General features: G+C 39.9%; 2 protein-coding genes across 2 annotated transcripts; both read left to right on the top strand.

Moving 5' to 3' along the window:
• Positions 1 to 20,567: 20,567 nt before the first annotated feature.
• Positions 20,568 to 29,425, top strand: mrpl55 (mitochondrial ribosomal protein L55). The gene is made up of 3 exons (XM_052011666.1): positions 20,568 to 20,658; positions 26,681 to 26,882; positions 28,752 to 29,425. The coding sequence occupies exons 1-3, from the start codon at positions 20,618 to 20,620 to the stop codon at positions 28,896 to 28,898; spliced, it is 390 nt and encodes a 129-aa protein (XP_051867626.1). The 5' UTR covers positions 20,568 to 20,617; the 3' UTR covers positions 28,899 to 29,425.
• A 136-nt stretch (positions 29,426 to 29,561) lies between these two features.
• On the top strand, positions 29,562 to 71,513 carry slc5a9 (solute carrier family 5 member 9). Its single transcript, XM_052011665.1, has 14 exons — positions 29,562 to 32,369; positions 33,221 to 33,292; positions 36,019 to 36,123; positions 39,155 to 39,319; positions 40,818 to 40,923; positions 48,039 to 48,119; positions 52,555 to 52,760; positions 54,202 to 54,337; positions 54,905 to 55,012; positions 56,055 to 56,205; positions 60,263 to 60,431; positions 61,440 to 61,655; positions 67,347 to 67,497; positions 70,870 to 71,513. Exons 1-14 carry the CDS (start codon positions 32,268 to 32,270, stop codon positions 71,073 to 71,075), a joined length of 1,974 nt encoding a protein of 657 aa, XP_051867625.1. The 5' UTR covers positions 29,562 to 32,267; the 3' UTR covers positions 71,076 to 71,513.
• Positions 71,514 to 72,089: the final 576 nt, after the last annotated feature.

Raw genomic sequence — 72,089 nt, 5'->3', positions numbered from 1 at the left:
CATGGTTTCCTCCAAGGGCTTTGCTGGTGTTTGTTTCAAAATTTAGGGAAACTTTTCCTCTTTCTGTGGTTTTCCCAATGAAGCAGGATTCTCTGTCTTTGCACTGGGGACTTTCCATTCAACAGCAGTGGTTCCATCAGGAACCCACTATGAATTTTAATTGAGCCCCAATTCAGGAGAATAGGTTGTGACTCCATTGGATGAAGTAAAGACAGAAAGCCCAACAGACCGGAATCTTATCCCAAAGAGGATGAACCCTTAAAATGATTCCAATAATTTCATCACATTGAAGGAAAGAGAAGTGGGTGCAAATGAAGCTCAGGATGATCACAGGAAATTCAAAAAAGCAAAACCATATCAAAATAGATAAAAACCGAAAGGGACAAGAAATCTTGAAATGGAAAGAAAGGTTGCAGTGGATTAGAAATTAAGAATTACCAGATCTACAGATGCTCACGTATCTTTTTCCATTTCAATCATTTTGCTCAGCAAGGAAATCTACAGCTCTGAAAATTGCTGCAATGTTTTCTTCTCTCCATTATTGCCTGTTCATTTCTACATTCATATAAAGCTAAGGAAAACTGCCAATAAGGAAAAATACAAGGTATTTTATCAGTTTTGTAAACAGAAGTGAAAAAGATATAACCTTTCAGAAAATCCTACAGATGGAAAACTTGCATTTCATTTCTTTTCAGGTTGTTGTAGATGGAAAAGATGCAGGTGCATAAGAATACCATTGCTTCAAAGTTCTTCTTTATATCAATTATGGTTCTGATTTAGGTATATGTTATTGATTCTTCTGAGACAAAATATTGAAATTCCCTAATCAAAAGCATTGTGGAAGTACTATCAATATACACTAACTACTCTGAAAAACATGATGATGCTGGAGGAATTCAGCAGGCCAGGCAGCATCCGTGGAGAAAAGCAGGCAGTCACCGTTTTGGATCAGGACCCTTCTTCAGGACCCAAAACAGTGACCGCCTGCTTTTCTCCACGGATGCTGCCTGGCCTGCTGGGTTCCTCCAGCATCATCTTGTTTTTCATCTAGGTTCCAGCATCTGCAGTCCTCTGTTTCTCTACACAAACTTCTCTGATCTATCTTCAGAAAATGTTGGTAAATTGGTTTATTATTGTCACGTGCATTTGTCTCGCATACTGTTAGGGATTATTCTGGAGTTATGAAATTACGGATAGTGGATATCAATTAAAATAAGAACCAGTCTTCAGGAAATAAAACCTGTTCACAATTTAACTTTAACTGATGCTTTGAGGTCATCAAAACCAATAATTGAGTGTGGGTCATTTTGATTGTGTACCATTGAAACAATGCAAGGGAAGACAATAGATGAATGCTCATGTTAATTGCTTGTCATTGAAAACTTCAAGATAAGATTAGGGAAGGTGTTAAAAGGCCATATCCTGTACTAACGTACCGTTAAAGGCATATCCCTGCCACTTAATGCACAGTTCAGGACAGGTCTGTTTTGTCACTTAATATTCTGGTTGGTTGTATATTCAGGGAGCCACCCCTCACCACTGTAACAAAAGAGGTATATTTTGGGTGTCTGGAGTTTGTGTTCAGAAGCTTTGGGACCAGCCACCAGTACTGAATATTCAAAGTAGTTCTGCTATTTGGGATGTGCTACCATTGTAAATATGTAATTCTGCAAAGTTACCTATTTACATTCAAAATGTTAAAGTTAAGTAAGTGATTATAGCTAATGAAACTGTAGTTACACAAAAAGTGCTGGAGGAACTCTGCAGGTCAGGCAGCATCTATGGAGGGAAATAAACAGTCGGCATTTCCGCAACTTCCGCCACCTCCAACGGGATCCTACCACCAGGAACATCTTCCCCTCACCCCTCTCTCTCTGCTTTCCGCAGGGACCACTCTCTCCAAGACTCCCTTGTCCACTTGTCCCTCCCCATTGATAACCCCCCAGCACTTATGCCTGCAACCGCACCAAATGCTACACCTGTACCTACACCTCCTTCCTCACCACCATTCAGGGTCCCAGACAATCCTTCCAGGTGAGGAAGCGCTTCACCTGTGAGCCCGAGGGTGTCACTTATTGCATCCACTGCTCCCGGTGCGGCCTCCTCTACATCGTTAAGACCCAACACAGATTGGGTGCCTGCTTCGTCAAGCACCTTCGCTCCATCCGCCACTATAGCCAGGACCTCCCGGTGGCCACCCACTTTAATTCCACATCCCACTCCCATACTGACATGTCTATCCATGGCCTCCTCTACTGCCACGTTGAGGCCAGACGCAGGTTGGAGGAACAACACCTCATATTCCACCATGGTAGTCTCCAACTGATGTCCTCAACATCGATTTCTATAACTTCCGGTAACCCCACCCCTTCTTTTTCTTCTTCCCCCCCCCCCAACTCTTCTTTTATTCCTGTGGCTCCCTTTCCCTGCCTTGATGACCTCCGCCCTCTCACCTGGACTCGCCCATCACCTGGACTCACCTATCCCCTGCCTGCCTGTGCTCCTCCCCCTCCCCCCACCTTCTTATTCTGGCTCTAACCTCTCCCTTTCCAGTCTTGATGAAGGGTCTCGGTCCGAAACATCGACTGTTTACTGTCTGATCTGCTGAGTTCCTCCAGTACTTTTTGTGGTTTGCTCCAGGTTCCAGCATCTGCAGAATTTCTTGTGTTTCTGAAACTGTTGTTAATTGTTTATCTTTGTGTTTAAAATGTATAAAACATCGTACTGGGAGAGGTAAACAAGATTCTCTCCAGAAGATCTGTTGTATTTAATAAAGACTTCTATATCTCCCAATTACAGCTTCCATGTGGCTCAGTTTAGCACAACAAACACTATCCATACAGATCATTTCATTACAACAGTGTATTCAGGTAGAACAGGGGAAAACAATGGCAGAATGCAGAATAAAGTGTTACAGTTACAGTGAAAGTGCAGTGCAGGTAGACAATAAGGTGCAAGGTCATAACAAGGTAGATTGTGAGGTCAAGAGTCCACCTTATCGTACTAGGGGACCATTCAATAGTCTCATAACAGCAGGATAGAAGCTGTCCTTGAGCCTGGTGGTACGTGTTCTCAGGCTTTTGTACCTTCTGCCCAATGGAAGGGGGGAGAAGAGAGATTGTCCAGGGTGGATGGGGTCTTTGATTATGGCATCTTTACCAAGGCAACAAGAAGTGTAGACAGATTCCATGGAGTGGAGGCTGGTTTCCACGATGTACTGAGCTGTGTCCACAAATCTCTGCAGTTTCTTGCAGTCTTGGGCAGAGCAGTTGCCATACCAAGCTGTGATGCTTCCGGATAGGATGCTTTCTATGGTGCATGGATAAAAATTGGTGAGTGTCAAAGGGGACATGCCAAATTTCTTTAGCCTCCTGAGGAAGTAGAGGCACTGATGAGCTTTCTTAGCCATGGTGTCTACATGTTTGGACCAGGACAGGTTATTAGTGATGTTCACTCCTAGAAACAAATAAATGGTAAATAAATATTAGCTTTTACAGTAGTGACCATATTCTATGCTGTTTAAGTAGGTGTCAGGCTTGGCTTAGAACAAGCACCCTCACCTCTGAGTAAGTAGACAGCATGATCAAATCTGATTTCAGAGACTTAAGCTGATACTTGAGTGGATGTGTTGCACCATCAGACAAGCCCTTCAGATGACATCTTAAGACAAAATCCCAGCCACTCTTGGACAAATGCAAAATGTACTGTGACTCTATTTGAAAAAGAAATTTTTGGGTAAACTGTTGATCAACCTCTTTACAACAATAACATTAATTAAGCATGACACTCTGGTTCGTGGAATATATGGAGCAGACCTTATTCAGAAACAGCAAAGACAATAGTACAAAATTGTAGCTTTAAAAAGAGAAAATCCTGACTCTGTTTCTCTCCCCACAGATAGGGCTGTATCTTTCTGTTCCAATTTATGTTTTTTTCTCTTCTGTCTCTAAATGCTGTTTTTTAAATTAATTGTCACCTTCACAACTTTGGTCTGCATCCTATCACAGACATTCCTTCTATTCTCTCTACCTCTCTGCAACCGAACACTTTTGTATTCTCACTTTTCCAATTCCAACAAAGAGTCCTTGACCTGAACAATAACTGTTTCTCTCCTCTTGGATGCTACCTAACATGCCAAGTTGTGAAAAACCTTTTCATGTAGAAATCAAAGGGCACTTTCCATTTACGATCCAGCAGTTGTACATATTTGCTTTTTAGTGTTGAAATCCAAGGGAAAAAAAAACGTACATTTGAGGACAGTAATACGATGCCTCACATCAGCTTCACATATGTTCTTGACCTTTAATCTGGAGCATTAAGAGGGATTTAAATTTCCCAGTTTTTCAGACACATTAAGTACAAGTTCAGGCACTTTCATGTGACTTTAATTTGCTTCTTGGCAATGATGTGGGTGGGGACTCCTCTCCCTGCTGCCCCACCACTGAGTACACATTGCTTTAATTAACTGCCTTGGTTACTTGAATGATATATCAATGTTGTCTTTGAACTTGCGTGTCCTGTTGTAATTTATGTATACAGTTTATAAGTAATTGTAACACAATCCTTGAATCTTTGCAGGGTTCTCCAAGTTTATGATGTTCATGCTGTTTCACCGTAGGACGCTGGCAGAACTGCTGTTGGATTACAGGTCAATGTTTTATCCACCGAAACAAAACATGAGAGAAGTTTAACAGCAGTTGAAACAATGCCACATACAAATATATCCACAAGATGGTGCTGTAAATATAGTTAACTACTAGCATGCTTTCAGATCACTTTGTTAGACACTAAATTTTATTTATTTTTCTATTCAATATTTTAGACATTATAATCACAAAATTCCATTCAAACATGACCATTACTAATATATCTTCAAGGTGCAACCCAGTCTCCCACACACATTTTTCAAATTGTGTTTTTGCATTCTTAAACAATTACCCCTTTCCACTTCCCGCTTCACACGCATTAGTTGCCATGCCTTGTCAGCTGATCTAGATATCTGTAAGTGAGTGTAATACTATAGGAAGGATGTGATTGAGCTAGAGAGGGTGCAGAAAAGATTCACAAGGATGTTGCTGGGATTGGAGAGCTTGAGTTATAAGGAGAGACTGGACGGTCTTGAACTGTTTTCCCTGGACCGAAGGAGGCTGAGGGATGACCTTACAGAGATTTGTAAAATCATGAAGGGCATAGATAAGATGGATGGTCATAGTCTTTTTCCCAGGGTAGGGGTCTAAAACTGGAGGGTATAGGTTTAAGGTGAGAGGGGAAAGATTTAAAGAGAACCTGAGGGATAAGTTTTTCACACAGAGGGTGGTGGATGTATGGAACAAACTCCCAGAGGAAGTAGTAGAGCTGGGTACAATTAATATGTTTAAAAGACATTTGGACAGGTTCATGGACAGGAAAGGTTTAGAGGGGTATAGGCCAAATGCAGGCAAATGGGACTAGTTAGGAAAGCAACTTGGTCAGCATGGACGTGTTGGGCCAAAGGGCCTTTTGCCGTGCTGTATAACGCATGACTCTATATAAAGTGCAAATACAACGTTGAAAAAAATATGCTGGAAATCCGAAATAAAAACTGAATTTGCTGCAGATAGTCAGCAGGTCAGATCTCATCCATGTTGAGAGAAACAGTTAATGTTTCAGGCCCATAATCTTGTATCAGTTCCCCATAGATGCTGCCTGACATGATGAAGTCTAGCATTTCTGATTTTATACCAATTATCATTGCTATTAAGGAGTTAAAGAGCAAGTTGATTGTCACCTCTACTATAGATTTACCAGGATAATGTTATGGGGACTGTCATCTCTACTATAGATTTGCCAGGGTACTGTTATTAGTCATTCATTGGGTGATGTTTTGGATAGTATGATGTTCCTCCTCCATTTAGTGCTGACATATTTAATCAAGCATTGACTGTGAATAAAGGCCATGAATTGTTTACTTTTGATGGAAACTGGCACAACATCATAATATTTTAAAGTTGGCACTCTCAACTCAGGTCCCTACAGGTACAGATCCACACCATAAAATTTTACCAGTGTTTGGGGAACATTTTCATTGAACAGGTATGTTATCCTTTCCAAGGTTTGGTGATTTGATGGTGAAAAAAGTGATAAAACTAGACAGAAATGGAGTCGCATGACCCTGACCTGAATCTTCTAGCCTCAGTTGGTTGCTACATCCCCACTGCTGCATTCAAGTTAGGAAGGTAGGGGTGGGCCAAAGACGCCTGGCCAGATTCTCTCTTCTGCTCCTACTTCCAACCACTGCTCCAACTTCCATTTTGTAATAAACGGCATCCAGTGTCCCATAGCTTCTATTCTGTTAATAATACAACTACTTTCCTTCCCGCATCAAGATTTGCCTTTGTCTTAAACCAATGCCGAAGGCCCAATTGTTAGAGTTAAATGCAATGATTTTGCACGTTAATGTGGGCAAGTTCATCATTTTGCCTCACTGTAAATAGTATCCACACCAAATTGGATTTATGCCATTTTAGATATTAAAGAGTTTATTAATTTTTATGTACAATAATAAAGAGCTAGATGGATGAAATAAACTATTCAAGCATAAAACATCATTTTAAACTGTATAAATTAGATTCAAGTGGAAGCTATCAACTAAAAAATAAATGTATCAAATATTACAATGCTTCATTAAATTTCTGTTGCTGAGTGGGATTGTAATTCATTTTTACTGAGAAGTTTTTTTTGTGCCCCTAAGATATTATTATAAGCACTCTGATTTAGAATATGCAAGCTTGTAGGAACTAAATAAACATTAGTTTTTCCGGAGAATTGTTGATGTGCATGATGCTCAAAATACTCATTCTGATTGTTTCAAGTGCCATTATAGGTAATTGCAAACTTTTAGTTAGTACATTGAGAAATTGTTTTTGTTGTTTTTTTTGGAAGTGGGATTGTGACTCATAATAATCAGGCATTTATAATGCTATAATTTTGCTTCTGGTCAAAAGTTCTCTCTAGACAATAGAAATGGAATATGTATCTACCTCCTGACATCTACATACATTATATCTGTGCAAGCAAAAATTATTAGGAAAACATTCAGATTTTCCATTACGAGACCATTAGAGATCAAATACTGCTCTACTTTAACCAGACATCCATATAAAAGACATTAAAAACAGTTCTGACAGAGGGTCCCAAACATTAAGCATTAACTGTTTCTCTTTCTACAGATGCTGCCTGACCTGCTGTGTGTTTCCAGCATTTTCTGTTTTTATTTCAGATTTCCAGCATTAGCAGTTTTTTGATTTTCGCCCAAACAAAAACATTCTTCTTGTCCATGGGATTAAAGTGGCATAGTGGCACAGTTTGTGGAGTACTGCCTTACAGCTCCACAATGTGCAGATTGGCAAGTTAATTGAAGATAGAATATGGAACAGTACAGCACAGGAACAGGCCCTTTGGCCCACAATGCCTGTGCCAAACACGATGCCAAATTAAAGTAAATCCCTTCTGCCTGTACGTGATCCATATCCCTCCATTCCCCGCATATTCATGTCTATCTAAAAGCCTCTTAAATGTCACTATTGTATTTGCTTCCACCACTACCCCTGGCAGCCCGTTCCAGGCACCTACCACTCTCTGTGTAAAAAAACTTGTCCTGCTTATCTCTTAAGTTTCCCCCTCTCACCTTAAATGCATGCCTTCTAGTATTTGACATTTAATCCTGGGAACAATGGGTCCTGACTGTCTACCCTATCTATGCCTCTCATAATCTTATAAACTTCTATCAGGTCTCCCTTCAGCCTCCAACTCCAGAGAAAACAACCCAAGTTTGTCCAACCTCTCCTTATAGCTCATACCCTCTAATCTAGGCCACATCCTGGTAAACCTCTTCTACACCCTTTCCAAAGCCTCCCCATCCTTCCTATAATGGGGCAACCAGAACCGCACACAAGACTCCAAGTGCAGCCTAACCAAAGTTTTATATAGCTGCAATATAACTTCCTTACTCTTATACTCAGTGCCCTGACCAATGAAGGCAAGCATGCCATACACCTTCTTTATCACCCTATCTACTTGCGTGGCCACTTTCAGGGAGCTATGGACTTATCCCTTTCATTTGACCTCCCAAAGTGCAATACTCCACACTTACTTGGATTAAACTCCATCTGCCATTTTTCCACCCATATCTGTAACTGATCTATATCCTGCTGGATCCTTTGATAGCCCTTTACACTGAAAACAACACCACCAATTTTTGTGCCATCTGCAAGCTTACTAACCAAACTTTCATCCAAGTCATTTATATATATCACAAACAATAGAGGCCACAGCATTGATCCCTGCAGACCACTGGTCAAGGACCTTCAACCGGAATAACACCCTTCCACCACTACCCTCTGTCTCCTATTGGTGCCGATTCTGAATCCAAACTACCAAGTCACCGTAGATCCCATGCATCTTAATCTTCTGGATCATTTGTATTGGGGTTGTAAATTGCCCTTATTGTGTAGGTGAGTGTGGAATCTGGGATAGGGGTGGGGCGAGCAGAAGAGTTGATGACAATGTGGATAGAATATAATTGCATTAAAGTAAATAGGTGCTTGTTGGTTGGTGTAGACTCAATGGGTCAAAGGGCTACTTTCAAAGTTCTATAATCCCATGACTCAGGCCTCTAAAGCCAGGCAAGATTTCTTTTTGTCATTTGTACTACTTACTAATTTATTTTATTTGAATCTTATGATAATGGACATTTGTACAGAATAACTTACAGCATTGCGGCTTCATTAATTGCTAAATTATCAAGATATTCGTATTGGTTTATTGTTGTCACTTGTATCGAGGTACAGTGAAAATCTTGTCTTGCACACCGTTCGTACAGGTCAATTCATTACACAGTGTCTTGAGGTAGTACAGGGTAAAAACAATAACAGAATATAGAGTAAAGTGTCACAGCTACAGAGAAGTGCATTGCAGGTAGACAATAAGGTGCAAGGTCATAACAAGGTAGATTGTGAGGTCAAGAGTCCATCTCATCCTATAAGCGAACCGTTCAATAGTCTTATAACAGTGGGATAGTAGCTATCCTTGAGCCTGGTGATATGTGCCCTCAGGCTCCTGTATCTTCTGCCTGATGGGAGAGGGGAGAAGAGAGAATGACCCGGGTGGATGGGGTCTTTGTTTATGCTGGCTGCTTCACCAAGGCAGCGAGAGGTATAGACAGAGTCCATGAGCTCTCTGCAATTTCTTGCAGTCCCGGGCAGAGCAGTTGCCATACCAGCCTATGATGCATCCAGATAGGAAGCTTTCTATGGTGCATCAATAAAAGTTGGTGAATGTCAAAGGGGACACGCCAAATTTCTTTAGCCTCCTGAGGAAGTAGAGACGCTGGTGAGCTTTCTTGGCTGTGGCATCTACGTGGTTGCACCAGGACAGGCTATTGGTGATGTTCACTTGTCAGAACTTGAAGCTCTCAACCCCAGCACCGTTGATGTAGACAGGTGCATGTACACCGCTGCCTTTCCTGAAGTCAATGACCAGCTCTTCTTCTTTGCTGACATTGAGGGAAAGGTTGTTGTCATGACACCATGTCACTAAGCTCTCTATCTCCTTCCTGTACTCCGACTCATCATTATTTGAGATACGGCCTACTACTGTAGTATAATTTGCAAACTTGTAGATGAAGTTAGAGCAGAATCTGGCCATGCAGTCATGAGTATATAGGGAGTACAGTAGAGTGCTAAGGACGCAGCCTTGTGGGGCACCAGTGTTGAGAATAGTTGTGCTGGAGGTATTGCTGCCTATCTTCACTGATTGCGGTCTGTTGGTCAGAAAGTCAAGGATCCAGTTGCAGAGGGAGGTGTTGCATCCCAGGTCTCGGAGTTTGGTGATGAGTTTGCTTCGAATTATAGTATTGAAGGCGGAGCTGTAGTCAATAAACAATAGTCTCACATAGGTGTCATTATTGTCCAGATGCTCCAGAGATGAGTGTAGGGACAGGGAGATGGCGTCCACTGTAGACCTGTTTCGGCGGTAGGTGAATTGCAGTGGGTCGAGGTTTTCCGGGAGGCTGGAGTTAATGAGTGCCATGACCAGCCTCTTGAAGCACTTCATGATGGTGGATGTCAGAGCCACCGATTGGTAGTCATTGAGGCATGGTACCTTGTTTTTCTTCGGTACCAGGATAATAGTGGTCTTCTTAAAACAGGTGGGAACCTCAGATTGAAGCAGGGAGAGGTTAAATATGTCTGCAAATACCCCCAGCAGCTGATCAGCACAATATCTGAGCATGTGGGAGGGACACCATCCAGGCCAGATGCTTTCCTCAGGTTCACTCTCCAGAAGACCGATCTTATGTCCTCAACGGTGACCACGGGTTTACTTGCATTAGAGGCTGTCAGGGTGGGTGGTGACAAAACAATCCCCTTCCTGATGAGCTTAACGCATTCTTTGCACGTTCTGAACAGAAGGGGAGTGGTTTGTCACCACCTACCCTAAAAAGTATATTAAACAAAGTGTGTGGCATGAATGCAAGAATAAGTTTGAATTCCTCATGGATCATTTTTATTACATTGTTCTCAAAGATGGAAAAACTGGCTCCATCATCCTGAAAGACATGGGAACAGCATGGGTTGCAGATCTCAATCATGCTGCTTGGTAAATACAATTCTAAAATATATTCTTTCTTTAAGAAAACAATTCTTCTTACATTCCAAAACTTTTTCAAAAGTTAGCAAGTTGCATACTTCAGTTAGTTAATTGAGAACATTCACCAAATACAGATTTTAAATCATTGTCAGTCAAAATACAAAGTATCAATTATTAGCAAGTATGATTAATTTATAGACACAAGCTACCGAAGGGCTGCAAAGACGAGCCAGGTAACTACGGGCCAGTGATCCTGACATTAGTGGTGCTGAAGTTCTGGAAGGGATTTTGAGGGACAGGATCTATCATCATTTGGATAGACAAGGACTGATTAGGGATAGTCAGCACAGCTTTGCGCATGGGAAATCATGTCTCACAAATCTGTTAGAGTTTCTCTGAAGAAGTAAACAAGAAGATTAATGAGGGCAGGGTAGTGAACATTGTCTATATGGACTTTAGCAAGGCTTTAACAAGGTCCCACATGGAAGGCTAATCTGGAAGGTTGGATGGGATCCAAGGAAAGCTAGCTAAGTGGATACATAATTGGCATGATGGTAGGAAGCAGAGGATAATGGTGGAAGGTTGCTTTTAGGACTGGAGGCCGATGACTAGTGGCATGCCACAGGGATCAGTGCTGGCCCCATTGCTGTTCATTATTTCTATAAACGAGTTGGATGAGGACATGCAAGGCGTGGTTAGTAGGTTTGCTGATGACACTAAAATAGGTGGTATAGTGGACAGTGAAGAAGGTTATCTAAGATCACAACGGGATCCTGATCAGTTGGGCCAATGGGCCAAGGAATGGCAGATGGAGTTTAATTCAGATAAATGCGAGATGTTGCATTTTGGGAAGTCAAACCAAGGTAAGACTTTCACAGTGAATGGTAGGTCTCCAGTGTTGGAGAACGGAAGTTCCTAGGAGTACAAGTACATAGTTCCCTGAAAGTGGTGTCACAGGGTGGAGAAGGTATTTGGCATGCTGGCCTTCATCAGTAAGGGCATTGAGTACAGGAGTGGGACGCTAAGTTGCAGTTCTCCAAGGCACTGGTGAAGCTGCACCTAGAGTATTGTGTTCAGTTTTGGTTATCCTGTTATAGGAAAGATGTCGTTAAGCTGGAAAGAATGCAAAGGAGATTTATGAAAACATTTCCAAGACTCAAGGGCCTGAGTTATAGGGAGAAGTTAGAACTTTATTCCTTGGAGCATAGGAGACTGAGGGGTGACCTTATAGAGGTGTATAAAAACATGAGGGGCATAGATAGTGTCATTGCACACAGTCTTTTTCCCAGGGAAAGGGAATCAAAAACTAGAGGGCATAGATTTAAGGTGAGAAGGGAAAAATCTTAAAGGGACCTGAGGGGCAACTTCTTCACACAGGGGGTAGTCCGTATATAGAACAAGCTGCAAGGAAGTGGTTGAGACAGGTACAATAACAATATTTAAAAGACATTTGGACAGGTACATGGAAAGGTTTAGAGGGATATGGGTCAAATGCGGGCAAATGAGACTAGCTTAGGTGGGCATCTTGGTTGGTATGGATGAATTGGGGTGAAGGGCCTGTTTCTGTGCTGTATTATTCTCTGACTCCATGAAACAGAAGTGAAAATATCCATTTTTCAGCAAACATGAATTTCAGTGCACTGATACTTAATGCTGTGAATATCAATGTTTTACAAATTACAAGCCATTAAAAATGATTCCCACTTTAAGCACCCTTGAGGTTCAGTTGATGGTGTGAATCTCTACCAATTTCACATCTTAACTTACCTAAACAGCAAATATTCCATCACAAATCTAACTTACTTCAAATCATGAAAAGGCCCAGCTTTCTGAACATCACTGAAGACTGTGTTCGATCAGCCAGGCAGAGTGGACATGTGGACTTTTAAATGGACAAGCACCTGCTCACTTGACACAGATTAACACATTATCACAGTGTTTCTGGGAGTATGCTGTGCACAAACTGGCTGGCATATTTTATACTATATTGACTGTACCTCCAAGAGTACTTTATTGACTGTGAACTATTTATGGGTATCATGAAGTCAGGAAAGAAGGCATACAAATGCAAATCTTACTTTCTTTTCATATTAAGTTTGAGGATAATCCAAATTACCTTTTCGAGTTCCTAAAAGTTCCTGTAATTGTGATTTTTTTTCATGTCAATACATAGTGACATTCTGGTAGTTATGAGTTACTAACAATTACTATACTTGAAATTGAAGAACAGTTGGAGAAATTGCTTCAACTGAAAAGTACAAGCTTCTCTCTTTATAAACATGATTCAATATAAGCTGAAGCAATCAGCTCCTCTCTTATTCTTTGATCAAAGTTCCTTCTCTTTTGCTTAATGTTAGACCTTAGGCTTTGGTCTTGGATCTTGATCAACAATATGTAAGGAACATGAGTTATAGCTTGGAGTGCCATGGATATTACTTGCAGGTGAACATATAATAGGTTGTGAAATAACATGTTTTTCCAGTTGGTTAGTCATTTGTCTGTGTCCCTACCAAATCACCCAAGCCTGCCAACATCTATGTCAAACTGACAAAAAGCAAAATTATGCCCATGAAAATCCATTGCCCCACCCACTTCTCCAATCGCTTAAGGACTAGCAATCCGAGGACTCTTTCAGAAAATGTAAAGGTCATCAAATTATGACAGACCCAATGAATCTGGGGGACAAAATTCATCAGTGTGCAATTCCAGCTGTTAATGCAAAAGAGCTTCATACCTTGATAACATCTGCAGTTTTAATGCATTTCAGTCTTACGATTAATAGTAATTACTCAGAGTCACCGTTAATTGATAATGACCTTCACCATCTGTGCTGCTATGCTGGAATCATGTTGACATCTTGAGCAAAATTATGATAAGGCACAGAGGCTTGGGGTAGTTAGAAAGTTTGATTTGTTTTTGTATGTACCTGGAACTCTGAGTTTCCAGATGGATAACACACTCAGTCAAAAGTAAATGAGTTAGTTTTCATAAGTATATCTTATTGTATAACACATTTTGTTCAACCTGTTTCCAAAAAAAAGGGTTTGAAAATAAATATTTAATAAAGCACAGGAAATTTGCATTATTCCCTATACCGTCAAATTTTGTTAGAAACAATGCCAAGAATGGTTTTATTTGTAGAACCTGAAATGATTTACCAGTATACCTACTTATCTATCCATATGAATTTTTATTTATTCATTTTTTGGGACTTGGCATCACTACTAAAGCCAAGCCCATTCCTTTAGTGCCCATCCAACAGGTGGAATTACGTGGTGAGCTGCCTTCTTGAATGGCTACAGTCTCTCTATTGAAGATACTTCTCCAGTGACGTCCGGCAGAGATTTCCAGGATTTAGCACCAGTGATGATGAAGGAACTATGATATACTGTATATCCCAAGGCAGGATGATGGGCACCTTGGAGGGGAACCTGCAGGTAGTGATGGTTCCATGAGACTGAAATTCTTGTCTTTCTTGGTGTAGCAGTCACACTTTGGGAACTGCTGTCAGAGAAGTCTGGGTGAGTAATTGGAGCCCTTTTGGTAGATTGTACACACTGCAGCAAGTTGATTTCAGTTTCAGCTGGCTGCAGTTGAGTAGGAATGTGGCAGAGCTATGCTGAGAATAGAGGCTATTGACATTTCCATAATTACAGGAAAGCAGGTGAAACGTTGATATATAAGGTATGATTCTAAACTCATCAAATTGGTAAGGCAGGAAGTACCTTTGGACCATGTGTGAAGACCCAAGATCAAGTTGTTAAGGTTCCAACCACATTGGGCAACATAGTTTATCAGTCTCAGAGAAGGAAAACGTTTTTGCCAAAATCTCTCACAAGAAAACTATTATTTTACTGTTGATAAATAAGTTAGATATATAAAGCCAAAAGGCAAGCTTCACAGATTTCTCACCACATTAATAGCTATATCCTGATGCTCAATTAGCATGCACACTAGGAATTAGTAAAATTACTGTTTTACACCCTCTCCAATTTTATTCTCCTTTGCCTTCAATTGGGCAGTTGGTAAAAAAGGCACCTGGCCCACTGATTAGGTTAGAATGGAGACTTAAATGCCTGCCAACTAGATGATAAAAACAATTAAGTCATGGAAAAGCAACAGCTTGGAAGGCATTAAACAAAGGCCAGGTAAGAGAATATGTGCTCACCATTCCTGAGGGCAAGGTCTTCACTTCAAATTGGTGGAGCCAAGATTCAATGCCTTTCCACACTACAGGAAATTCACTTTAATGCTTTGATGGATTCTTGGTATCGCTGTCCATCTATTGTGGGCTCAAACTCACAACTGTCCAGTTATTGATTTATGTCTGTGCTTCTTGTGGGAAACTTAAAAATAATTCTTAGCTGTTTACAAGCAGGCTGTTTGGGTGGTTAGAAATTAACCTTGTATGGAACACTTAGTAATCACAGCCTCAAATTAGAGAGGCCCACAGTAATTCACAACATAATTAATGATCTGCATACATCTCTCAATTGGAGCTGGGATATTTTTGGCTGCTCTCTTCCAGGTAATCCTAAACCAATTTGCTAATCAATAGGGAGAACCCAGTTGCATTAATGGAAATAATATGAACATATATAACATTACACACACATATAGATAGATATATAGATATAGATAGATATATCTATGATTGCTTTGAGCTTTCCTTCAATCAATTGTGTCAACAAATCAGACCAAAATGGTTGTGGACTCAGTCGACAACTGCAAGGAGGTATGTCCTAGGCTTCAACTGATTCTCTCAGCAACACTGATCAACTGCCCTGAACATGCATGCTTTGTTTTTTGTGTGATCTTCCTGGTGGACAAAAAGTTGAAAATTTGGCTTGCATCCTTTTTCCTGCCCTGGGATCACCCAACAGAGTGACCGTGTAAACCAACTGGGTGGGTTCCTTAAAATTTTGCTTATTGTGGCCTGAAATGGATGTGGTATTTAATGTGTGGTAGTTTTCTAGATTCCACTCCCAGCCTCACACAGCCTCTCAACATCGTGTTAAGTCTCCTGCACAATGACTATTATACAACGATTCCTGCCCTGTGATCTGAGCCCTTGAACATAAATTTTAATTTAGAAACATATTGTAAAATGTGTTGTACTAAGCCATCTTCCTATGGTAATGTGGTCAATCTGATCCAAGGTTTTGCTGCATTTTGGGATTTTTAGTTTCCAATTAGCTTTTTCTGACATTAATTCAGCTAGAGCATGCTTCCAGCCAGAAAACTCAATACTTAAATATTCGTGAGAAAACAAAACACCTATAGTCAATGGATGTGCTGACATGACTGAACTAAAATATTTCTTCTTTGCTTTCAATTAAGGGTGCAGAATGCACCTTAAATTAACTGTCTGTTGTAGCCTGCAGGGTTAGGGAAGCTCAATTTTCCAGACCACAACAGTCAGAAGAATTTTAAGTACTTTTTGTCTGTACACCCTGGAGGGAGATGAGAAAGGAGTATTCGGTGAAGGTGCCACTTTGGGTGGAGAGGGAGAGGGAATGCTGGAATGTCAAGGGAAAGAAAATGATCGGGGAAGATGTTGATGGCAGAAGATGATTCAGAAAGGGAACTCAGCAGCTGGGAAGGGGATTCAGGGGTCTCTGAGGAGGAAGGGGGTCAGAGAGAGGGGGCTAAGGTCAGGGACCAAATTCAGGATAAGAGAGAGAGAGCACATAAGAAACAGATGCAGGAATTGGTATTGGTATTGGTTTATTATTGTCACTTGTACCGAGGTACATTGAAAAGCTTGTTTTACAAACCCATCGTACAGGTCAATTCATTACACAGTGCAGTTACATTGAGTTAGTACAGAGTGCATTGAGGTAGTACAGGTAGAAAACAATAACAGTACAGAGTAAAGTGTCACAGCTACAGAGAAAGTGCAATGCAATAAGGAGCAAGGTCACAACAAGGTAGATCATGAGATAGTCCATCTCATTGTATAAGGGAACCGTTCAATAGTCTTATCACAGTGGGGCAGAAGCTGTCCTTAAGTCTGGTGGTACATGCCGTCAGGCTCCTGTATCTTCTACCCGATGGAAGAGGAGAGGAGAGAGAATGTCCCGGGTGGGTGGGGTCTTTGATTATACTGGCTGCTACACCAAGACAATGAGAGGTAAAGAAAGAATGGGCAATTCATCCCGTGATGCCTGCTTCATTCCTTTATATAGAAAAATCTCTCAATCTCTGTCCTGAATACAGTCAGCGACTGATTCTCCCCAGTTCACTTGGGTAGAGAATTCCAAAGATTCATCACCTTCTGGGTAAAGCAACTCTTTCTAAGCTTAGTCCTGAATGGCTGTGACAGTGACCCCTGAGAATTTTGCATGTGTCAATGAGATAATGAGATCACCTCTCATTCTTCTAAACTCAAAAAAAACTACTGCCCCAGTCTGCCTAATCTCACTTCATAGGACAACTGGCCCCCTGCGCAGCCCCTCCATCGCTGCACTCTCTCTATCACAAGCATTTCCTTCCTTGGGTAGGAAGACGACCTTTGTCGGCATGGTTTCACCAAGACCCTATATAATTGCAGTAAGACATCTTTACTATGGTACACAAATCCTTTTGTAATAAAGGCCGACATACCAATTATCTTTCTAGTTGCTTGTTGTACCTGCATAGTATCTTTCAGTGATTCATATACAAGGACACCCAAGTTCCCTGAATAAAAACACCTTTCAATCTCTCACCATTTGAAAAATATTCCACTTTTTTATCTGACAAAATGGATGACATCCCACTTTTCTGCACTATATTCCACCAGGCATGTTCTCGTCCATTCACTTAGCATGTCTTTATTCTGCTGAGGTTTCTCTACATTCTTCTCAAAATCTAGCAAACAGATATGACACACTATGTCACCTTATTGCCACAAATTGTGAAAGACTGGGGCTCCAACACTGATCGCTGCAGCACCTCTCTAGTTACTGCCTCCCAACCTGAAAGCAGTGGGGTGGATGAGGGGGAGATTGGCTAATGGGGTGGACACAAGACCAAGTTCAGTGTCAGGAACAGAAGCAGCAACAATGTGAGTATGAGCACACATCAGGTGAAGCTGCCAGCTAAGGAACAGGTGAAAACCAAGGACTTTATAGGGCCTTGAGTCATGGAAGACCAGAATTCCAATAGAGCAAAATGTTCAAGCAACTTCTCAAGAAAATCCAGCATTCCCACTGAAAACTGGGAGCATCTTGCCCACAACCACTCAAGACTGAAGATGCCAGGTCAATGCTGGTGTGGTCACTGCAGAGTCAAATCTAAAACCACAGCTGAAGCAAGAAGAAGAACATGCTCCGATCTCCATCTGGCTGGAGGATCTGCTGCGCAGATGGGAAGGTTTGCTATTCCTGCGCTGGCTTCTTCTCCCACACCACCGGCTGACTGCTGCATCACCTTTTATCCTTCAAGATGCTGGTTAGTATTCAAAGCATGGAATATCTTACTACGTTAAATGATCTACAAAATACAAGCTGTTTTTGGTGACAAGTAGTAATGTACTACTACTACTACTATTTATTGGACAGGAATTTATTGGATTACTCTTGGTTCAGACAAATCTGAGTGTTACAGAATTAAAGAAAAAAATTACAATTTTTACACCAAAGCATAGAAGCTATAACTGTCAGCAAAGAACAGGTGTCTTTACATATGGGAGGCAGAGGAGTACCTGTGAGAGGTCCACTAAATTACTAACAGGTTTGATGAGCTGAGCAAAAGAAATTTTCTTCTGCAACACTCAACACAGGCATTAGACGCATGTGGCATGGTTGCAGTTGGTCACCAGCAACCACTTCAGTCGTCGTCTTCACCATTCAATGTCCATCATTTCACCCTATTATTGGCATTCCCTCTGTTTCACCCAATGTCCTCCCCAACCTTCTCTAACTTGTTTTCTCTCTTTCTCAGTTCTAATGGAAGGCCTGAAATGTGAATTGGTTTCTCCAGTCAAGATGCTGCTTGACTGGCTGAGTCCTTCCGGCATTTCTGTTTTGGTTTCATGTCACCCAGAAGTCTGGTCCTAGGCCAAGTTTGCGGCAGGGGGAGGGTGCAGTTGACAGACATGACTGGTGGCTGATTGGGCCTGTGCTGTGGTTGGTTTGGGAGAAAGAGAGACAGAAACCCTGTGCTGTGCTGGACAGGTGGAGGTGAAGGAGTCAGGGTTGTGGTCAGTGAGGCATTGTAGCCCAGTAGGGTGAAGAATCTTGATCCATAGGTTGGGAGGTGGGGAGATGTGACTTGAATCTGGGGGATTGTGGGGGAAGATGGATTGCAGATCTCTGCTTTGAGTTGGTGGGGTAGGGTGCAGGGGAGGGTCTGTGCCTTAAGTTAGAGAGTGGAGAGAGGGGAATCAGACCAATGATCATACCAAGAGGGAGCTCTAGGCTTCTGATAGTGGTCTCAACAGATCATGGCGTCAGGGGTTTGGAGGATGGTCCTCGGTGGAATCACAGGGTCAAAAAAGAAATTGTGAGGTGATGGGGATCAGTCCAGTGGGCCCAAAGGATGAGACTTGCCTGATAGGGGTCCTGGTCCAGAGTTATGCTGAGAAGATCAAGTTATTCTGGAAGTGCCTGGGTATATTCATTTCTGGGACAATTTAGTCCAAATTTCCTCATACAAATGTTGTTAGTGGAGTGATACAAAAAGGCCAAGAAATGGCCATTATCACATTTTACCTTAGGGGAAAAAAAATCAATTTTCAATCACCCAACACTGAAAGAAAACAGTTTTGAGATTAGATTTCTTGGCAGCTAGTTACATCTGGGGCAGACCAAATCTAGAGTTTATAAACTAAAATGTGGTAAAATAATAATAAATCCAATAAATAATTCAAGAAAAAACTTTGTTAAGCAGAGGGTGGTGAGAATGTGGAACTCACTTCCAGCTGAAGTGGTTGAATGCAATTAGTTTAGATGCATTAAGTAATAGCTAGGTATGTTTCCTTTGATTCCCTTATGAAATGTTGGCATCGTTGGAGGACCAGCATTTACTGGCTATCCAATTGTTCACAAGAAGGCAGTGAGGTGCTGAATTTTTTAACTGCTTCATGTGAAAATAATCCAAACTGTTGTTCACTGTGGATATTTCTTGGATTTAAACCCAATGACAATTAAGGAGCACCAATGCACTTCCAAGTCAAAGTGCATTGTGGTGGTTTTTCCATACACTAAGTGCCCTTGTTCTTTTTGATGTTTGGAGATCACAGGTTTGGGAAGCACTGTGGGAATAGCCTGAGCAACTGCAATGCATTTTTGAATGTGCACACTGTATGCACATGCACCAATGAGGATGGAGGTAAAGGTTTGAGGTGGTACTTGAAATGTTAAGTGAGCTACTTTAACCTGGATGATGCGAGCTTGAGCGTTGTTGGAACTGTACTCATCCAGGCAATTACATGAAGATGAGAGGAATGAAAGGACATGTTGATAGGATGAGACCAAGCCTGCTGAGATGAAGCATAAACACAGTATAGATCTGTTGGAACAAGTAGTTAGCAATGGGTGTCCTAAATGATCCAACAGTTGCTGGTGCAAAACAAAAATAATAAACTGCAGGAACCCAGCTAAGATGTACGAAACATGTGAGGATGTCATAACGTCAGATTGATCAAACTTCCAGTAATGTGTCCAACTAAAATTGGCAATTAAAGCGAGACAAAATGCAAACTATCAGGGCAAATGTCCCTTAGGAACAGAACGAGATAAAACTGGTTAAATACGCCAATAAATCAGAGTTGACAATATCAGTATTCTACATTCTTCTGCAGGGAACAAGTTTTCCACGCACAAGTTATTAGCTGTATTCATGCGTTTGGTAAACCTCACGGCGGTAAACATGACAAGATCCGAGGCCACTGCGGTGTCAGGAATGGGTTAATTACCGGGCCGGACCAGGAGGTGGGAACCACAGTTAAGGGCCGGTGTTGCGCTGGGGGCTGGGTCTCTGTGTTGAACGTTTCCGGAATCGATAGATGGCGGTCCCGTGGAGCGCGCGGCTGCGGCGGGTTGCGACGTAAGTGCAGGCGCGAGGTTCCGAACGGCCGGTAACCGACCGGCGGTTGATGGCGCAGGCGCGGGGTGCAGTGGAACGGCGGGGGCTGGACGTTCCAAACGGCCGGTAACCGACCGGCGGTTGATGGCGAAGGCGCAGAGTGAGGGCAGCGCCCGGAAACCCTGTAATAGGAGCTTCGGTTGCGGTGTCGCCCAAAGTCGGAGAGCCGGCGGGATTCCGACTCTCTGCTCCCATTGAGGGGGGGGGGGAGTGAAAAGCCTTTCAGCAGTCGTGATCCATGGAGTTAAACATGTTGAAGTAATCATGTCTCCAGGTCACGGTGCATCCCTCTCGCCGGACAGCCCGTCGTTTGGTGGCCGTCCCAAGGTGGAGTGAGTCTCTGCTGGTCAGTCCAGAGGTGGCTTGGCATGTCTGTGCCGACCACGATGCCAAATTAAACTAATGGCATCTGTCTGCACATGATCCATATCCTTCCATTCTCTGCCTGATAATGCGTCTGTCTAAATGACTCTTAAACCTGCTTCCACCACCCCTGGCAGTGCGTTCCAGGTACCTGCCAGTCACTATGTTGGGGGGAACTTGCCTCACACATCTTTAAACTTTCCCCCTCTCATCTTAAATCTCTGCCCTCTAGTATTTGATTTTTCTGCCATGGGGATAAAGACTCTGAATATCTACCCTATCTGTGCCTCTCATCATTTTATATACTTCTATCAGGTTGCCCCTCAGCCACTGGCACTCCAGAGAAAACAATCCAAGTTTGTCCAACCTCTCCTTGTAGCTAATACTCTCTAATCCAGGCAATATCATGGTAAACCTCTTCAGCACTCACTTCAAAGGCTGTACATCCTTGCTATTATGGAGTGACCAGAACTACAGGCTAGACTGGATAGAGATATAAATACGGCAAAGAAGAAAATTATTCAGCTTAAAAATGAGATTTTTAGTCATATCTGATTTCTTGGTAATTGTTTATGTTCTGCCACATCAAATGTTTATCCAGCCACAATCAGGTGAAGAGTTTCAGACTCCCACCACTCTAGTAATTTCTTTTCTCTCTCAATTCCCATCAAATTCTCTCCAATAATGCTGAATCGATTGCCCCTTAGCTATAGGCATCTCTGCTTGTGGGGGAAAAAATCCTTCCAGTTCACCCTCTCCAAGCCCCTCATAATTGTATACATGATTACATCTCCCTTCAGCCAGAGAAAGTAATCCTTGCCTAGCCAATCTTTCCTAATAATTAAAATTCCTCATCCCTGGTAGCATCCTTGTAATTGTCTGAATTTGCTTTTGTATTTTCTCCCATGGTTTAATCAAATGACTTTTTATACCGTCCTTGTTTTATGGTCATCAAGACTGATATTAGTGTTTTTAATTTCTGATTGTTCTAATCAGTTAAATGAATTTAAATCCCCTAACTACCATGATAGGATTTGAATTTATATTTGAAATACTAATGCAGATCTCTGAATTACTAATCCAATAACTTTGTACGACTGAATTTCACACTCAAAGATCACATTTTAAGAAATTGCTTTTAAGAAAGTAATTTATCGATGTACCATAGAAAGCATTGTATCTGGATGCATCATGGCTTGGTACGGCAACTGCTCTGCCCAGGACCACAAGAAACTGCAGAGCAGTTGCCGTACCAAGCCATGATGCATCCAGATAGGATGCTTTCTATGGTACATCGATAAATTACTTTCTCAAAAGCAATTTCTTAAAGTGCGATCTTTGAGTGTGAAATTCAGTCGTACAAAGTTATTGGATTAGTAATTCAGAGATCTGCATTAGTGTTTCGAATATAAACTGTGATAAGGATATTGAACGGTTCCCTTATACGATGAGATTGACTCTGACCTCATGATCTACCTTTTTGTGACCTTGCACCTTATTGCACTGCACTTTCTCTGTAGCTGTGACACTTTAATCTGTACTGTTGTTTTTACCCGTGCGATCAGTATGCAAAACAAGTTTTTTTAGTGTAGCTCAGTACGAGTGACAATAATAAGCCAATACCAATATCAATTGGATCAATTTCTTTAGGTGCTTACAATCTGTTCTTTTGTCAAGTAATTTTCCAGAATTTAGTAAGTGTCATTATATAAGATATCTTGTGGAGACTGACATGTTTTCTGATTTTTAGGCGGAGGGATGGGAGTGGAGAAGAACCTGGGGGATACCAAAGATTATCAGATCTCTGCATGCCTCGTTCTCACTGTGTATTTGTTAATTTATTTACATAAGACTTGTGTACTATACATTTTTAAGCTGTGGTATTTCTACCTCGGGTAGCCAATTCTTGCTGGCAGTTATAAAAGATATGGGGTAGAGTATTACACATTTTGACCTTGGGGGGAAAAAGATACCAGGTGTCTATGCCTCTCATAAACTTTCAAACTTCTATCGGGTCTCCTCTCAGCCTCTGCTGCTTCAGAGAAAACAACCCATTTTTGTCCAACCTCTCCTTGCAGCACATGCCCTCTAAGCTTTACTAGGCAGCATCCTGGTAAACGTCTTCTGCACCCTCTCTAAAGCCTCCACAACCTTCTTATAATGGAGCCACCAGAATTGAATGCACTACTCCAGATGTGGCCTAACCAGAGTTTTATAAAGCTGTAATGTAACTTGCTGACTCTTGAACTCATTGCATTGACTAATAAGGGCAAGCATGCCATATGCCTTCTTTACCACCTTATCAATTTATGCAGGTACTTTCAGGGAGCAGTGGACTTGGACCCCAAGTTCCCTCTGTACATCAACACTGTTAAGGGTTCTGCCATTAACTGTGTACTGTCCCTTTATATTTGATCTCCCAAACACCTCACACTTGGCCAGATTAAACTCCATCTCCCATTTTTGCAACCAATCTATATTCTGCTGTATCCTTTGGCAATCTTCTACGTTCTTCTATTGTCCGCAAACTTACTAATTCACCCATCCATGTTTTCATCCAAGTCATATATCACAAACAGCAGAGGTCCCAGCAAGGAATCCTGCGGAACGCCACTAGTCACGGACCTCTATCCAGAATAATTCCCATCGACCGCTACCCTCTGTCTTCTATGGGCAAGCCAATTCTGAATCCAAATGGCTAAATCAACATGGATCCCATGCATCTTAAATCTTCTGGATGAGCCTACCATGAGGGACCTTGTCAAACACCTTACAAAAATTCATGTAGACAACATCCACAGCTCTATCTTCATCAATCACCTTTGTTACTTACTCAAAAACTCGATCAAGTTAGTAAATCATGACTTGCTATGCTCACTGTCCCTAATTAGAGCATTTTTTTTCAAATTCTCATAAATCCCATCCCTAAGAATCCTCTCCAATAACTTCCCTACCACTGATGGGATTCTCATCGGTCTATAGTATCCAGGATTATCCTTACTTTCCTCCTTGAACAACAGAACAACATTAGCTACCCGCCAGTCCTCTGGGACTTGCCTGTGGCTGGAGAGGACACAAAGATCTCGTCTCCTGCCTCTCTCAATAACCTGGAGTATATCCCATCAGGCCTAGGGGACTTATCCACTGTAACGTTCTTCGAGAGACCCAACACTACCCCTTATTTCAAAATGCCCTAGCATGTTAGCATGCTCCACATTGATCTCACTGTCCTCCACATCCTGATTTAATAAATACCAATGCAAAGTACTCATTTAGGACCTTGCACATGTTCTCTGCCTCCAAGAACACATTCCCTCCTATATCTTGTGGTCTTACCCTCTCCTCAGTTATCCTCATTACTCTTGATCTATGTATAGAATGCCTTGCGATTTTCTTTAATCCTACTTGCCAAGGACTTTTCATGGCCCTTCTGGCTCTCCTAATTCCCTTCTTGAGTTCTTTTTTAGGTTTAAAATCCTCAAAAACTGTTTGATTTTTAGCCTCCTAAACCTTGCATACACTTCCTTTTTCTTTTTGACTAAATTCACTACCTCTCTCATAATCTAAGGATGCTGTACCTTGATATCTTTGTCCTTCCTTCTACTGGAACATGCCTGTCCTGTACTCTGTGAAGTTGGTCTTTATATACCCTTCACATGTCAGATGTGGATTTGCCCTGCCCCAGTTTTATATCCTCCTGTGAGGTCCATACTTATTCATAGCGATCTTAAAACTTAAGAAACTGTGATCATAACTCCTTAAGTATTCTCCCACTGATGGGTCAGTCATCTGTCCGGGGTCATTTCCCAGGTCCAGTATGGTCCCTCCTCTAGTTGGACTATCTACACACTGATTTAAGAAACCCTCTTGGATGTACCTAATAAATTCTTCCCTGTCTAAACCTCTTGCATTGAGGAGGTCCCAGACTATATTGGGGAAGTTGAAGTCACGCATGAAGACAACCCTGTTGTTTTTGTACCCTTCCCAAATCTTCCTGCATATATGTTCCTCAATGTCCCAGTGGCTATTAGGGGTTCTGTAGTATAGTCCCATCAGAGTGGATGCACTTATTTTTTGAGCTCTGAAGAAGTGTAGAATAGAGAATTGAGTAATACTGAAGTTCATTCCAGTAGTCAGCCATTTGCAATGCTCATATGTGTTTAATGAGCCAAATGCTAGTTCATTAAATGGTTGACTGTAATAGAAGTCCCCTGTGTTTATTATATTTTAGCACAATATCTAGGTTGGTGCAGTAGTACATTGTCATAGTTGTACAACACAGAAATGGGCCCAACAAACAATCCGCTGGTGGAACTCAGCGGGTCAAGCAGCATCTGTGGGAGGAAAGGATGTGTCAACATTTTGGGTCAAACCAGGATGTAGGGTTTCAACCTGAAACGTTGACAATTCCTTTCCCCCCACAGATGCTGCTCGACCCGATGAGTTCCTCCAGCAGATTGTTTGTTGCTCCAGGTTCCAGCATCTGAAGTCTCTTGTGTCTCTCAGAAGCAGGCCCTTTAGCCCACCTCGTCCATGCCAACTGAGATTTCTACATGAGCTAGTCCCATTTGCCTACATTTGGCCCATATCCCTCTAAACCTTTACTATCCATGTACTTGTCCAAATGTCTTTTAAACATTTTAATTTTACCTGCCTCTGGAAGCTCATTCGATTATACCTATCATCTGTGTAAAAAGTTGCCCCTCGGGTCCCCTTTAAACTTTTCTCTTCTCACCTTAAACCTATGCCCTCTAGTTTCATATTCCAAGCTCTAGGAAAAAGACTGTGAGCATTCGCCTTATGTATGCCCCTTGTGATTTTGTATACCTCTATAAGGTCACCCCTCAGCCTCCTAAGCTCCAGGGAAAACAGTCTCAGTCTATCCATTGTCTCCTTATAACTCAAGCCCTCCAGTCCTGGTAACATTCTTGTGAATCTTCTCTGCACCCTTTCCAGCTTAATGACTTCTTTCCTGTACTTGGAGGTATTATACTTTGAATGAGATGTTCAGCTAATGTCATGTTTCAGGTTGACAAAAATTCTGAATATTATTCTGAAGAGTGCGAGTTATTCCCAGTAATTTGGTCACCTGGTATTTCTAAAACCAACATTATAAGTCCAATTATCTGGTCCTTATTGGATCGTGGTGGCTTGCTACACACAAATTGTCTGCTATGATACAACATGTGCACTTCAAAAGTACTTTACCATATTATGCTTTGGGATGTCATTGAGTCATTCAGCATAGAAATGGACCTTTTAGCCCATCATGTCCATGTAGCCATCATGTACCTATCTATACTAATCCCATTTACCAGCATTTGGTCTGTAGCCTACCAAGGTTGTGAGATTGAGAAAGTTGCTACATAAATGCAAGCCCATTATTTCCCAAACAAGTATTAGAAAAATATGACTATTTGATAACATTGTATGCTTTTGTATATTTAAAGGAGTCAAAACTGAATTTCACTTCAGAAATTAGTTATAATTTTGTCCATTCAATAAACATTTAAATCTAACATTTCAGTTCTCACACAAGCTTGGGTATAATGTTGTTTGTGGTTTAAGTGTATGGGTAATATTTTCTTTAAATTTATTGACATATTTTTACATTTAATAGTTCCTTACAGCTAAGTGCTTCTGAAAGATTGCTTCCTGCCATATGCCCTTGGCATAATCTGCCCAAACGAAACAATTCAAATAGAACTTCGGTAGTTCGCTTTGGAAGGCAGGTCTACACCAGGCTGTATCCTGTTCTGCTGGTTCGACCTGATGGATCTACTATCAATATCCGATATAAGGAGCCCAGAAGGATCATTACTGTAAGGATTTACCAATTAACTTGGGGAAGTTTTTTTTAAAAAATAGTCCAAAGTTTAAGAAGTGTTTCATAATATTTCCAAGAAATATACACAAGAACGCACTGAAATAGGAACAGGGTCATGCCAGCTGGCCCTTCTACCTTCTGCTGCCCTATTTTATACGTTTATAGCTGTTCTGTGCTGGCCTCGACTTCTCTTCTGTGCCATTTCTCCATACCCCTCTATTCCTCGATCTAAAAATTATTTATTGACCACTTTAAATAGTTCTAATGATCCAGCTTCCAGCACCCTCCAGGGCAGAGAATTCCAGAGATTCGCCACCCTAAAAGAAGAAATTTCTATGTACCTCAGTTTTAAATGAGCAGCCCCTTATCTTGTTATGTCCCCTTGTTTGAGATTACTAGTGTGAGAAGGTACCATGTGTTCATTTTTTTTTCTTCTTTCATTTGGGCAACTACAACATTTTCACAGGTTTTAACTTAAATAATTTCATTTTTTAAAATGAATTTACTTTTTCAAGTTAAATGCTCTCTTTTTAACATAATGGTTTTCCACACATCAATTATTCAGTTTTGTCAGTATAATATATATCCTGAAACTGGGCACTAGAAAGTAAAATGGAGGTGTGTAAATGCACATCTTTATCTACCTACCTATAAATAGTTTGGTTTTTTTTTGGGGGGGGGGGGAGAAAAGAGACTATCATTTATATTGTGTTGTTTTCCAACATCTGTTCATCCCAAAACCTGGAAGTGGAGTGGGCTGTGAGCAGGATAGTCCACAGAGGATACAGATAGGCTGGTGAAATGGAAAGATGAAACTTAAATATGTGGAATGTTGGTAGAAAGACTGAAGAGGAAGTATGAACTTGAGGGCACAATTCTAGATGAGATACAAGGACAAGGGGGTCCAGGGTTAGATGTGCATCTTTCATTGAAAATGCAAGGGTAGGTAGAAAAGTTAGGTTAAAAGAACATATGGAATCCTGGGCTTTATAAAGGAGGCACAAGAATACAAGACCAAGGAAGTTATGATCAATCTTGATAAAACATTGGATGGGCCACATCTTGAGTATCGTGATGTATCATATCTAGTTCTTGGTTCTGCATTTTGGGAACAATGTTAGACTTTAGGGAGTTTTGCTTAAGTGATTCTGGGGATGAGGGACTTTAGTTGTGTAGATGGAATGAAGTTAACTTTGCTTGGAACAGAGGAGGATGTAAGGGGACCTGATAGAGGATGTAGATGAAGTAGATAGTGAAAAATTCTTGCCATAGGTGGAGGGGTCAAGAACTAAGGGACACAGAATGAAGATTAATGGTAAAAGAAACAACTTACACAAGGAAAATCACTTTTGCACACCAAGTAGTTACGATCTGGAATGTAGCACCAGGATTAACAGTGGAGGCAGATTCAATTGTGGTGGGCAGCATAATGCACAATAGGTAGGGCTGCTGTAGGATCCAGTGATCCTGGGCTCAATCCTGACCTCTGTTGCCCGTGTAGAGTTTGTGCATTCTCCTTCTGACTGTGTGGGTTTTCCCTAGGTTCTTTGGTTTCCTCCCACATAGGTTGTTAGGATTAATTGGTTACTGTAAATTTCCATAGTGGAGGTGGTTGTTGGGAGAATTAGGAAGGAGTTGATGAATATGTGGGAGAGACTAATTACAGGGAAATAAATTGGGGGAATGGGATTACTCTGAGAAATGTCATGGGCACTGGGTGTAATGGCCTCAAAGGAATATTTTTAAACAAAGACATCTTTTGTCCATTTGCATCATATGCTTGTATATTCTGAGTATTGTTGTGCACAAAGATACTAGGTTGTTTTGTCATTTTCGAATACTCAGAAAATGATTTTTTTTACAGATGCCAGTGGATGTTTCTCTTCTACCAGAAGCTGAACGAAAAGCAAGAATGCGCAAACGTGAGCCCAAGAAAGTCAAAGTAAAAGAGGAACAATTTGAAGATGAATTTAAAGTTGAAGATTACAGCAAATTCTGGAAGAAAAAATAATCTTCAGATTGTTGGAGTTTAGAAAGACAAAACTATTAGTGAATGACTTGCCTCGTGTTGATATCACTAGAACTTGGCAGATTGACAGTGCACATTATTATATAATTTATAAGTCTCAATAAATGTTTTATGATTTAGTGAAGTTTGTATTTCTACAGAAATATGGGGAATAATAATCAATGGATTCTTATTTGTATTTCTAATGTTATAAGGTTAAACCACCTGCTAGGAGAAATATTTTGAATATTAAACTGTTGTCCCATCTTCACTATACCTTTCCATGCCTTTTCTTCCTGCCTACAATTACAAGGATTTGACAAGCATATATTTTGATAAATTGCTCAGTTCCATGAAAACCTAGCCAGGTTAAATTGGCTTGAGTATTATGTTAGGCACTTATAATGTTGTTGGATTATTTAATTGAAAACAACTGTAATGCTTCATTTAATTATCCTAGGGATAGAACAATATGTACAGCAATCACAATCTCACTAAATGTATGAATAATAGTTCTGGTACTAAAATTACAGCCTTGTACTTTGAAATCTGTTGGATAACATTTTACTGGGATAGAAACAAGAACACAAAGGCTGGAAGAACTCAGCCAGTCAAGCAGCATCTGTGGAAGAAAAAAAACAGTCAATGTTTTGGATCAGCAACCCTTCCCCAGAATCACATTAGTTCTAAGGAAGGGTCGCTGACCTGAAACATTGACTGGGTTCTCCTTCTACGGATGCGCCTTGACTGGCTGAGTTCTTCCAGCATTTCCATTTTTATCTCTGATTCCAACATCTGCAGTGTTACTTATTTTCCAGTACTACAGCAGAGTGCTGTTGAATGGTTTAAGCCTCATTAACGTAAATAATGCCACATTTAAAGCAGTGGTATGATTTTAACCCTGACAACGTGACAGAAACTGGATTGGTGGGAAATTAATTGCAAGGGTTATCATCTGCATAGGAGCTTTTCATTTGCAATTTGAAGAAAGACTTTGGCAGCCTTTTGCCTACTTGTGCTGAAGAATGTTTGATGCTAATAAATATGGAAAAGTAGGTGAGTATCTAATATGTCTGAAACTGATCTAGCATTAAAGTTTGGAGAATGTTGGAGTGAATACCCATATTTGTCCTTTCACTGCCTTTATGATTACTTAAACATGCTACCACCCTTTGTGAAATCCAGTGCTCTAAAGTTCAAAAGTGGAAATGAAAAATGTACCCCAGGAGACTTTGATTTATAATACTTATTTAAACAGATTTATTACACTGTTTTAAATATGCAAACTTAGAATAATCCTCCTTTATAAAATATTGATCTTTGAGGTAACAGGTACGTAAATGCTTTTTATTACCAGCTAAACTATCAAAACTGCCTAAATATCCTTTTCTGTACAAATCCCACTCTATTACATAAAACTTGCTACATTTGCAAAAGAGCAAAGCACTGCAATGTGATTTATAGATTGCCTATTGTGTATTCAGTAATCATTGAAACTTAAAAGTGTGGAAATTAGTATGTTTTTTTTTAAAACCAGGAAAGCAACTTGAATCAAAGAGCATTGAGTTAAAACGATCTTCACTGTCTGGAACCAAAAATCATTTTGCAATACCCTCCCCTGTATCAAGCTTCTCAGCTTCAAAAGTGAAGCTTTTGCTTAATCTCCAATACCAATGAAAAAGCAAAAGGACTTTGTATGTCCTGTCAGACATGCATGATCTTAATCCTTTGTGCTTAGGAAAGTACATTAGTGTATATGTTATGTCAGTCTTGAACTTTTAAGTAACAGTTTACCTGCATGGAGTTATGATTTGTCTTTGAAACAATATCCAGCTGAATATTTTTGGCAGTTCTCTTAGTGAAGAAATTTGGTTGAATTTGCAAGATTTACCAAAGGATCAAGGTTTCAGAAAAGTCGAATGTTTTTCCCATTTCTGAACATATGATGTAATTTACCAAGAAGAAAACACTTGTACAGAGGGCATTTTCCCTGGCTGTATGTTTCTTAAACATTTTAAAAACAACACTCTCAGGTAGAGGATTCAAGTTTTATGTTATGAGTACAATCAAAGTCAAAATCAATTTATTTTTAGATTCTAAGGAAATTGTCAAGATTGAAATTGATAAATTCTTGGATGCTCAGGGAATCAGATGATTTGAGTCATAGAGCCCTACAGCACAAAAACAGGCCCTTTGGCCCAAGTTATCCATGCTGACTGAGTTGCCTAACTGAGCTAGTCCCATTTGCCTGCATTTGGCCTATATCCCTCTAAACCTTTCCTTGCAAATGCCTTTTAAATGTCATAATCGTACCCACCTCTACCACTTCCTCTGGCAGCTTGTTCCATATATTTGCCACACTCTGTGGGTGGGGGAGCATGGAGTTGTTCTCAGGTCCCTGTGTCAAATCTTTCCCTGCTCACTTTAAACCTAATGTAGCTGGACATGACATGTCGAGTATCCTGATGGGTTCTAGGAGGATGCTCTGCTAGCTCGAGTGCGATGCTGGGAACCACAGAACAAAAAAGTACAGTGAATAAAGGTCACGTGATTGACACCTGGTGAGGTATTCAATCATGTTCAAAGCTCTCTCTGTTCTACAGCACTCCCCAGGGCCCTACCATTTACTGTGCAAGTCCTACCCTGGTTTGTCTCCCCTCTGGGTGCTCTGGTTTCCTCCCACATTCCAAAGACATGGCTTAGTAGGTTAACATGGGTGTAATTGGGTGACACAGGCTCGTTGGGCCAGAAGAGCCTGTTATTGTGCTGTATAAATAATGTTTTTTTAAAAAATGTAACACCTTGCATTCACCTGAATTAAACTCCATCTACCATTCCTTGGCCCATTAGCCCAATTGATCAAGATCCTGTCCATTATACCACCAATGTTAGTGTCACCTGCAAACTTACTAACCATAATGGTGTGGGGAATGAGCAGAATCAGACTTGCATGGTTATGTGGCTTAGGTTGAAAATAGCATCTGAAAAGTAATATTTCATGAAAGATTTGTAAATTTAATTTTGTCTCTATTTCAGTTATGGGGTTACCCAAGTGCTTAGAACTCCTAAATTGAAAATTTTTTTCTATTTTAATTTTCTGTCATCATCTGAAACTGTAGCAAATCCATTTATCCTCTTTTAATAGGGAGTTGTTTTGCTTGACAGCAATGTACAATTAAAATAATGAGCTTTTCATGAGAAACTTGAATTTTGGTATGGCCGTCCAACAAGAGGCTTAGTAGATAAAAAGTCAATTGTTACATCTTTGGCAAATAACTGCACCACCTTACATCAATATGTTAATAATTAAATGTGTCCAAAGTTCAATTTCAAAAGCGAACAGCTTACAAAATTCATTAGAGAGACTACAGAATGGAATCAGCAACCAAAGTTTCGAGGATATTTGCTTTGGAAATACCAGATATCATTGTGATTGTTATTTACTTTGTGTTTGTTATGTGTGTTGGAATATGGGTGAGTTCAGAGTACTTTGGAATGAGCAGTTCTCAATATGTGATAGTTGTATCCTTGAACTGACGTTTTTAGTGCAGATGTTTAAATAAAATTAATGACATATCTTCTACTTAGTACTTATACTTTTCAGCTTGAATTTATTATTGCCTCTTTGAAGTTTAAAGATCCTTTGGTGTATTTTGATATGAGCATGTACTGTCACTATAGTACAATACGATTGTAAACAAACTACCAGTAGTTAGGAATTTAGAAAAACTAAGTGACATAATTGCCTGAAGTAACATTAATTTTGCCTAAAATGATTTTTTTATAACTTTAGCTCTTTTATTTTTATTGGTATATATCTAGAATTATTTCAATGACGTGCATAAAAATCAGTTGCTGATCACCAAACATTTATGTTCTCAAAACTTACTATGTTGTTAGTGATTATATATACACTTCATTCAAAAGTTTGAACCAGAATTAATCTTTTTGTTACAATACAGTGAAAATTAAGCTTGTGAAAATTTCATTAACCAAATCTTTTTTTTTAATGCTGCAATTAAGACAAAGTATGAGAGACAGATTACAATATTTTCGCTGAGTAAGATTATGCCTGAATATTACTTCTGAGCATTTGATTAAGCTTAAGTTTAAAGAAATATAAAACCAAATGGTTTATAATATGAATTTAGAAAGCTAAAGTACTGTAATAACATTGTTTTGAAGCAGTTCATTGTTTTTGAATATTAAGTCTTAACTGTGTTCCAACGACCTTGGTGCCTACAGTTTATTTTTAACTGGGCTATAATTCTTTCTCATTTTGGACTTTGATTACGAGAATTGACGTACAAATCTTTCTGTATTAGTCATCTATGAGAGCCAACCGGAACACTGTGGGAGGATATTTCCTTGCTGGAAAATCTATGACGTGGTGGCCTGTAAGTCCATCAATGTAATTATTTTTCTGAAGTAGGTTAATATTGGTTGTGAATTAGTACAGTGTTCAATCAGTGACAGTATTATGCATTTTGTCTTGCTAAATGTTACTGTTTTTTAAACACTTCAGCAAAAATAGACTAGCTTTTATGTGCAGTATTGTCAAGGATCTTGTAGAATTTTAGAGACCATTCAGCCACCATGCTTGCTCCAGATTAATGGTAAAAATATTTATTCCCATTCACTGCTCTTTCCCCTTAGTGGGTGAAATATTTAAAATAGGTTTGGATTGCACAATGTGACATTTAAGGTCAGTGAGTTGAAATCCTCCAGTCCTCTGGTATCACTCCTTTATACAGGGAGAAGATTCCACCCTCTACCTAATAATCTGGGATGCATCTTTTCTACTTTTGAGCATTCCCATTCTGTTAAATAGATTCTTTATTTTTAATGGATCCAATATTGCTATTGCCTCCTCCATTATTATGGCATTGGTAACATCTACTGAAGGTGGACATAAAGTTCTCATGCAATGCTTAAGCCAAGTTGTCTGCCTCAACAATGTAATTTTTGTCCTTAGTCACTCCTTGCTTACTGTTTAGATGTCTATGGAGGACTTTCATGTTATCTGGTTTTATGCTAACTCTTTGTTCCTGTTTTTAAATCTTTTCTGTACTCAGCTTTGTTCTCTACTGCATAATGAACCCTGCTTAAGCCTATTTCAGTTTCATTCTGACCTCCATCTTTTGTTACCCATCTCTTGGTGCCATCTTTTGCCCTTCTTCTCAAACAGGATTAACTTTTATGTTGAGTCTTTAATGAAGTGAATCATCACAGAGCTGTGGGAATATTATTAAACAAAATAAGGGGCCACGTATTTTTTTTAAATTGTTCATTGGATGTAGCATCACTTGCAAGGCCAATGTTTATTGCTCATAATTGTCCATGAAATGAGTAGCTTGAAGACTCAACAACATGCAATAGATCTGGAGTTACATGTAGGCCAAAATTTGTGAGGTTTGCATTAATGAAGCATATTAGGGAAAGTTAGTACAACAATCTGATTGTTTCATGATCACCATTTCCAGATTATTATAATTCATGTTCCCGACCCTCCCTGTGGTGATTTGAACTTGACACCCAAGATTCCAAGCCACTGGATTAATAGTTTACTATGCCACTGCAGTCCTCAAGGCATTAGAATAGATGACCAAATGCTTGTCAAAGAGACATTTTTAAAGTAATGCCTTACACAAGAGGTAAAAGAGCCAGTGTGTTTTAGGGAGTGAATTTCAGAGCAGCAATCTCAGCCATGCTCAGCCAAACTCGCTGACCTTAAATGTCACATTGTGCAATCCAAACCTATTTTAAACTGTCTTACATTTGTTTGTCTGGTCCTTCATATTTCTGAACTATTATTTCCTGATATTTAACTCCCCTTAATTTCTACACCATGTTTTACCTCTAATATTTCATCCTCCTGGTAGATTAGTTTAAACCTTTTTACAGCTAACGTCTCACTTTCTGCAGGTATTGATCCCATCCATCTTAACAATACCTTTCAGCTTCAGACATGGTCACATTGCCCCAGGTATCTGAAGAACTCCTTATAGCACATTTCTTTCAGTAATGAATTAATTTATCCTAACACTATACTCTCTCATACACAGTAATGGGAATAATCCTGAGGTAACCACCTTTAAAAGTCATGGTTTTTAACTTGCTTGCTAATTCCCGAAAATCTGACTGCAAAACCCCAAAACTTCCTTTCTGTAACATTAATTCCTGCATAGGCCACTGCATCTGGGGTGACATTACCTCGCGGATCTTGAACCCAATACCCCGACTAATGAAGGCCAACACACCATACACCGCCTTAATCTTATCGACCTGCATGGCAACTTTGAGGGATTTATGGACATGGACCCCAAGGTCCCTCTGTTCCTCCACGCTGCTAAACATCCTGACATTAACCTTGTATTCTGCCTTCAAATTCGATCTCCCGAAGTGCATCACTTCACACTTTTCCAAGTTGAACTCCATCTGCCACTTCTCAGCCCAGGTCTGCATTCTTTCAATACCCTGTTGTAATCTACAGCAACCTTCTACACTATCCACAACACCACCAACCATTGTATCATTAGCAAACTTACTAACCCATCCTTCCACATCCTCATCCAAGTCATTTATTAAAATCACAAAGATCAGGGGTGTTATAAAATTAGTTTTCCCTTTTTGCTTCATTTGATTAGTTGACTGTTGACAAAGGATCCCTGCTTTCTAGATTAGACTTTAGTCTGAAATTGCTTTGTCAATTAGGCAAATCAGTGAACTTTTAATTGTTGGTTTGGCCCATTCCAGAATCAGAATCAGGCTTATTATTACTGTATGTTGTGAAATTTGCCATTTTCAAGATCAAATTGTTATAAAAGCCAGAAATGCTGACATTGGCTCAGGAAGTGTCTTCACGATAATGATGATAAAATCTGTAGGGGTGAAAGAAAACAGATAATACATGAAATCTTGCTTTTATACTAAAGAAAAGATATAATGCAAGTAAGTATTTCTATTAGTTGAATAAATGCTTGGAGTTGTAATTGATTAATAGAATAATGATACAATTCCAGAATGATGCAAGTCACAAGAAAATGCATATATAAAGACGTGTTTAACATTGGAACCAGTGTAACCTCTTGATTTTATCTTTCTGTTCTTGCCGTGTGAACAGATTGGGGCTTCTCTAATGTCCAGTAACGTAGGGAGTGGCCTGTTTATCGGTCTGGCAGGCACTGGAGCTGCAGGAGGCATTGCTGTTGGTGGTTTTGAATGGAATGTAGGTTTGGTTGATAGTTTCCAAAATACACACAATGTCTAACTGATAAACAGCAGATTCTTTTTTTTTAATCAATCAGTCATCCACTGTATTCTTGATCTTTGCTCAAAATCTATTCACTGAAATTGAAATTTCTGTGGGCTGCAATCAGTTGCTATTTCTAAAGATTAGCATCCACAGAACAAAATCAACAAATCTTACAGTAGTAAATCTTTGACTTTTTTAAATCTCTGCACCCTTGTCCTGATGTAATTGATATAATGTTTATTTGAATTTGGATTAATTACTCCCTTGGAAAGGGCAATATTTTCCCCTAGTACTTTGTTACTTGCATTAAAGAATGTACAAACGAATCAAAATGGGATTTGAATGTCTTTACCTTGATTTTCTTGCAGAGGTCATGAAGATCCTAATATAAAGCAGGGTATTCTATCCTATGAAATGCACAGCAAAATTAATTATTTCAACCCAATATTCAAAAGTGCATCTTGTATATAAAAATAACTGTGATTGATACATTAATGCTATGCCACCCAAGCTTTTTTAGGGATGCTACGTATAAAGTTGAAATCTATAGTTTATTAATTGCGGATAACTTGAGGTTCTGCTTTGGATTATCCACCTTGAGAAAACAGGGCTAAAGACAACCCTTTCCAAATATCTGTTAAAATAATGAAGGGGTATTATAGGATGGATATGAGGAGCCAGTTTTCACTTCTTTATTCTTACAAAAAAAAATTGCCTTATATTGTGTGTTAAACTTGGAAATAGCAATTAATGAGGAATCTGATTTCAGCACCATAACCTTCCCATGGAAACCCTGCAGAGGAACAAAAGCAGATTTAGGCAAGCCAGGATAATCAGACAGTATCAAACCAACACAGCACTATCCACACACAGAATCAGAGACCTAGACACACTTTGTAAAACTTTTCTTAAAGATGTATTGTGGGTGGCTGGACTTTATCGTTGAGCTCTTCATTGCCATAGCTTAATCTGCAGGGAAGGTCTACAGTGTAGGCAACCATTGCTATGAAATACAAAGTGACCCAGCTCTCTAATTTTGATAATTTTAGGTACCCACACCTTTTCCATATCAGTCAATTTGCTTCACACTATAAGCGAGTTCTCAATGCTGCCTTTGTTAAGACACCTCAGTAGTTTTACCATGCTTCCACACTGATGAATGAGAAGTGTCAATGTTTTTTTAGAATCACTGGGATCACACCCATGTTACAGTCTGTGCCACAATGGTACTATATTAATATATTCGACAGCAGACTTCAAAAAGAAACATTCTACTCCAAACTCTGTCATAGAAATTGGTTACCAGGTGGACAGAGGAAGAGATTTAAGGATATGCTTGAAGCCTCCTTGAAGAGATTCAACAACCCCACTGAATCTTGGAAATATCTCTCAAAGTGAAGAAGGAGCATCCAGGTGGTATTAAGAACTTTGAGGTCATACGTTGGAAGCACAGAGAAGACCTGCATGCACACAGACTATCCACTCACTCGTCTTGACAACCTCTACCTGCTCCGCTTGTGGAAGAATCTGACGTTCCTACATTGGCCACCTCAGAACACATGACCAAAGTGAAAGCAAGGCCTCCTCTATCATGAAGAAGTGTCAAGGAATAATGTAGGGACCCTATCGCTTGGGGCCCTCCGGTAGACAAGGCGGTGAAGTCATGTGGCCTTTTTGCCTTCATCAGACAGGACATTGAGTACACAAAAGCCCAATGTAAACAGTAGAAGGAGCTCACCACCTCCAAAACTATTGAGCACCTTTGCTCTTCATGTAACATAGTCTGTAGATCTTATAATGGCCTTATGAGTGACCTCGAAGCCCAAAGAATTGCAAGTCGTTCCTTGATCCTAGGGGATGGTGTAAGATATAGTTATGCAAGGATCCCATTCCCTATCTACGTTAATCATTTTCAGTGAGGGAGACCTTTTTAGACTCTGCTGTGATCATTTTACACTTCATTATCCCAGCTCAGAAGCCAATTACAGAAGCAACAGCTAGGATGATTGCTGGGTAAGGAGAGATAGACACTGTTCTTGGGCCTGATCTCTATCAGTAGAGTAGTCCTTGGAGACACCACAAAGGAAGTTCACACAGGATATTACCTGGGATGAGCAACTTCTGTGTTGAGCAGATGCTGAAATAGCCATATGTGTCTCCTTGGGAAAAGAGAAAGTTAAGAGGTGAAGTCATAGTGGTTCTTAAGGTGATGAACTACTTTATCAGAACAAATAGAGAGAAGCACTTCTTTGGAGTGATTGGATTAATGGCCAGAAGCCAGATTTAAAATAATTGAGAACAATCTAGAAAAGAAATGTTTTTTTTTCATTCAGGGGTAGAGGATAGAGTTCAAGCAGACCTGAAATGGTGACGGCAGGGTGAAGCTCAAGCGGACCTGAAAGGGCAATGGTCTAGCGGACCGTGGAGGGTGAACTAGGAGCGGCGATGGACGGAGTGAAGGGGCAACTAACCAAGGAATGCCCGGCGGTAATCAGCCGCCGGGTTAAGCAGGGACAGCAGGGTTATTGGAAGTGGATGGCACAATGTAAAGAGGGTGTGGACCTGGCAGGGTGAAGCAGCAATGATGCAGGTAAATAGGGTTAGTGTAGATGGTACAAGGGTGGTGTGGACATGGCGATCCCAAGGGCCTATATCCATTCTGCATGACTCTGACTATGACTTGAGGGTTGTCAGGAACTTGAACGGTTCACCTAACATATTGTTGTAAGTTGAATCAAAATAATTTTAAAATGAGTTGAAAAAGTAATTAAGGATGAGAAGCTGGTAGGCTAATAGTCAAAAAGCAGGAATAAGGGATTAAGCGTCACTATTGTTTAGAAGACATCACAAACCAAATGGGCTCCTCTGCTGCAAATTTCTACAGTTTTACACAACGTGTTTTTAATAATCACTTGCCAGGAATTGGTGCACTTTATCAATGTTTTTTCTGAATGTGCGGTGTAATCTGACTTGATGTCTCTAATTACATATTCTCTTATTTTAGGCTACGTGGCTTCTTGTGGCACTTGGTTGGATTTTTGTCCCAGTGTATATTGCTGCTGGTGTGGTCACTATGCCTGAGTATTTACAGAAAAGATTTGGAGGACAAAGAATCCAAATCTACATGTCTGTATTGTCTTTGATCCTGTACATATTTACTAAGATATCGGTAAGTAGGAGAGGTGTTAGAGATCTTTTGGCCCATTACTATCAGTGCCTGGACAGCCTTTATCTCTTGTATTAAACAGTCAAAGTATGTTGAGTGTTGTTGGAGTGTGAATTACCGTGAAAAAAATTCTGTTTTGATCTTTGAAAATCCAGCACACACCTGCCAGAAACTTCTGTATTTTCACCATTTATGAGGGTCAGGTTGCCCTTCAGCATGTTCCATTATGTGATTGATTTTTGTTTTGAAATCCTGAAGCAGAGTAAAATACTGCTGTATGTCGGCTGATCAAGAGAATGGTTCACATTCATGGGAAGAAATGGCAAATCGATGAATCATGTAAATGGGCACTACAGTGAAGAGAGTAAATAACTAGAATGCTCAGCAGTAAATATAATTTGATACAGACCAAATACTTTTTTTTACATATTATATATAAATCATCCCCACCATTTTGTTTCCTGGAATCTTTATCCACAGTGACAATATAGGTAGGTAAGCTACTCGCAAATTTCCACTTTTGACAATTTCTTACAAGTTGATAGAGGGTGCATTAAGTGAGTTTAGGTAAAATACTGCAGATTCTTCCTCACTCATTCACCTCCAGAAGAGAAGTGTGCAATTGGCACTACCCCACCAATTGGGCAAGTTATACTGGACCAAGTTTTGGATCCAGTGGTTGCGGTCAACAATGAAAGAACAGGCGTATAATTCTACAAATCATTCTCTCAATGATTTTGGAAGGGATGGATTATCTTGGATAATCTTGGTCTATTAGGGGTAAACCTGCCATGCATTGAAATGATCACAGGTCTTGGATTTGTCCTCAAAATGGTATAGAGATGCTATCATTTTCCTGATTTTTTTTTTTCACAGGACAGGTTGGCATTAAATCTGTATCTTAGCACTTGAAACTAAGTATAACTTATTTATCCATAAGGTTTACATAATGGAATGCCAATCATTAATCATTAAGTTTATATCAAAGACCTTTAGAAGAGTAATGACACAAAGCTTGTCTAGGTAAAATAAACCATCTCAAACAAATTGCATATTGTAAGCAATAGTACGTATTAATAATTTCAGAATTTGGTGAGGAATTATTAATTTTTTATGACATCAAAAATGTTTGATTAGCTTTTCTTGCTTTAATTATTCTATATTCAGTAGCTTAAAATTTTTGAAACAGATGCAGTATTTTCACCAATGTTTTATTTTAAGTGGTTTCCTCAATAATTTTCATGTTTTTTTGTGGTGCAGCTATCTTCAGTAAGTAGATTAGTAATGTAGGTTATACATTATTGTTCACACACAAGAGATTCTGCAGAATCTGGGGTAACACACACAAAAATTGCTGGAGGAACTCAGCAGGGCAGACAGCATCTATGGAGAGAACTAAATAGTCGACGTTTTGGGTCAGGACCTGTTGCATTCCTCCAGCACCTTTTGTGTGTGTTGCAATATATTATTGTTTATGTCTTAATTGTATTCCTTCTTTCAGACTGACATTTTCTCTGGAGCACTTTTTATCCAGGTCTCACTGGGTTGGAATCTCTACATTTCTACAGTAACTCTTCTGGCAGTGACTGCTATTTACACAATAGCTGGTAATTACACAATCTGTACCTTTGAAAATATTACTGTCTCTAACACATGTCATCCACCTTTTGCTTTTAGTGACAGTCAGTTGCTACTACTGTGCCAGGAACTATTCTGTAGCCAAGGAAGCATGCAACTCATCCAAGAATGCATAAGGTTGATAGTAATATATTGCCATGGATGGAAGATTGACCTCATGTCATTTTGTGTTTGGCAATCAGTAACTAATGGGGTGCCAGGGCCTCAACTACTTTCTATGTTACTGACTTGGATGATGGGGCAAGCATATTGTAGCTGAATTTGTTGTTGGTACAAAACTGGGTGGGTTAGCATAGCAAGTTGTGAGGACACAAAGAGCCTGCAAAGGGATACAGGTAGGTTAAGAGAGTGAACAAAAAGTTGGTAGATGAAGTTGATGTAGGAAAGTGTGAGGTTATCCACTTTGGAAGGAATAACCAACATCCTGGCGGGAATGTTTGCTAAGGCTACTGGGGAGAATTTAAACTAGAATTGTTGGGGGGTGGGATCCGAACTGGAGAGACTGGGAAAGAGGTGTTTGGCTCTCAAATAGAGAAAGCTTGTAGTCGGTACGAGAGGGAGGATAGGCAGGTGATAGAGAAGGGATGTGCTCAGACCGACGGTTTGAGATGTGTCTATTTTAACGCAAGGAGTATTGTGAACAAGGTGGATGAGCTTAGAGCTTGGATAAATACTTGGAGCTACGAGGTGGTGGCCATTACAGAGACTTGGATGGCTCAGGGACAGGAATGGTTACTTCAAGTGCCAGGTTTTAGATGTTTCAGAAAGGACAGGGAGGGAGGCAGAAGAGTGGGGGAGTGGCACTGTTGATCAGAGGTAGTGTAACGGCTGCGGAAAAGGTGGACTGTTTACGGAGTCTCTGTGGGTGTAGGTTTGGAACGGGAAGGGGTCAACAACTTTACTGGGTGTTTTTTATAGGCTGCTCAATAGTAACAGGGATATCGAGGAGCAGATAGGGAAGCAGATCCTAGAAAGGTGTGATAATAACAGAGTTGTTGTGATGGGAGATTTTAATTTCCCAAATATTGATTGGCATCTCCATACAGCGAGGGATTTAGATGGGGTGGAGTTTGTTAAGTGTGTTCAGGAAGGGTTCTTGACACACTATGTAGATAAGCCTACAAGAGGAGAGGCTGTGCTTGATTTGGTATTGGGAAATGAACCTGGTCAAGTGTCAGATCTCTCAGTGGGAGAGCATTTTGGAGATAGTGATCATAATTCTATCTCCTTTACGATAGCATTGGAGAGAGATAGGAATAGACAGACTAGAAAGGCATTTAGTTGGAGTAAAAGGAATTATAAGGCTCTCAGGCAGGAAATTGGAAGCTTAAATTGGGAACAAATGTTCTTGGAAAAGTACTAAAGAAATGTGGCAAATATTCAGGGGATATTTGTGTGGAGTTCTGCACAAGCATGTTCCAATGAGACAGGGAAGTTACGATAGGATACAGGAACCATGGTGTACAAAGGCTACAATAAATCTAGTCAAAAGGAAAAGTTTACAAAAGGTATAGAGAGCTAGGTAATGTTAGAGATCTGGAAAAGTATAAGGCTAACAGGAAAGAGCTTAAGAAGGAAATTAGGAGAGCCAGAAGGGGACATGAGAAGGCCTTGGCGGGCAGGATTAAGGAAAACCCCAAGGCATTCTACAAGTATGTGAAGAGCAAGATGTGAAAGAATAGGACCTATCTAGTGCAACAGTGGGAAAGTGTGTATGGATCTGGAAGAAATAGCAGAGGTACTTAATGAATACTTTATGTCAGTATTCACTATGGAAGAAGATCCGGGTGATTGTAGTGAGGACTTGCAGCAGGCTGAAAAGCTTGAGCATGTAGATATTAAGAAAGAGGAGGTGCTGGAACTTTTGGAAAGCATCAAGTTGGATAAGTCGCCGGGGCCGGATGAGATGTACCCCAGGTTGCTGTGGGAGGCAAGAGAGGAGATTGCAGAGCCTCTGACGATGATCTTCGCATCATCAGTGGAGACGGGAGAGGTTCCAGAAGATTGGAGGGTTGCGGACGTCGTTCCCTTATTCAAGAAAGGGAGTAGAGATAGCCCAGGAAATTATAGACCAATGAGTCTTACCTCAGTGGTTGGTAAGCTGATGGAGAAGATCCTGAGAGGCAGGATTTATGAACATTTGGAGAGGTATAATATGATTAGGAATAGTCAGCATGGCTTTGTCAAGGGCAGGTCCTGCCTTACGAGCCTGATTGAATTTTTTTGAGGATGTGACTAAACACACCGATGAAGGGAGAGCAATAGATGTAGTGTATATGGATTTCAGCAAGGCATTTGATAAGGTAACCCATGCAAGGCTTATTGAGAAAGTAAGGAGGCATGGGATCCAAGGGAACATTGCACTGTGGATCCAGAACTGGCTGGCCCACAGAAGGCAAAGAGTGGTTGTTGAAGGGTCATATTCTGCATGGAGGTCGGTGATTAGTGGTGTATCTTAGGGATCTGTTCTGGGACCCTTCCTCTTTGTGATTTTTATAAGCGACCTGGATGAGGTAGTGGAGGGATGGGTTAGTAAGTTTGTGGATGACGCAAAGGTTGGAGGTGTTGTGGATAGTATGGAGGGCTGTCAGGGGTTACAGCAGGACATAGATAGGATGCAAAGCTGGGCTGAGAAGTGGCAAATGCAGTTCAACCCAGATAAGTGTGAAGTGGTTCATTTTGGTAGGTCAAATATGATGGCAGAGTATAGTATCAATGGTAAGACTCTTGGCAGTGTGGAGGATCAGAGGGATCTTGGGGTCCGAGTCCATAGGACACTCAAAGCAGCTGCACAGGTTGACTCTGTGGTTAAGAAGGCATATGGCGTATTGTCCTTCATCAATCGGGGAATTGAATTTAGGAGCCGGGAAGTATTGTTGCCACTATATAGGACCCTGGTCAGACCCCACTTGGAGTACTGTGCTCAGTTCTGGTCACCTCACTACAGGAAGGATGTGGAAGCCATAGAAAGGGTGCAGAGGAGATTTACAAGGATGCTGCCTGGATTGCGGAGAGCAGGTTGGGGGAACTCGGCCTTTTCTCCTTGGAGTGATGGAGGATGAGGGGGGACCTGATAAAGGTATATAAGATGATGAGAGGCATTGATCAGGTAGATAGTCAGAGGCTTTTTCCCAGGGCTGAAATGGTTGCCACAAGAGGACATAGGTTTAAGGTGCTGGGGAGTAGATATAGAGGAGATGGCAGGTGTAAGTCTTTTCACTCAGAGAGTGGTGAGTGTGTGGAATGGGCTGCCAGCAACGGTGGTGGAGGCGGATATTATAGGGTTTTTTAAGAGACTTTTGGATAGGTACATGGAGCTGAGAAAAATGGAGGGCTATGGGTAAGCCTAGTAATTTCTAAGGTAGGGACATGTTCAGCACAGCTTTGTGGGCCGAAGGGCCTGAATTGTGTTGTAATTGTTCTATGTTCTATGTTCCCTAACAAAGAAGCAAATTAGTATTTAAATGGAGTGAGACTGCAAAATATTGTGGTACATAGGGATCTGAAACACAAAGGACTGGCATACAGGAAAATAGAACAACTAATGGAATATTGATTGTTCTCTAAAAGGTACAGAGTATTAAAGTAAGGAAGTTTTGATATAACTGGTGATAGTGAGACCGCATCTGGAGTATCGTGTACAGTTTTGGTCTCCATAACTAGGGAGGAATATGTTTGCAGAAAAGGTAGACTACACTGGATGAAGAGGTTGACAAGGTTAGGTCTATACTCTTTGGAGTTTAGGAGAATGCTTCTAAGGAGGATTGACCAGGGAGTGCTGAGAGGATGTCTCCCCTAGTGGGTTATCTGCAATTAGGAGATGTAGTTTCAAAATAAAGGGTCACCCATTTAAGACAGACATGAGGAGGATTTCTTCTCTCAAAGACTCATGACTTTTTGGCATTCTCTACCCCAGAGGGCTGTGGCGGTGGAGTCATTAAATAGATTGAAGATGGAGATTAATGAGTACTTGAACTGCAAGGGAGTTAAGTGGTTTGAGTTAAGTTCAGGAAAGTGGATCCGCCACCATGTTAGTGACTGGTGAAACTGACCCCAAGGGCCGATTGACCCAATCCTATTTCTTATGTTTTCTGTTCTTTCAAGCCTGTTTTTAATGCTGCACCTATATCCACAGTGAAAGGTTTAAGGGGAAGATCATATCTGCAGTCTCTTTGTGCTCAGGTGCTCCCCATGTGGAGAAATCATTTTTATCACTGGACACGGTGATAACTTGCATGGACACTCGTATCGCTGACTTTGTTTGTCTACAGCAACATAAAAATATTATCAAAAAAGGGATCATTAAAGCCAGAAAGAAATCTGTTAAAATATACAAAAGAAATAGCCAGTAATTGTGAAATCGAATCACTGATCCAGATAATAAATTACTGCCTGACAAATCATAAACAACTCTCTCTTTACCTTGAAATAGCTACCTATTGTAAGAGCTCTTTCAAGTGATACTTTATGGAACATTTCTTTGAAGAAATTAATCATGCAGCATTGTTTCACTTGTAACATATTCTTGAAAATCGTTGGAAATAACAGAGCAAGAACAGCTGCAATGTATCTTTGTTCTGTCTCCATTGACATGGCCTTTAAATTGTTACTTTATGCTTGCAGTGTTTGCTCTTCATCAATTAACAGGAAGCACATTTAGGTTCCTGTCATCTGCTAGAAATTAAGTTAGCCATTATTTAGAATTAATTCAAAAGGATTTTCTCCACAGAAAAAAGCACAGTTTTATAACCAAGCAAATTTTCATTTGGTAGAACTTGCATCACTTTACATTTAGGTACTGCTGAAAAGTATCAGTAGGCTAAAAATATGTATTAATGTTTGGTTAAATTCTTTAAAGTGATTTTGATGCCATAAGAGAATCTGATGTTTGAATATATGAATGTATATATTAAGAGCAGGGATAGACCACTCAGCCCCTCGAACCTGTTCCACCATTCAGTAAGATCATGTCTGATCTAATTGTAACCTCATCCCCATGTTTCTGCCTACCCCCAATAACCTTTCACTCCTGAGCTCATCTGGAATCTCGCAATGTCTGCTTTGAACATATTCAAAGACTCTACTTCCACCATCCTCGAGGAAGAGTATTCCATAGATTCACTACACCCTGAAAGAAAAAAAATCACTTCATCTCTGTCTTAAATGGATGATCCCTTATTTTTAAACCCTGGCCACTAGTTCTGGATTCTCCCACAAGAATAGACATCCTTTCCACATCCACCCTGTTACAACCAAGTCACCTTGCACTCTTCTAAACTTTATTTGAACCTTGCACGAAGATGTTATAAAAATCAAAGTACTGTAAATTCCTTCTCAAATCAGAGTCAGCGGATACTTTGGTAGTATTAACCTGGATTTAAATAATTCCTATAATACAACAAAAAAAGGAAACAATAATATGTATCTTGTTAACTTTTAATTAAATGCAGATGCTAAGCACCTCCAGAGATAAGGTAGTTTATGTCCTGTTTTAATTGGAATCTCACTATTAATCTGTTGACACCGAAGAGATACTGTTAGCAAACAATAGTCAGACTCAAAGCCCTTTGTTTTCTATTGTTAGTGATGAAAGGAAATACCCAATGGAATGACGTCAAGAATAATAAGTGTTTTAAAGACTTTTATTTAAGTACACATATGGCTGTGGAGCTTTAATTGGATTCTTAAACCCAAAGGGAATAATGCAATAGTTAATCTTATATAATACTTTAACTTTGAATAGAGGTGTCTTTAAATAGGATGTTTAAATTTTGAACAGTTTAAAGAAGTCAAACAAAAAGAAAAATGTAGATTACATAAAAACAGAAAATACTGGAAATACTCAACAAGTTAGGCAAATTTCTTTGGAAAAAAAGAAAGGCATTTGATTTGAAACATCAGCTTCCCCACAAATATTGCCTGAACTGCTGAACTTCTCCAGCATTTTCTGTTTTTATTTCAGATTTCTAGCACCCATAATGTTTGGAAAATTTGTAGGAAGTGCACTGGAAATTTAAAGAGTGAAGCATATCAAATAGGAAAACAAAAGAAAAATCAATTGAATCAGAAGAAATAAACACAAGGAACGTTCTCAAGAGTCAGTGGAATAAAAAATGAAAACTAGTGGGATACAAATGGTGCTGTTGATTTGCTGTAACTTTTTCTGAGTTATTACCAAAGATTAATTTCACCCCCTGTTAAGCATGTGAGGTAGAAATTGTGATCCATGATATATTAATTTGAACTTGTCTAATTTTGACATTAAAATATTATACCATTTGAAACTTGCACTTGGATGTTGGTGTTATCATTGCCTATATAAGGATAGGGAAATAATTAAAATTGTTAGCAGTATGCAGTTAGGTTCTTGAAATCCTTAGAATTACCATGAGTTAAATGATGCTCACTGATTTCTTTCTGAATATTTTCAATGGATTACACATGACAATTCACAAACTAAATCAGACATCATAATGAGAATTTAAATGTGAGTATAATTTTATATGTTGCCAACTTCGCAAATTTGCATTGACATTTTTTATCAATACGCTACATGAGATAGACATGAGTTTGCTTTCTTCACATGGTGATTTCAGGATTAAAGACATCATTAGGAAGAGGAACCAGGAGAAAACAGTACATCAATAGGAGAAAAATGAATGAATGAGTGCTCTGAGACGATTCTCTAGCAAACAGTTCTAGAAATATACAGAAATACAAATGGAAGAACATTTTATCTTATTTTGGTTGGAGCCAAAGAGAGAATTCAGTTTTAGGTTATTTTATGAGAGTGTAATGGAATACCATCCATTAATGCAAGAGGAATGTAAAGGGGTAGTTGATGGTTGGTGCAAAATCAGAAATCTGTATTGGAGCCTTAGATTATCTTGTCATAAATGAAGTAAAAAGTTGAAAACTAGTCTATATGGCACACAAATCCACAGCCTGTGCTCACAAAGATTTATCTTCATTTAAATTCTTCAGAGAGTAGCATAACAACATTTATTTGAGATTTATTACATAGAATCTGGGATTATGTGTTTGAAAAATCAGTAACTGGGTATTTTTGCCTTCCCACTGGCAGGTGGTTTGACCGCTGTGATATATACAGATGCCCTTCAGACTGTGATAATGGTGGCAGGAGCTCTCATCCTTATGTTTATTGGTGAGTCCTTTGGTATAAATGAACATAAAAATTGTAAAGTATTATGGAAATGAATGAGTCCAAATGGAGGAGCAGGTTCAGCCTAGTGACTTTGAAGATCTGCACATCTACCATTTATCTTTTAGCTGGAATATGAAGGCTCTAGGCTGAACATTAATAAGCTTTTAATATAAATAGTCTCAGTAGCTTCAAACTACATGCTCAGATGGATAAATCACAAAAAGCATTTATATTGCATCGTATCAGTATATTTTCCTGTATTATATTGCAAATCTGATCTAGTATTCATGAGCATGTCACATGATGTAATTTATCTTCGACCCCTTTGTTCTTATTTTTTATTATAACACTTCCAAGTACATGATGTTGTCTAAATGCATCAGCCCACATCCACTTCTTGTGCCTCTCTTAGCAATCATAGCAATCTGCATAGACCCCTATCTCTCCCTAACAGCAGTATTCCTGATTGTCCCATCTTGTTTGTGGGCTAACCCTTCTGACAGAGTACCTGGGGAAGGTTGGTCTCACCATTTTATTTTTCCATCTCACTCACACTATCCACCACCATGTACCCAGCCTCTGTCAGCTGATCATCTCTGCCCTCCACTCATCCCCCTTTAAAATTGCTTGAAATGATGATAATTGTAATGACACTATGATTGAAACATGATTTACTGGTGGAGCTACCTCACCCCATGGTATTGCATCCCCATGTCTTTATATTTTTCACCACCTGCTCCATTCACAGTAAAATTGGCTTCTATCACAAAATTCTAACGTGATCATAGAACCATAGAAAACTACAGCACAGAAAACAGGCCATTTGGCCCTTCCAGTCTGTGCCAAAACATTATTCTGCTAGTCCCATATACCTGCCCCCATCCCATACCCCTCCAGACCTCTCTCGTCCATGTATCTATTCAATTTACTCTTAAAAGTTAAGAGCGAGCCTGCATTTACCACATCAGATTGCAGCCCATTCCACACTCCCACCACTCTTTGAGTGAAGAAGTTCCCTCTAATGTTCCCCCTAAACCTTTCCCCTTAGTTATGAACCTGTATGTCTGGATTGTACAGATATTATAGAATTAAAGTAGTTTTAATCTATATCTTGCCAAAAATTGCCTTGGGTAATGTCCCAAAACTATTAAGTTAGTCCCACAGATTCATGCCTACCTACAATGCTCCATATTACCACCTCCCGGCCTGAATACTCTCTCTCCAGTGCTCCAAGAACCCATTCCCTTAATTTTCTCTTTTGTTTCACCTCCTCCCTCTAACCAAGTCCCTCCTGTGAGCTACTGTCAGTAACTGCATGCTGACACCTAGATCCCTTTCTCACTCAGGACCTGTAGCCTAAGATGAACCCATTATTATCTGGCAGATCCCACCCCACCATATTCCACCAGCACCCCATTGCAACCACCAAGAAATGTTAACTTCTTCATCAATATTCACCTCTGTATCACCTGAAAGGATAGACTGAAAAGAGGTCAGAACAAAAAGTTAAAACATAGAGGGAGACAACAACAGCAATATAAAGGTAACATTGATAGATAAGAGAGAGAAAATGTCTTCTGACTTACTTTGTAGAACATCATTGGATATTCACTTGTAAATGTTTAAATAGAGAGGGCATACTAATATTAATTTATTTAATTATTAATTTATCAATTAATGTGCAGTATATTGCTTAACTAGCCTAAAGGTATCTGTGGATCATTCATTGTCACTGTAATTATCATTAATGTTTAAAGGTTCTTCTTTCATTAAGTTAGCAGTCCCTCTGAATTATATTCCAGGAAGAAATACCTTGCCTCCCTATTTGACTTAATCATTTAAAGGGTCAGTAATGATGTTCTGCTAACTGAATGAAGGTTGGAATTACCCAGCAAGCAGGAGTGGATGGGGGTGGAGATTGGGGGAGGCACGGGTCTTGTTGGTTCCAAATGTGATGTTGTTCCATGGTAAACACAATTCCCTTCCATGGCTTGAGGATCATTTATTATAGAGGGAGGCTGCTAGTAGCATTTCTTTTACCAACAAGCCCTTTGCTACAACCATTGAAAACCGATGGCTATGGAAAAAAGCACAGGTAGTTTTATTTTTTTGGCTCTGGCTAAGATGGAGACCTAAAGATCTTCCAGCTGCTAGATTATGAGAAAAGACCAGAGGAGAATTGGATAGCTCTTTCTTTATGGAAGGAGAAGAGGCTACTTCAAGATGATTTACGTTTTGCTTACTTTCCTTTACCCTTTGGCAATTTTAAAATGTAGGAACTGCTCTGGAAATTTAAAGAGTGAAGAATATCAAATAGAAAAACAAAAGAAAAATCAATTGAATCAGAAGAAATAAACACAAAGAGTGTTCTCAAGAGAATAAAAAATGAAACTTAGTGGGACACAAACGGTGCTGTTGATTTGTTGGACATTGGTATATCATTGCCTGTTCATTATCAATGATTATCATTGCCAACAGTGTCTGTTGGCAATTAATGCCCTTTGGGGTTAATGCAGCTCTTTATCTGAGGAACAGTTGCAATAAGCAGGAAAACTGGGGGTTTGCTAAATGCTGCCTGCTCTTCAGCAGTTAAATGTACCAGATGGAGAAGGGGTGGAGAGTGGCCATCCATATAGAGGTGGAATGAGTACAGGAGTGGAGTGAATTCATCGGTAGGTCACCTCCCGGCTTTCCCACCTGTAGGTGTAAATATCAATGGATTATCAATGTATTTGATGATGAGGTAGGAATCTGAGCTCTCAGCAAAGTCTGCACAAACATAGACTGTCATTGGAGTCAATGGTTAATAAATTTGGCACAGACTAACAATCAAACCAGTAACCTTGTCAACTACATGACCTAATGCAAAACTGGAACAGGTCACTGATGAACTTTAAGCAAGTAAGCATGTCAGTTAGTGTTTGCATATAAAAAGCATAAGAAATAATAGGAGGTGGAGGCCATTCAAGCTACGTCTGCCATTCAATGAGATCATGGTTGATCCTGCACCTCAACACCATTTTCCTGCCCTAAACCTTGATTCTTCCAATATTCAGAAAGCTATCAAGTTTAAATGGAATCAATGACTCAGCTCCCACAGCCCTCCAAAGGTAGAGAATTCCAAAGATTCCCCACCCTCTCAAAGATGAAATGTCTTCTCATTTCGGTCCTGAATGACCTACCCCTTATTTTGAGACTGTGGCTCTTAGTTCTGATTTCCTCAGCCAAGAGAAATATCCTCTCCTCATCTCCCTTTTCAAGCCCACTGAATATTTTCTTAAGCTCATTACAGAGAAGCCTCGAATTTTTAAAGCTATCTGGTGTGATGGAGTGGGAATATGATAAATATACATATTTGAATTTTTAGAAGACTGGTTTAAAAAGTCATTTTCTCCAGTTCCCTCCTAATCTCTACTCCCTAGGCACTCTCTTCATTACTATGTTTCAGACTATATTTCTTTTTTCTCTCCCTCAACTTGCGCTAATATCGTTATGTTTATTTTGTTTATTTTGTCATGTAATTATGTATAATTTATGTTAATTTAAGTTTATGTTAATTTATGCTTGTCATGTTTGTATTGTACTGTGCTGCTGCTGCAAAAAGCTAATTTTCATGGCATTTATACCCTGGGTATGCATGCCCATGACAATAAATTTAAACTTTAACATTCCCTAGCAACTGTTTAAAACTACAAATTTGTGCCATCTCCAGCTGTTTCTGCATCTGGGAATTGCCCTTCTCTACCCATGACTTGGCTCATCTGCCACTGAAACCCTCATCCATGCCATTGTTCGTTTTTTTTTTCTACTCTATAATTGTGACCTTATGTGCTGTTTTGTGCCCAAACTTGCACAAAACCCCACTCCCTTTCACTCCAGTCTTTACTGGCCTACACTTGCTCCCTTTTAAGCAATGTCTCAATTTTAAAATTCTTAACCTTCTTTTCAGACTCCTGCCCTTCCTTATCTCTGACTTGCCAACTGTAGGTCAATTGCTCAAGTTCTGAAGAGAAATCTGACCCCACAAACTGCTACTCTGAGTTGAGAGTGTTACCAGCTGACTCAGCCAACACATCACACTTCATGCAGCCAGTTGCATCTGATGCAGTGGCAGGTTAACTTACTCGCCAATATTAGGAATTTTTTGGTGCAGCTTATTCCAAGCTGTTAAGAAAACCACACCATGGCCTTCTAGGTTCTTAAAATACTCTGTAAACTCATATTTTTGAAATAGTTGAAGGATAATAGCAGGATCAAGGTCTTTAACATAGAGATGGGAACTTACAGAATTTATTAATATTCATAATGCAAAATATATTCCATATATTAAGAAGTAGCACTCTTTATTGTAACTTTCAGATGAAATTTATGAATTAACTATTCAGAAAAGTTTGCTTGGCAAGTGGAAGTAAGATATGCATCTTTTTGATTTCAGGTTTAAACAAAGTTGGTTGGTATTCAGGGTTGGAGGAGAAGTACTTCCAAGCAATTCCTAACATCACTGTGGCAAATACTTCATGTCACATTCCGCGTGCTGATGCTTTCCACATGTTTCGAGATCCAGTCAATGGTGATATTCCTTGGCCTGGACTCATATTTGGGCTCACTGTGCTTGCTACTTGGTGTTGGTGTACTGATCAGGTAAACCTCAATGGCCTAAGGACACCATCATGGAAAATTTAATAGCAATTAAAATGACTTGACCTCCATTTGGTTGGATACCTAGCAATCATTATGGAAGTTAATTATTGAAGTTTTTTTCCTTTTTCACATTTTAATCACATTTTTATTTTCCTGTTTTTATGAGCACATACCCACGGTGTCCATTCATAATATACGGACAAATGAGTTCCCATACTGCTAGGACCCTAAGGAGTACTTTAAGGCTGAAATGTTGTTTATCGAAAGAGGGCAAGTATTAAACAAATCAGATTCTGCATTGTGTTGAATCAACGTTGTTATTAATGGCAATCTGGACTTCCTTGTATGTCCCTAGTGATTAGGCTTGAAACTATTGTAGGTGATAATAGCAGATAAATAGTGAATTAATTTGTACCACATTTCTCCATTATCACAACAAGCATTTATTAGAAATGTTATGTATGTACCCAACATTATTGCTGACAGTATTAACATTCTGCTGACCCTGAAATTAAGCTACGTGATGATGATCTGAAATACTTATTGGTGGAAATGGCATTCTTCTACTTGTTATCTGAGAGTGGAAATGCTAAGCCATTTAAGTTAACTGGATTAACGTCTGGAACAAGAGAATAATTCAAACTAATTCATTCAGAGGATGTATGATAGTAATCTATGATATAATGTGAGGGTCAACATATCAATATCCTAAACCATCACAAAAGTAAAGCTTTTAAGGTGTTAGTTAAATTGGATTTATTGCCCTAACTCATCATTTGCATTCCCCATTCCCCAAACTCAACTTCTCCAGATCTGGAAGATTGATTTTATGGGTCCTGGATAGGCCAAAAGCCAAGTGGTGAGGTCCTGAATGGTGGCAAGACCTCAAAAAACATGGTGGAGTGATGTGAGTGGGAAAATACAAGGCTTGCAGATGAATCTCCTTTGGAAGTCTTTGACACCTGTTAAAACCCCTCCACCAGAGAACTGTTGGACTTTTTCAATATTTCTGATATGAAATTAAATAAAACATTTTAAAGCATTTGTAAATAATGAAAAACGTTAAAAAGAATAATGAATAATCATGAAAAATAATGAATGAAATAACATTACATGTTATTTTTCCTTTCTTCCTTGCAGCCCTAATGTCCCCATTCAATAAAGGGCCTGCAGATCTAACATGGCACTCGATCCAAGAGCAGAATCCCATGTATAGGTCCTGAGGCACTGTCATTTACACTGATCAATTCCAAAATCTCTCTGCTTGGCTATCCTAGCTGACGTTTGTCCATCCAATTTTCAAATACGAATTGAGTGACTGGCATTGGAAATCACCCCCACTGTAGAAATGCTAGTTGCTTGTTGTTAACAGACCCCAATAACTTGGTATATTGCCCTTTAATTTACATTTGATTTATTTACAGTTGTTTCTTTCAATTAGGTAATCGTACAGAGGTCCCTGTCAGCAAAATCTCTTTCCCATGCCAAAGGGGGATCAGTTTTGGGAGGTTATCTGAAGATGTTACCCATGTTCTTCATTGTCTGGCCAGGCATGATCAGCAGAGCACTGTATCCAGGTGTGTATAAACTTGTGTGCTGTGTTCTGGAGGCTTTGGTACAAAACTGTCATGCAAATATTTTTAGTTTGTAAACCTTGCTTTACATAGGAAGATCATTTAAATATCTTTCTAACATCTATGCAAACAGTACATTAATGAGTAAAAATGTGGTAGAATGAATAACAATGCTTTCATTAGTTTCTCAATGGAGAGAAAATCCAATTCAGCAAGTTCTGTGAAAGTACCAGATACCAAGTAACCATAACATTAATACCTTAACCTCAACCCTATTTAACAGTTTTAAGATGTATAGCAACGCTCTCAAAACGTTGGAGGAACTCAGCAGGTCAGGCAGCATCTATGGAGGGAAGTAAACAGTCCACATTTTGGTTCAAAACATCCACTGTTTATTTTCCTCCATAGCTGCTGCCTGACCTGCTGAGTTACTCCAGCATTTTGTATATGTTGCTTCAGATTCCAGCATCTGCAGAATCTCTTGTGTCTTTGTTTAAGATGTATAGAATGCATTTACTTGAATTTTTGAAGCTATTTCCTTTGTTATTAATTTACTTTCAATATTTCTAGATCAGGTGGGCTGTGTGGATCCTGACATTTGTGAGTCAGTCTGTGGAGCTAGAGTAGGATGTTCAAACATCGCATACCCCAAACTGGTAGTGGAACTTATGCCTGTAGGTGAGGTTGTATTTATCATCATCTTTTAGTTTTAAGTTGTGTATTTATGAACAATGCATCTATTCTTTGTCCACTGCTGAGTGTATGACATCACCACTGGGTCTATCTACCAGACTGCTGAAACTGTCAGCTCCCATTATAAACACAGCACCTTGCTAATTTATTTCACAATTATTTCTGAGGTATATTTCACCCTCCAATTATGCATCCATATGAGTAATTGTCAATTTTCCAGGAGGGATCAAACAGGCAAACCACTGAAACTCATTGCAAGCCAAAGTGGCATATGAGGAGCTGCCTAGTCTCCATTCAAGTTCTTTGCTTGAATCTAGAACTTCCAAAATCATTCCAAATGGGAAGATTATGTTTTTGTTTTAACTATTTGGGAGATCTTAAAAGTGTTCAATCTTTTTCTGCCACCTGCAAACTTCATTATCAAGTGCACTAATTCTAAATATAATGAAGTGATAACTGGAGACAAAAGTTTGTTAGGGAGAATTTGAACTTCTCCCTTGTAGAAATGTGGCAGAAAAGGAATTAAATCTGAGCTGGGAAATATCCCTTCCCTCCTGCCCATGATGTCAATGCTGCTACTTTGTTTTGGGTGGCTGGGGTACCCATGGTTCAGTCAGAGGCCACATGCATTTCTGCAGGTGGGAAGTAATGCTCCAAATTTAGGAAAATATAGAAATTCACCATTAAAGCAAATATCTTATTAATGTTCCTGTCCATAGCATTGTCTATCAATCTGCTACCACCTCGCAAGCCTCACACAAAAACTGAAACATATAATACAGACTAAAGGTCACAAATGGATGGATCTCTGATTTTTAACTCCAACCAATAAATTCCTCTGTATAAGTAAGACATGTGATTTGATCCTTTGTACTTGAAGTTACTGGAAAGATTGTGATTGGTATCAATTTACATTATAGGGACGTTACAGTAACTGTGATATCAGCCGCCTTTTCCACCACCCTTCACCTTGCCAAATAAGACCTAAATATAATTGCTTCTGTTTTCTGTGTTTATTCTGAACCAGGTTTGAGGGGGCTGATGATAGCAGTAATGATGGCTGCTTTAATGAGTTCACTCACCTCAATTTTTAACAGCAGCAGCACACTCTTCACCTTGGATATCTGGCAGCGGATTCGCACAAATGCCTCTGAACAGGAGCTGATGATTGTTGGCAGGTATCTTTGCATTTAACCACAGAACCACACAGCAACAGTATAGCACAATATAGACCCTTCGGCCCACAATGTTGTGCTGACCGTTAAACCTCGCCTAAGACTATCTAACCCCTTCCTCCCACTTATCCCTCTATTTTAAATTCCTCCATGTGCTTATCTAGTAATCTCTTGAATTTGACCAATGTACCTGCCTCCGCCACTGCCCCAGGCAGTGCATTCCATGCCCCAACCACTCTCTGGCTAAAAAAAACTTTCCTCTGATATCTCCCTTGAACTTCCCACCCATTACTTTAAAGCCATGCCCTTTTGTATTGAGCATTGGTGCCCTGGGAAAGAGGCACTGGCTGTCCACTCTATCTATTCTTCTTAATATTTTGTACACCTCTATCATGTCTCCTCTCATCCTCCTTCTCTCCAAAGAGTAAAGCCCTAGATCCCTTAGTCTCTCCTCATAATCCATACTCTCTAAACCAGGCAGCATCCTGGTAAATTTCCTCTGCACCCTTTCCAATGCTTCCACATCCTTCCTATAATGAGGCAACCAGAACTGGACACAGTACTCTAAGTGTGGTCTAACCAGAGTTTTATAGAGCTGCATCATTACCTCGCGGCTCTTAAACTCAATCCCCCGAGTTATGAAAGCTAACACCCCATAAGCTTTCTTAACTACCCTTTCCACCTGTGAGGCAACTTTCAGGGATCTGTGGATATGGACCCCCAGATTCCTCTGCTCCTCCACACTACCAAGAATCCTGCCATTAACTTTGTCCTCTGCCTTGGAGTTTGTCCTTCCAAAGTGTACCACCTCGCACTTCTCCGGATTGAACTCCATCTGCCACTTCTCAGCTCAGCTCTGCATCCTATCAATGTCCCCGTGCAATCTTTGACAATCCTCTACACTATCCACAACACCACCAACCTTTATGTCATCTGCAAACTTGCCAACCCAGCCTTCTACCCCCTCATCCAAGTCATTAATAAAAATCACAAAAAGCAGAGGTCCCAGAACTGATCCTTGTGGGACACCGCTAGTCACAGCCCTCCAGTCTGAATGCACTCCCTCCACCACAACCCTCTGCTTTCTACAAGCAAGCCAATTCTGAATCCATGGCCAAGCTTCCCTGGATCCCATGCATTTCAGCAAGACTGATAACCAAAAAAAAGAGCAGGGAGTATTTCTGTTGCCCTACCATCCCATCGTGTGATAGTAGGGTAAACATGAACAAGAGTCACCAACTTACTATTATTGCCCAAGGGTTACTCATTATGTGTTTTGGATGTACCATGGTTTAAGCTTTAAGCAATCAGCTGAGAGCTTCATTGTCATATTCAAAAGGGCATATGTGGAAGAGCTCCAGCAATGTACATAAGAGCCCCAGTAATGTACATTACAAGCCAGCTGCCCCCCTTATATCTGCTGATTTTCATTTCCAATAGAAACATGCTAGGTTGTCTTGGTGTGACAGGAATGCTCTGGTCTCTTCTGTGTTCATTTATGTCCCAACATCTACAGATGAGGTTGGTGAACTTCACCTTGGCAGACCTTGTTGGGGATGCTTCTCTTTTCAATAGCAATAACACTAGCAGCCATCCCAGAGTCATCACAAAGATGTATAGATGCCTTTCAAGCCGTTATGCTAGAGGGTTCTTAAGAAATATTCCAGTCCTGGCAACGTCTTGCTTCACGGTATTACACGAGAAAAAGCAAGGTGATCAGGGCCAGGGTTGCTTGCTTGGCTGCACTTGCCAGGATGTGGACCACTGGGGATGTCTGTGGTAATCCACCTGCTAATTGGCAGATCAACAGAAAGTTCTACCATTTATTGCAACATGTCCATGCAACATAATGCATGGATGTAGAAGGACAATAATGGTCAGCTCTAGCCTAAAATTGGCCTCAGTCTCTTGTAGATATGCTGTGGTGCTGATCTATTGGATGGTGCATAAGAAAGGCATAAGTGGAAAAGTATCTTCTTGAACAAGATATTAAAGAGCATTCCACTTATCTGATTGTATAATCATTTTCTTTTCACAATTATTTTCCTTCCTAACATTCCCCTTTAATTGTCCCAAGTCCTTCTAAAAGTTGATTTCCTGGAACTAATAGGGATACCCTTGGAATTGTGAATCATTCAACAAAAGTATTAGCTTTGCTGGGCTGAAAACTGGAAGAAATTGAATAACCTGCCCATTATAAACATTGCCTAATATCCTTCGCTGTTAGAGACAGTGGATATTTATATTCTGCTCTGTACGTTGAACAATGCAGTCAATTGACAAAAAATTGAATACAATCAAAATTGGATTTCCAATGAGCTTTATAATTGTTATATTTCCAAATCAGGAAGAGAACCTGCATGTTGACTGGCTGCATTTTGTAGATGGTATGCATGGCAGCCACTGTGCACTAGTAGTGGAGAAAATGAAAGTTTAAGCTGGGTGATGGGGTGCCAGTCAAACAGGCTGCTTTGTCCTGATGGAGTTGAACTTACTAAGAATTACTAATGCTGCACCCATCCAAGCAAGAGGGGAGTATTCCATCAGGCTCCTGTCGTATGCTTTGTAGAAGTTGGAAAGGTCTTAGGGAAGAAATATAGAATACCAATCCTCTGACCTGTTCTTGGAGGCACTTGAGAGAGAGGTGGGAGATAGCTGACAAGATCTGAAAGCTTTTCCATGAACTTAGCTGGCACCAATACCCAACAGGTGATGGGGATCAAGGTGTTCTACATTCAGTCTTATAGGACAAATACCTAAGTGCATAGAGGTCCATTACCTTAGGAGTCCACTTTAAATACTTAACATGGACACTTCTGGCAAACAGGAGTGAAGGCCACCTATTTCAATACACCTGCAAAATTTGCAGGCGGTCTGATTCTGCGGACATTTAGTGATTTATTTTTCAGACTTACATCAGTATTACCCATTTGTAGAAGGGAACTTCCTGGTGAAATGGTGCACGTATGCATATGTGTGTGGTGAGGAGAGTGGCAGGCAGGTAACTGAATACATCTGTCTGATGATCTATCTGCTAACATCCACAAAGGAAAGCATGTTTCTCTTATTTTACCCATTTTCTTGTTGGTAAGGATTCTGCTGTTGCCATTCGCAACTTTTCTGGACGCATCTTGTTTTCTATTTTCCCCTCATCTTTATCATTTAGCCTTCCACCCCATTATGGACTCTTTGTTCTTCTACTCTTCCTCTCCTTACTCTGCACTTAAAACCTGCTATAATTCTACTTTTTCCACATTGTAATGAATGGTTATTGACCTAAAATGGTAACTTTGTTTCTCTGGCCATTGATGCTGGCTGACCCTCTGATTATTTAAAAAAAACAGTTTCTGGCTTTTCTGTTCATTTACTTACCATTCACGCATTGCTTCCAGTGTTTAGCATGAATTTAACCAAGTATGCCTGCTGTTGCTCTCTACAGGCATTTGGTTTCCAAATAGATGTAATGAATTGAATTTTACAGCAAACTGATGGTTTTGTGATTACTTTCTGATACCAGCATTTTATTCCAAATTTATTTCTGTTAACCGAATTTAAATTCTTAATGCCACCAACAAATCTCTTGGTAACTCTCATTATTGGCTCAGTGTCCATTTTCTATATGCTTATTCTGTGGGCACCTTGAGATTTTTAACTTCAAATACCAGTATAAATAGAGGTTTTTGATGTATATCTCTCACTCTACTTATTTTGATTATTTAGGAATTCATGGGCAATTATTTGTGCAAATGCAATACAAAAGATTTTATTCTTCAAAAACTCCATAACTACAGAAGTGAAAAGCTCTCCTCCTGAATAAGTACTTTTGTTGCTTGTAGCAAGAGAGATTGGTAATGCATTGATCAATAATATGAAAGTATCTTTAAATAAAGGGAGTTGAATGGACATGAAGCAGAGATCTTTCAACTGTTTTATAGAACCTGACGTATTCAGAAGCTATGCCCAAATATCGTTTTCTAATATTTATCATGGTTATCTTTCCCAGCAGGAGAAATGAGACATTCTAATTAACCTTCTCTTTGTTTTTTCTTTCTTTTGGCAGGGTATTTATTATTTTCCTAGTTGCTGTCAGTATAGTGTGGATCCCTATTATCCAGAAATCTAACAGTGGCCAGCTCTTTGACTACATTCAGTCTGTTACCAGCTACTTAGCACCACCAATTACTGCGCTTTTCATTATGGCAGTCTTCTGGACAAGAGTCAATGAGCCGGTGAGAACCAGTACCAGTGAGAGCTATTGCAATTACTGTCATTTAATAGTCCATTAATGTTGAAAATCTGCTGAAACCAGAATCAAATCTTTATGGATGATGCATTTCAAAATGTATAAATGTAAATTGTTTTACAAAAACGTGACTTAAAAATAATTCAGGTTGCTGAAGAAGCATTTTTCTTTCTTTGGAACTTTTCTAACTACAGAACTCTAGTTCCAAATAAGCGTTGTCCTCACTCCATAAGCAAGGAGGCAATCTACAGACTTATTCAACCCTTCAGTAGTCCTGCTAAGTGGCTATTATTCAAGTTCATGTTTAGACATTATTGGTTCAATATTGTCACACCAAGTCCTGTTTTTATCAATTTCTACAAGTATTTTTTTCCAACAGGTCTCACTGAAAATTGCTGAATACCATCCGTATTTATATGTACTGCAGATTGACACCCCTGAGGCCAACTACCCAGTTGAGATTATGGATCCTTTGTCTAATTTCCCTTTAATGATAAGTGGACAGAGTCATATTTAAGAACATATAAATTATAAAACAGTTTAGGTTGCATATGAATTAACTAAAAGGCTCTAAGGTATAATGATCTAACACATACTAACCCATGCAAGCAGTAGGCTATCGCTCAATAGCAAGGAAACCATGATATCTCCATGACACATTACGTTTATAATATTGATGCAGATAATCATGAATATAGCTAAATTTCATGGAGATTGACCTAAATTTCTTACTGGTCTGCAAAACAGGAAAAGTCTTGACCAATTAGGAACATCATGTCACATTGTATGTAGCTACATGCCTAGCATAAAAGATTATAATGTGTGCAAGCAATACAAATACATGTAGGGTTACTTTGAAACTATAATGTTTTAACCTGTTTCCTTAAAGGAAATTGTACATTCATGTGTGTGTTATACCTGGATTAGACTTTTCTCTGCTGGGGATTAATATCTAGTTAAGGCATCATGACGAGATTTTTTATGTATGTCGCAGGGTGCTTTCTGGGGATTGATGGTCGGGCTGATCCTGGGGCTTGTTCGAATGGTCATGGAGTTTGTCTATGGAGCGCCATCATGTGGTGAAGAGGATAAAAGACCGTCGTTCCTCAAGGATGTGCATTATCTTTACTTTGCTTTGATTCTATGTGGAATAAGTGCAATTGTTATCACTGTCATCAGCCTAATGACTCCAGCAATCCAGGAAGAAAATGTAAGTGATAGGCATCAGCATTTTAGTCAATCTTTGAAGAAAATGATATTTTAAGTTCTTGTAAAATTAGTTTTTCTACTACAGCAAGGTATTCCAAGCTCCTGCTTAGAACTCCCTACAGGATTCCCATAAAAATAAAATGAATTTGTTTTTCTTATAATATATTATGTAATTTGCGCTATCTGAAAAACATAGACTAGTTTTATCTTATTTTGGTTGTGTAGTATCCTAACACCCGTCCACTCAATTTTAAAACCGACCCCTAACATCACTTAACCACTACTTCTAGACTGATATCCATTACTAACTACATACTTTAACCTTGATGTTCATCCTGAGGAGTCTAGGGTTTGACTCTTATTTTCAAGGAAAGCTAATTGGTTCATTTTCCCAGCACAGAAATGTTTCTCTTTGTTTTCGCATAGAGGTCTTCTATTGACGCAGTGTCAGATTCTGACGCTGGGTTCACTGTGGTGCTTGAGCTGCAGGTTGCATTAATCATAATTGTGTCAAAGGACAAAAGATAAGTTAATAGTGAAATAAATGTTATTCAGTAACTGAGCCAAATCAATTGTGAAAGTGGTACATTAACCATGAGGAGATTTTAAGAAGGTGTGAGGTTGGGTGAGGCAATTGTTATCTGTGTTACTCTCCCAGAACTGAATGCCCCATTCTACACACACACATGAAGAATGACTACTTGAATGAGTTTTAAATGGAGAAACTATAGTATTGAATGGTTATTACAAGCTGATATAGTTAAGCTGAATGGTTTTGATGATTTCCAGTTTACTAGTTTCTGAATTCTGTGGCTGTGTAACAGGACTGAGAAAGGAAGGCAGTGAACCAAAGGAAGGCAACCTGCAGACTGGATGCCACCTATGCCAATAGCAAGCAAGAACAGCAGCCCACAAACTTTATGGCACCTTTAATTCAGTAATCCCTCTGAAGGCATTTCACAGGAATATTATCACATAAAATGGAACGACATAACACATTAGGAGAGAATGATACTGGGGATTAAAAACTTAGTCAAGAAATGAGATTTTAAGGACAAAAGAGGAAAAAGAGATTCAGAGAGGAGGTCCTAGAGCTTGGGACCTTAAGTAGTTGAAGGCATGGTCTGCAATGGTGGAGTAAAATTGGGAATTTGGGCAAGTTCAGAATTGGACCAGTGACGATATTTGGAGAATTGTGGTGCTGGAAGAGAATTCACGGTTATGGAAAAGTGAGGCCATGGTGGAATATGAAAAGAAGGAGGAGAATTGTAAAGTCACAACATTGTTGAACTGGGAGCACAAGGGTGATGGGCAAAAGGAGTGCGAATTAGGACAGTGGTAGCAGAACTTCGTTTGCGTTCAGTGGTAACGAATTGTCTGACTAAGACAGGTTAGAAATGAATGGAAACAGGTAAGGATATTTGGAATCTGGATAGTGAAGGAAGAAGTTGAAGCGATCATCTTTGCCGAAGGCTACAAATAGGTCAAGAACCTATAGTTATAGCGTTTAAGGTATGTTCATTGGCTGCTCTAATTATTTAAGTAAATTGTCCTCTGATGAGAATTAATAGTTGTATATGCTCTGTTGACAGATGTGCAGTAAATAAAAAGGCATCAGCTTATAGGACAGAAATATGACAGGAATATATAGGAGCTGGAAACTCAGTTTGACTTCTTGCAAGAGACAGTTGGGTTGATGTGTTTGGAAGGCCCCGCGGTTCAAATGTCAGGGCAGTCCAACTGCTGGTTCTTTGGACGACAACATTTTAAAGTTTGCCATAAAGATGAATATTGTTTAAATACTTGCACCATCATGAATGGCAGCAAGCAAATCAAATGGTGTTTTGCTACTTAAACACTGTATATTTAAAGAACCACTTTGTAAAAAGTGAAAGATATGTAAATAATTGACAGCAATGTTCTAACACAGCCGTTAGCACCTATTGAGCAAGATGTTAAACATTCAACAACTCTCTTACAGCAGCCAAATGAAAACAAAAATTAACAAATTAATGTTTCATGGATGCTGCTTAACAAATTTTTTTTTGTTTTGATTATTGCAATGGTAACTATTAGGTTTAATTTTTGGAAACAACATGAATCACATGAACCAGCTGGTTGACTGGAAACGGTGAGGGTTGGCAGTGCTGGGAGCATGTGTTCTGTCATCCTGAGAGAGAATGGAAGACTTATGCTCCACAAAGCCATTTCCACTGCCTTGATCAGGTCCCCAGGAACCCTAGTAATCTGTTGGATACCTCAAGGCCCTTTCAAATACTGTCTTCCAGAGCCATGATGGCAGCAGTCTGGGCTCCCACTGCAGCGATCATGGTTGGGTACCTCTGTCATCACCCACCACTTGCTACATCATGATTGACTCCGTAATTGTTTAGGTGCAGCTGCTACTATTTCCTAGCTGGAAGAAAGGCCTTCATACAAATTTTATTTAATGTTGGAGGGAGGCATTTCATGGCTTTTTTGGATGCCAGACAACACACCAGCATCTTGATGTCCATGTTCAAAAACCTTTGTCTGTAGAATGTCGCATTATCCTCAACTGGGTCCTGTGGAGCAGAATTCGTGTGTCCTTGCTTCAGGGGAGCTGGCAAACAAGCTTTGCATTCCCCCAGTCTGGTTGCCCTCCAGGTGTTACTTCTATGGTCCGTGAAGTTCTATGATCTATGTTGGTGGGTGTCAGGTGGAGTTCTTCAATGTCTGGCAGCTCATCAGCTACTATTGGCCACTGAGGTTGCCACCTTCCATTGCTTTGACCTTTCTGTCCCGCAGCCAGGACTCTTTCCGGGTGTCCACCAGTGAAACGGTCATCCCAGTCTACAGGGCTACCTCAGCATCACAATGACTTCCAGCAATGGTCGAAATTGAAGGGGTAATGTGTATTAATGCAGTTACTTTCAACTCATGCACAGGCTTCTGGAAATACTACAAATGTGTAAATAGGCAAATGATTGTGATTGGCTGCTCTTTAGCACTTGAATTTTCCCCCACAAGTTAAATTAATGCCATGCATCATCATTAGTTAAGTGTGGTTTCTTTTGCATCTGCCTACTTCTAATCTTTAACCAACAGTCATGCAGATAGCAAAGCTCCAGTGACCCAGGTCCAACCTTGACCTGTGGTGCTGTCTGTGTGGAGCTTGCATGTTCCCCCTGTGACTGCAGTGGTTTCCTCTGGGTGCTCCAGTTTCCTTCGACATCCCAAAAAATCTACCAGTTGATAGTTTAACTGGCCACTATAAAGTATCCCATCTGTAGGTCAGTGGTAGAATCTAGTGGGGAGTTGATGGCAATATGGGGAGGATAGGATGTGTGTAAAAATAGGTGCTCAATTGTTGGTGCGCACTTAGTGGGCTGAAGGACCTGTTTCCATGTGAATCTTTGCAGTCCCAGAAAAATGGGAATGTTCAGTGACAAGTATATTCAAGACTGCAACTGGTATACTTTTGGTCACTAGGCAAATCAGAAGATAAGGGGATCATGCAAAAAAAAGTATAGTTGACGTAGAAAATCAACTGTGATATTGAATGGTGAAGTAGAACTCAAGGATGTGTGACATTCTCCTGCTCCAATTGCTTAAGATCTTATTGTCTCAAAGGTACCAGCACTGATTTTTGACATAATTATGTCAATAGCAATGAAGGAAAGGATTCATGTAGCTGGCTTGATTTAAACGATTTCACTGCAAAATCGAAATTGAATTTGATTTGATATCCTAAACAAAAGATATTATGTGCATTTTCTAAGCACTTGTAGAACTCAAGCAATATTGAACCTTTCCTTTACTATTCCTGGAGCTAAAACAGCTCTATCTTTCTTGAAATTTGAAATAATTTCTTTATTCCCAGGATCACAGCAGAAAATAGGAATTGCTCTGCCAAAAAAGAATTAATTCATGGACTATAGACTAGTTATCTTAATGTGAGTGGTGGGATAGACGGCAGGCACGGTAGTGTAGCGGTTAGTGTAACGCTATTACAGCACCAGAGACCCGGGTTCAATTCCAGTCACTGTCTATAAGGAGTTTGTATGTTCTCCCCGTGTCTGCGTGGATTTCCTCCAGGTGCTCTGGTTTCCTCCCGCATCCCAAAGACATAGGGGTTAGCAAGTTGTGGGAATGCTATATTGGCACTAGAAGCGTGGCGACACTTGCCGGCTGCCCCCAGAACACTCTACGCAAAAGGTGCATTTCACTGTGTATTTCGATGTACATGTGACTAATAAAGATATCTTATCTTATCTATTTCCTAAAGAGGTGAGATAATAATACATCTCAAGATGGAGGATATAAAATAAATTAGCATGATTCTGAAAGGGTGCTCATGATCAATCAGTAAATTTATTTGAATATGGAAATAGTAAATAAGGGTAGTAGAATGGATCTGTTATATGAAATTTTCAGAAAAGCTCCAATAACGTGCCACATCAGTAAATTATGACAAAAAGCATATCTTATAGAGTAAATGAGCAGGTAGCAGAATAGGTTCAAAATATAGCTGCAAAATAGAAAACAGATATTAATGGGTTAAAGGAAGTTTCCTGTACTGGCAAAAAAGTGGGAAGTAGCATCTCGCATTCAATATGGACTCAGAAATAGGAGATGGGTAACAAAATTTGCAGAGACCAAAATGAAAGTCTTAGCTCCCAAAATGAAAACTGCATTGTGAATAAATTTGCAGTCTACCACATTAAATTCAGTATGGTGAAATACAAGATGTCTTATTTTGATTGGAAAACTAAATCGGCTAAATATTCAACTAATCCAGATTGAGAAGCAAAGAGATTTGGGAATATTTACCCCCTTCCCATAGCACCCTCCTATACAACTGAAGACATAACACCTGGACTTTTAGCTTACTCTCTGCCTATGGTCCCAAGCACTTTTTCCACATGAAGTAATAATCTAACTGCATGTCTTTCAATTTTGTGTTCTATATTGCACCTAGTGTTCCCATTGTTGTGGAGTCCACTACATGGATTGTGCGACTGCTCAGCGGAACAAATTGGTCCATGGACAGGACCGATAGAGTCAGACAGCATGGAAACAGACTCTTCAGCCCACCAAGTCTGGGCCAAGCATCAAGCATCTATTTACACTAAGGCTACACTAATTCCATTTTATTCTCCCCACATTCCCTCAACTCCCCCCAATTGTACCACTCACCTACATATGAGGGGAAATTTACAGAGGCCAACTAACCTACTAACCCACAAGTCCTTAACGTGAGGGAAGAAACCAAAGCATCTAAAGGGAACCTATACAATCACAGAGAGAAAGTGCGAACTCCAGACGGACATTACCCATGGTCAGGATTGAACCTAGGTTGCTGGAGCTGGTGAGGCAGCATCTCTGGCAGCTGTGCCACTGCACTGCCCTGTGGAGAGCAAAAAAAGTTAGTTACCTGAAAATGTTTAATTCAATATTGAGTCACAATTGCTGCGATGTGACTTTTCTCTTATTTCCCCCTACCCCATCCTTTCCCCCATTAACCCAATCTGGAGGCAACACAACCCCTTCATTTTACTGCAGTAATATATGGCCAGTATTTTGTCAATAAGATTACAGAACATAAGTAAATCTGTCTTTTTTCTATTTTGCAATGTTAACAACTGTACATAAAGTTTACTGATCTCTGTAGTTCACAGAATAAGTAAAAGTATTCTTTATATTTTCAAAGCTGATTCGATTAACATGGTGGACCAGAAACATCAAAATTTCTAAAACCCACTTGGATGATAACTGGAGCCAGCCAAAGCCAATCTCCGAATTCATTGACAGAAATGCTGAATCATTATCTATTACAGAGGATGATGGACAGCAAGAAACAGGTAGAGGAGTTTTGGGGGGTTTATTGCCTGAAGTGTTAACTCTGCTTCTCTTTTCATGGGTGTTGCTTAAACTGCTGAGTTTCCCCAGTATTTTGTTACAGGATACCCATGTATTCCATCTCCATTCATCATGCAAACTGCCTGCAACACCACAATCTCAAGCACAAATTTCCACCACTAAGTGAACAGGGACAAGAACACAAAACAACTTACTCTCTGAAAATGTGTTACCTACTTAGACCTTGCTGCTACAGACAGTGGTGTGCTTTTCTCTCATTCCCCTGTCTCCTTCCTGAAGTAGCTTTTGCCAAATTGGTAGTTGGTGGTTCAGTGACCCCAGACCCCAAAGAATTTTTATTCTATGCTGATTGACCTGCAAATGAAATCGTCCACTCGCCATTCAGATAATTAACTATAGCAAAAACAATGAGCCAAGAAAGGGTAGGAGGTGGATCAAATGTATAAAAGTAAGAAGAATAGAAGACATTATGGAATATTGCAGACTACAACAGGAATTAGGTAATTAAAGATTGTCCTCCAAAATATTGCACTGTTTCATTTTGAAGTGCAATGTTATAACAGCATGGCAAAGCATTGTGCTTCCTGGGATCTCAGTCAATGGCAGGACAAACAGTCTGCTTTCTTATCTGATGAATTTGTGTATAGAAAAGGAAAGGGATTTTGAAGAGGTAGAATGAATTTGTGGGAATAAATTGAAGTTCTGAGCTCTGTTTTGTTAAGAGATTATTAAGTGGATGGAGGAAACAATTCAAGGTCATACTGAAGACTTCCTTGAAAAAGAGTAACATCATGGGAATCCCTGGCCCATAACTGCTTACAATAAGGGATGTGGAAATGTTACAATGTGGAAGCCCATCATAAAAAGTGGAAGGAACACCACCTCCTAGTCCCCACCTGGCTACAAACAGTCCCACATTGGCTTCATCGGTCCTCCCAGAACCCACTGAACTGGAATGCAGCAAGTCATTAAACCTATTTGACTGTTTTAGAAGAGAAGAACGTTTAAGGTGAAGGATTGGGTGCTGATCCAGTAGACTGCTTTGGCCGGAGTAGTGTTGAAATTCTTGGCTTGATAGAACTTCACTCATCTAGGCAAGTGGGAAGTATTCCATCACTTCCATTATAAACCTTGTTGATAAAGGAAAGGCTCTGGGGAGTCAGGGGTGTGACTAACCAGACTCTGCCTTGCTATTGTCGTTTCTGCTCAGTGGAGAGGCGAGAGAGAGAGAGCACCACTAAGAGATAGATGGCAGGGGCTCCATGATGTAATGCTGCTCAAAGTCAAGGTATGTGCTTGGACTCCCTCATGTTGAAGATGGTCATTCACTGGAACATGTTTGGCATTAATACATTTTGCCAGTTTAGGCCATTCCATCCAGCTCTTGTTGCATGTGGGGATGGGATGCTTTGGCTTTGGAGATATCAGTGGAAATGAATATTTTGCAATCATCAAATGGGCTCATTGTTGTTTGTCATCTATATCAACAACTTGGGTGAGAATGTGCAAGGCATGGTGAGTAAGTTTGCAGGTGACACTAAAATAGGCAGCATCATAGACAGTGAAGAAAGTTATCAAGAATTACAGCAGGATCTTGCTCAGCTGGATGAGAGGGCTGAGGAATGGAAAATGGAGTTTAATTCCAATAATTGTGAGGTGTTGCATTTTGGGAAGTTAAACCAGGGTAGGACTTTCACAGTGAATGGCAGGGCCCTGGGCATTGTTATAGAGCAGAGGGACCCAGGAGTACAAGTACATGGTTCCCTGAAAGTGAATCATAGATAGGGTGGTGAAGAAGGCTTTTGGCACACTGGCCTTCATTGAATATAATTGGGATGTTATGCTGCAGTTGTACAAGACATTGGTGAGGCTGCATTTGGAGTATTGTGTTCAGTTTTGGTCATCCTGCTACAGGAAAGATGCCATTAAGCTGGAAAGAGTGCAGAAAAAGACTTACAAGGATGTTGCCAGGACTCAAGGGACTGGGTTATAGGGAGAGGTCGGGTAGACTTTATTCCTTGTAGTGCAAGAGACTGAGAGGTGACCATATAGAGGTATATAAAATCATGAGGGGCATAAATAGGGTGAATTCACACGATCTTATTTTCAAGGTTGTGGAATCAAGAACTAGAGACCATAGGTTTAAGGTGAGAGGGGAAAGATTTAATAGGAACCTGAGGGACAACATTTTCACCCACAGGGTTGTATGCATATGAACGAGCTGCCAGAGGAAGTGGTTGAGGCAGGTACAATAACAATATCTAAAAGACATTTGGAATAGTACATGGATAGGAAAAGTTTAGTGGCATATGTGTCAAACATGGACAGATGGGACTAGCTTAGATGGGCATCTTGGTCAGCATGGACATGTTGGGCCGAAAGGCCTGTTTCCATGCTGTGTGATTCTATGACTATCAATGAATCACACAGCATGGATTCTATGACAGTAACTGCACTTTGTAATGAATTGACCTGCACGATCGGTTTGTAAGACAAGCTTTTCACTGTACCTCGGTACAAGTGACAATAATAAACCAATACCAATATGCATCTCCACTTTTGACTTCCACAAAGGAAGGAATATCATTGAAGCAATTGAAGGTAGTTGGACCAGGATACTACTCTAAGAACTCCAGCAGTGATGTACTGCTATGCACTAGTAACAGTGATGTACTACAGGATGATTGACCTTCCATGAGCAGAGCCAGGTATGATTCCAGCCAATGGAGATCATATTCCTTGATTCCTATTGACTTCAGTTTTATTTGGCCTCCCCGATCCCACATTTGGTCAAGTGCTGTTTTGCCACCAAGATTAGTCACTTGCACTTCTCTAAATGTTGCCCTATGGCCCATATTTGGATAAGATTGTAATGAGGCTTGAAGTTGAAGCGTCTTGGCAAAGCCCAAACTGAACATGTTTCTGCCATGTAAGAGCTGTCTGAAAGCACTAACAGCAATATATTCCATTGCTTTGCTGACGGTTGAATGATGGGCATAGGTTACTCTGAGAGGTCATAGATCACATAGATTGTGAAGTAATTTTACGCTGCTGCTGATGGCTCACAGAGCCTCGTGGATGCTCAGTTATGTGCTGCCAGATGTGTGATTTCAAAACCAATCACTGCTTGTGAATATCAATTGAAGTAGTTTGATAGCTAATATCATTACACAATGTGTTTATTAGTTAATGCTTTTAGAACATTGTATTAGATACAAAGGAGAAGGCTTTAGAGGAATCTGCCTTGTTTTGTTCTCGGGAAGTCTGTGCCCCTATCCCAATGAGGACTTAGTATCTTACATTTGATGCTGCTACTCCATTTGATTTTGGTGTACTTACTTCTGTTGAAACAGTGTCGCTCTCTTGGTGGAAGAAAACATGTTTTTGCCTTTGTGGCCTGTCAGTACAGGAGGAGCCTGAACTCACAGAAGAAGAAAATGATGCCATACGTGAACGCTTAACGAGCATTGAAGAAGAACCTTTATGGAAAAATGTGTGTGATATAAATGCCTTAATCCTGCTGGTAGTTAATGTCTTCTGCTGGGGATACTTTGGATAAGTTTTGTCATCCTGATTACTTACAGAATAGTTTTGTACCTCTAGTGAAATACTTGTTTGTAACAGTAGGTTAATGGCAACAATTACATGAGTATTAACTTTTGTATTATTGACAGCTTCAGTCATGTAAGACTTCAGGTAATATATTGATTAAATAAACACCAACATTGCAAGAACAAAGATAATCTAGTTCCAGGAGTAACTCAATTAAAGTGACACTTTCTTTAAGCAACTTAAAAATGTTGTAAACAGAACAAAGAAAATAAATACCATTTGCATTCGGTTCTTTCACATATTATCTTTCATTTTAATGTTCTAAACTTAAGTTTTTATATCTTGTCCTATCTGATCTGTTATTTTTCTTCCCAATAAAATACTTTAAATATTCCCCAGGTAAATCATTGCTTCTATATTTATGCAAATAAAGTTTTAATTTTAAAAGTGCAGAGGCGAGTGAAGAGGATCACTTACTTGCTTTGGGGGCAATAATTTTGCAGTTTCTTCCTGAGTTTTCCCTCGATCCCACACATCGTTATGTATAATGCCTGCCTCCTCTGTTCATGTGGTGGGGGGGTGGATGTCAAATAGTTTCCTTCCATGTTGTAATCATTCCTGTGTTGGGAGTGTGAATTTGTGTGAGGAGCCAGAGAAGTAGTTTTTGTTCTCCAGGACCCTTCCCTCCAGGTAGTGCTGACCATTGAAAATGTCTGGCAATGTTGTTGCCATTAGGAGGAAGGCATCATATGTGCTCCCTGGAAACATGGCATTGACCGTGAGGAAAATCTTCTTATGTCCACAATTACCTGCATGTCGAGGGAATGGAAACCTTTCCTGCTGATGAAAAGGTCCTACAAAGTAATGGGGGCTCTTGTGGCATGAGCGCAGTCAATGGCTGCCCGCAAATTTGGAAAGCCAGCAATCTGAGCAAACCCCAGTGCCTGAGACCTCATTTAAAACATAGAACATAGAACAATTACAACACAATTCAGGCCCTTTGGCCCACAAAGCTGTGCCA

This window comes from Pristis pectinata, chromosome 3 (genome assembly GCF_009764475.1).
Source record: "Pristis pectinata isolate sPriPec2 chromosome 3, sPriPec2.1.pri, whole genome shotgun sequence".
Taxonomy (NCBI): Eukaryota; Metazoa; Chordata; class Chondrichthyes; order Rhinopristiformes; family Pristidae; genus Pristis; species Pristis pectinata.
The sequence above is the reverse complement of the archived record's forward strand: the minus strand, read 5'-3'. Positions and strand labels throughout refer to the sequence as shown.

Excerpts from the sequence above, each read along its gene's own strand:
- mrpl55 (XM_052011666.1), top strand. The coding sequence starts at position 20,618 with ATGGCGGTCCCGTGGAGCGCGCGGCTGCGGCGGGTTGCGAC. Across the intron at positions 20,659-26,680 it reads CGGCTGCGGCGGGTTGCGAC|TTCCTTACAGCTAAGTGCTT; the intron begins GTAAGTGCAGGC and ends TACATTTAATAG. Across the intron at positions 26,883-28,751 it reads AGCCCAGAAGGATCATTACT|ATGCCAGTGGATGTTTCTCT; the intron begins GTAAGGATTTAC and ends TTTTTTTTACAG.
- slc5a9 (XM_052011665.1), top strand. The coding sequence starts at position 32,268 with ATGGAATCAGCAACCAAAGTTTCGAGGATATTTGCTTTGGAAATACCA. Across the intron at positions 48,120-52,554 it reads TCTCATCCTTATGTTTATTG|GTTTAAACAAAGTTGGTTGG; the intron begins GTGAGTCCTTTG and ends TTTTGATTTCAG. Across the intron at positions 54,338-54,904 it reads CAGCAGAGCACTGTATCCAG|ATCAGGTGGGCTGTGTGGAT; the intron begins GTGTGTATAAAC and ends CAATATTTCTAG.